The sequence below is a fragment of the Lathyrus oleraceus genome, chromosome 2 (genome assembly GCF_024323335.1).
Source record: "Lathyrus oleraceus cultivar Zhongwan6 chromosome 2, CAAS_Psat_ZW6_1.0, whole genome shotgun sequence".
Taxonomy (NCBI): domain Eukaryota; kingdom Viridiplantae; phylum Streptophyta; class Magnoliopsida; order Fabales; family Fabaceae; genus Lathyrus; species Lathyrus oleraceus.
The window spans coordinates 464,319,923-464,392,011 of NC_066580.1; the positions used below are offsets into that span (position 1 = coordinate 464,319,923).

Sequence of the window (72,089 nt, forward strand, 5' to 3'; positions counted from 1 at the left end):
TTTATATTTCCCGACCTCAAATAGTTGTGACTTCTACATAAGTCCAATTACGATTGCTTAACATAGCGCTAAAGTTTGACCCAAAAGGCATAGCATTCTAGTAAGTGAGATTGTAAGTCTCCCCCTTTCATGGTATTGTATGGAAACTTGGCCTTTTTTCCTTCCTTTGGAAGATGTTTTGGTTCAAGGATCCATGCTTGTGAATAGAGGGTTGAGTGTTCTCCAAAGAATGACTTAACCAATTGAAAAGCAAAAGCAATACTAACTTCTGATCAACTAACATTTGACTAACTTTTAATTTCAAGTCATTTACCTTTTATGCACTTTAAATTCAAGTCTTTATTCATTTGCCATTATTCATACCATTTAACTTGTTTATTTTAATTCCATTTTCACTTCGCTCACTTGAGCCATATCTTGTGATTATATTGTGATTGTGTATACTTGTTTGTGTATATTGTTTGGCTTTCTGGTCTTTTGACCTTAATGTACATATTAACAACAAAAACTCTAAAAAAGATTTATGTGGACTGTTGGATTTGATTGAGACATTGGACTTATAATTAGGCAACATACCCTATACAAAAGGACTTGGCCAATGCCAACTTTTCTGAAACCAAGTGCTTGTGAAGAAAACTTTCATCTGATGCAAGTATTGAGACCCCTTTTGAGTTCATCTGCTACATGGTCTTGATGAAGTTGTTACTTTGAACCTATGTCTAATGCCTATCTCTGAGTCATTCGAGGAGTATGTCATCTGGTACATGGGAGATTATGAAGAAGATCATGGAGTTGCTAAGCTTGGATGTGGGTATCTTTATTTGATGCCTTGCTCTTCACCTTGCTATTGTGTGTATTGATATTGCTTGATTCTAAATTCCAAGGGAAATTGGGTTTCTATATGATATTCTTGTCTATTGGATTGCATCCCATTGGTCAAATTTTTTCAACTCTTAACTTTTAATTTTTGCTTAGGATTAGTGTCTTAATATCCTCCCACCTTCTTTAATTAAAATCTCTCCCCCCTTTTAAAAATCTTCTTTTCTTGTGTTTTCTAAACATAGACTTTATTGCAAATTAGAAACTTTGGCCTTATGCCATTGTATTTTCAAACTCTTTTCTTAATCCAATTTGTAAATGAACTTAACTATACTTGACTTAAAATTTCAGAAGACAAAAAGAACCAACACTCATTCAAACCTTTTTAGGCCTTTTGTGCCTTTGTTAAACTTAAACTTTTGTTAAAAGCAACTTATTCACTTTGAAATTGTTACCACAAACTATGAGGTTTTGATCCCTTATTTTATGTTGGTACGTAGGCACAAGTCCGAAGATCTTGTCAAACACAAAAATATAATTAATGAATTCTTTTCTCAACCCTACACTCTATTTATTGCAAACATCATTTTATACCAAAACACATACACACAAAAAAGGGCTCCTTAGGAGTACCTAGGACACTTTGGGTGCTAACACCTTCCCTCTATGTAACCAACCCCCTTAAATGTGATCTATGGTATTTTATTAGTTTTGATTTGAAAACTTCTTATCTTTGAGGTTTTTTCGTACTTTTCCCTTTTCCCTTGGAAACAATAAAAGTGCGGTGGCGACTCTGGTTTAATTGACGTTAAGTTTATCCATAACTTAATGGTCATAAATTTACCGCTATAGAAAATTAAGTGGTGACTCTGTTGGGGAGTAGTCCTCAGTGGGTTTAGCCTACTTTTTTGTGTGTATATAATTGTATATTTGATGTATGTACATTTGTTTGTATGATATAATCTGCTTGTTATGCTTGGTGATCTCTGAGTGGTAAGATAAGTCCTAACCCGAACATGAGTGCAATTAAGATAGGAGGATGGTATAGTCATGTTCGACTTGTGTGGAGTAGTCCTTAACAAGTTGGCTTGAGACCCATCTACTCAGTGGAGACCCTTTTGGAGATATTAATGTCACATAAGTTATTTGTGGTTAGACATTACTTTCTCTGATTTGGGGTTCGAGAAGCTGAGGACCGTAGAACATTTAGCCCATCTTGGCCTATTTTAGGATGTAGTGCGAACACTGCTCAAGTGTAGACTTGATAACAATTGTTACGCGATACTACACTCAGACGAGTTTCTCTTGAGAATATTATGGGTTGATGAGTCAGTCTTCCTAACCTGTAATACCTGATAGATGGAATTAAGACTCTGGGAACTTTTTAAAACATGATCTACAGGTTTTATTCTTAGTACACTCCTTTGGGATGGTTCTTAACCTGACTCCATGCTCGTGACTCACAACAAACCCTTGATTCTTGGTTGATCCAATCAAGTCTTGTCATTATCAATGGAACTTGGGTGTTGATAAGGTGAAAATCATAATCCATCAAAATGGATGATTGATCCTTATAATGACTTAATTCATCCCTTGACCTTTGTTTGCCTTGTGTGTGATCCCTTATTTGTGGTTGTTGCATTCATGCATTCATGCGCGTCATAACATTCATCACACCAAAAATAGCTTCAAGGAACTGAGGTTTTATTTGCAAATATTTTCAGACCATGGATTGTGGACGAAGGAACACTAAGAAGTACAATTTTAGATATCCTGACTTGAAAGAGTTAAGGAAGCTATCATCTTTTGTATTAGATCCCTTGGATTTCTAAGAACGTCATGGGAAGCTTTTATGTGTGTTATCTGCTTATGTGGTTGAAGGAATCTTGAGTGTTTTGCTTCAGTTCTACGACCCTCTCTATCGTTGCTTCACTTTCCCTGATTATCAACTTGTGCCTATATTAGAGGAGTATGCCCATCTCTTGGGAATACCTATTTCTAGCAAAGTTCCTTTTAGCGGATCAGAAGAGATTCCCAGATCTCATATCATAGATTAAGCTCTTCACTTGAAGAAGTCTGAGATTGAGGCTCATTGGGTGAAGAAAGGAGGAATGTTTGGGTTGACTTATGAGTTCCTCATCAAGGAAGCTACTGCCTTTTCTCAAGATGGTAGTGTGGATATGTTTGAAGCTATCTTTGTGTTGCTCATCTATGGATTGGCCTTGTTCCCTAACATTGACGGTTTTGTTGAAGTTAACGCCATTAGAATGTTCTTAATTGGAAATCCTGTGCCTACTTTGTTGGGTGATATGTATTTCTCTTTGCATCTAAGGAATTCTAAAGGTGGTGGAACTATTATATCTTGTGTTCCTCTTCTTTACAAGTGGTTTATTTCGCACTTGCCTCAGACGCCTATTTTTGTGGAGAACAAACAATGTCTAAGGTGTCTCAGAGACTTATGTCTCTCACTAATGATGATATAGTTTGGTATGATTCTTCATTAAGTAGCTTGGATATTATTGACAGTTGTGGTGAATTCTCTAATGTGCCTCTCATTGGTACACAAGGAGGAATCAACTACAACCCTGCTTTGGCTCGTCGTCAACTTGGGTTCCCCTTGAGAGACAAACGTAATAACACTCAGTTATAAGGTCTTTTTGATCAAGAGGGTAAAGATCCCCAACATTTGAAGCAAAAGATGGTGCATGCTTGGCATAACGTGCACATGAAAGGTAGATCCGAGCTTGCTCCATGCAACTGTGTAGCTTTGGAAGCTTACACTCTTTGGGTGAAGAAGAGAGCTTTGGAGTTGAAGATGCCCTATGCTTGTGAGAGACCTATGTCTATGGTTGTGGTTGAGCCATCAACTCTCCCTAACCAAGATGTAGAGGAGTTGGAAGACGCACTCGCCATGATGAAGCAAGAGAAGGATATGTGGGAAGAGCGATTCCATGCTTCGAGCAGAAAGCATGAGGAGTTACGACTTGAGTCTAAGGATAAAGATGCACTTATTGAGCTTCTAGAAGACCGAGCAGTGAAGAGACAGAGAGAGCTAGAGGTTTCATATTCCTCTAGCATGCCTTAGCCTTCAGGTGCTTGGAAGAAGATTGTTGATTAGGTTATCCTCGAGAAGGCTCAGATGAAGACTTCTTTCGAGTCCGAGATTCGAAGCATCTGAAGGAAGTACGCGCCTGCAGCCAGATCGTCTGATATTGTTGTTAGGGGACCCTTAGGATGATTAGTTTCCTCTTCTCTTATATTTGTATTATTTTATTTGCAAATAAAATATCATGTTCCTTGAAAGTAAAAACAATCAAAGAATTGCATTTCATGCATCATTTGCATAGCAGGTTTTTCTTTCTCTAGATGTCTCATTGGTTATTCTTCTGTGCTTCAGCCAAGTTGACTCATCGATATAATACCCGCGCCAATCATTTGAGAATCATGGAGCACTTAGAGCAAGAGAACCGAGAATTGAAGGACGAGATCACCCGCCTAACTGCCATGATGGAGTCTGTGTTAGCTGCTCAGAGTCAACCTTCTCCAATACATGCAACTCCTCCTTCTTAGAGGACTTTCATATCAGAGGTTGTTACTTCAACCGTGCCTACCACTCAGTTCGCTCCTGCCATGCTTGTCGGATTCCCATGGGGAATGCCGCCCAATTTTGTGTCTGAAGGTTATGTGCCTACTTTTGCTTCCATGTCGACATCTAGCCCGGTCATGTATGTTCCTCCTCCGATTGTTCACACGTTGCCTCGTGTTGAAGACACCATCTACCATTCTGAGTCGTCTGAGGGTCCGGATGTTTATGAGAAGATAGATGAAATGAAAGACCAATTCCTTGAGATGCGAAAGGAGTTGAAGACCTTGAGGTGAAAGGATTTGTTTGGTAAGAGTGATGTGGAACTTTGCTTGGTTCCCAGTGTTAAGATCTCGATGAAGTTCAAAGTCCCTGACTTTGAAAAGTATAAGGGGAATACTTGCCTGCTCAGCCATCTCGTCATGTAAAGATGTCGACGCAAACTGATAATGATCAGTTACTTATTCATTGTTTCCAAGACAGTCTGACTGGTGCCGCTCTGAGGTGGTACAAAGGTTTGGATAGTGCGAGTGTCCGCACGTTCAATAATTTGGGTGAGGCCTTCGTGAAGCAATACAAGTATAGTGTGGATATGGTGCCTGATAGGGACCAGCTTCGGTCGATGTCTCAGAAAGACAAGGAGACGTTCAAAGAATATGCCCAGAGATGGAGGGAGCTAGCTGCTTAGATTACCCCTCCTTTGGAAGAAAAGGAAATGACCAAGATCTTTCTCAAGACCCTGAGCTCATTTTATTATGAGCAGATGGTTGCAAGTGCCCCCAGTGACTTTACCGAAATGATAAACATGGGGATGAGGTTAGAAGAAGGTGTGCATGAGGGCCGATTGTCTAAAGAAAAGGCATCATCAAGCAAGAGGTATGGTAACAGTTTCTCTTAGAAGAAGGTAGCTGAAACCAATGCAGTATCAGTTGGGAGGAAGAGGAGGCCTCACGTCAGAAGAAGTCCGCAACCCCGTCAAAACCATCATCAAGTATCATCTGTTATTCTAGTATTTTCCAAAAATCAATCAATTCCAGTTCAACAACAACGTCAACAACAACCACAACAAAGAACAAACAAATACAATAACAACAACAATAATAAAAAACAACAGAATTTTGAGAGGAAGAAGGTCTCTTTCGACCCCATTCATATGTCCTATGTTGAATTGTACCCATCTTTGGTTCTCAAGAACCTTCTAAAACCAAGAAATCCTCCACAAATTCCAGAACCACTTCCATGGTGGTATAAGTCAGAGCTTCACTATGCCTTTCACCAATGAGCTCCTGGCCATGATATCGAGAATTGCTACCCACTAAAGTATGAAGTCCAGAATTTGGTCAAGAGTGGGGCGGTGTCCTTTGAGGACCGTGCACAAAATGTCAAAGCTAACCCATTACCTGCTCATGGTAATCCTTCTGTCAATATGGTGGATGGTTGTCCAGGGATTTTCCGGGATATTTGATGAGCGACGAATTCGTCGATTGTTGGTTGAGATGCATAAAACCCTGTGTACTATTAGTGATTGTGAGCATGATCGCGCCAGTTGTGCAATCTGTAGTGTGAACCCCCGAGGGTGTTCGGTTGTTAAGAGAGATATCCAGAGCTTGATGGACGAGAATGTAATACATATTCATCAGTCTAGGGATATAGATGATGTCAACATAATAGTGTTAGTGTTCAAGACACCAGAGAGGGTGGTAATTTAGTTTGATAGCGACAACAATGACAGTATCAGCAATAGATCGGTATTATCGTTGGTAATACGGTTAGCGGGTCCAGTCACGTACACATCTGATAGAGTTGTTCCGTATTAGTATAATGCTACTATGTTAGAGAATGGTCAAGAGGTTCCGTTGCCTACGCCAGTTCTATTGTGAGGATTAATGATGTGACAAAGGTGACCCGTAGTGGTCGTGTTTTTGGGCCGGTGTTTCCGAAGAATGTAGAAGATGTATATGTCGGTAAGAAGGTTGATGTGCCTGTGGTAAATCCGGTTAGTGCTCCAAGATGTCAGTCTAATGAATCCAACAGTTTGAAGCCTAATGATGATGATGAGGTATTCCGTTTAATCAAGAAGAGCGAGTTTAATGTGGTGGAGAAGTTGCTCCAAACTCCTTCCAAAATTTCAGTGTTGTCTCTGCTTATGAACTATGAAGCGCACATAGAAGCATTGCAAAAAGTGTTGGAGCAAGCTTATGTCGAGCATGATGTAACATTAGACCAGTTCGATCATATTGTGGCTAACATCACTTCCTGCAACAACTTGAGCTTTTGTGATGAAGAACTTCCCGAGGAAAGCAGAAATCACAACTTAGCATTGCATATATCAATAAACTGCAAGGAGGACGCGTTGTCAAATCTATTGGTTGATATCGGTTCTTCTCTGAATGTACTCCCCAAGTCAACTCTTTACAAATTGTCGTATCAAGGAGCTCCGATGAGATACAGTGGCGTGATCGCCAAAGATTTTGATGGTTCTCGCAAAACTTTTATAGGAGAGGTGGACCTTCTGGTGAAGATAGGTCCGAGTGATTTCGAAATTACTTTCCAAGTAATGGACATCCACCCGGCCTATAGTTGCTTGTTAGGAAAGCCATGGATACACGAAGCTGGAGCTGTAACATCAACTCTGCATCAGAAGTTGAAGTTTGTGAAGAATGGTAAGCTTGTTATCGACGGTGGATAGAAGCCTCTGTTGGTAAGTCACCTGTCGTCTTTTTTGTATGTTGAAGCTGAGGATGAGATTGGGACTCCATTCCAAGCTCTATCTATTGCTGAAGAAAAGAGAGTTGGGGCACCTATGTCCTCTTTCAAAGACGCATAAAAAGTTGTTGAAGATGGTAATTCTGATCAGTGGGGCCGGATGGTGGAGGTCTTCGAGAACAAGAGCAGAGCTGGTTTGGGATTCCAACAAGGGACGTCTGTGATTAAGGCTGAAGATGTGCAACCCAATTTCCGTAGAGGGTTCATTCATGGTAATGAACAACACTTAACTGCCGTGATAAAGGGGGATAAAGATGAAGATTGCGCCAATTTTATGACGCATGGAAAAGCTTGCAACAATTGGACCGCTGTCGATGTTCCTGTTATTATGCATCGCTCTAAGTAATTGCTTTTATTGTTTTTGAAAATGCTTCTCCTATGCCTAAGGTAGAAGTGAACATTGTTTGGCATCTTTCAATTTGATCATTAATAAAGTGCAATTCTATTCATCCACATATATGATATTCTACTTTTACTTTTTTGCTTTTCTGAAAATGGTAATCACAAAAAACATAAGTAAATAATAATAATTGTCCATCTGTATAATATTTGGTTGCAATTCACTTCTCTAAAATCAAAATATCAAATCATTATGCAGGTTGGTTTCTAAACCCATTGAATACAATGATCATACTCCTTCTCCAAACATTGAATTCCCTGTGTTTGAGGCAGAGGAAGAAAATGATGAAGAAGTGTCTGGTGAAGTGTCTCGCCTACTTGAGCACGAGGAAAAAAACATTCAGCCATTTGAAGAGCAGATTGAGTTAGTCAACTTGGGTTTTAAGGATGATGTGAAGGAAGTCAAGATTGGGTCTCAATTGTCCATAAGTTAGGAAGGGGTTTATTGATCTTCTATGAGATTATTCAGATGTGTTTACTTGGTCCTATCAAGACATGCCTAGTTTGGATTATGAGATTGTGGAGCATATATTATCGTTGAAGCCAGAATGCCCGCCAGTCAAGCAGAAGTTGAGAAGGACTCATCCTGATATGGCAGTAAAGATCAAAGAAGAAGTGCAGAAGCATATTGATGTTGGTTTCCTTGTTACTACTGAGTATCCGTAATGGGTGGCCAATATTGTGCCTGTTCCTAAGAAGGATGGAAAAGTCTACATGTGCATTGATTATAGAGATTTGAACAAAGCTAGTCCGAAAGAAGATTTCCCTCTGCCACACATTGATATGTTGGTAGACAATACAGCTAAATTCAAAGTCTTTTCGTTTATGGACAGATTTTCCGGTTATAATCAGATCAAGATGGCACCCGAAGATATGGAGAAGACCACATTCATTACACCCTGGGGAAGATTCTGTTATAGAGTGATGCCTTTCGGTCTAAAGAATGCCGGTGCAACTTACCAGAGAGCAATGACTACTCTTTTTCATTATATGATGCACAAAGAGATCGAAGTTTATGTTGATGATATGATTGCTAAATCCATTAACGAGGAAGAACATGTCGAGCATTTGTTAAAGCTATTCCAACGATTGAGGAAGTACAAACTCCACTTGAATCCCAATAAATGTACTTTTGGTGTTCGTTCTGGCAAGTTGTTGGACTTTATTGTCAGTGAGAAGGGTATTGAAGTTGATCCTGCCAAGGTAAAAGCAATACAAGAAATGCATGCTCCCAAAACTGAGAAGAAAGTCAGAGGTTTTCTCGGCCACTTGAATTATATCTCAAGATTCATCTCGCATATGAATGCCACATGTGCGCCTATATTCAAGCTTCTTAGGAAAGATCAGTCTTGTGATTGGACCAAAGATTGCCATAAAGCTTTTGACAGTATCAAATAGTATCTGCTTGAGCCTCTGATTCTGTCTCCACCTGTTGAAGGAAGACCTTTGATCATGTATTTGACAGTGCTTGAAGAGAGTATGGTTTGTGTTCTAGGTCAGCAAGATGAAACTGGAAAGAAAGACTATGTTATTTACTACCTCAGTAATAATTTTACCGACTGTGAGACTCGGTATTCTATGCTAGAGAAAACTTGTTGCACATTGGCTTAGGTTGCCAAGTGTATGCGTCAGTATATGTTGAATCATGCCACTTGGTTGATATCCAAAATGGATCCAATCAAGTATATTTTTGAGAAGTCATCTTTAACCGGGAGGATTGCCCGTTGGCAAATGTTGTTATCAGAGTATGATGTCGAATACCGATCTCAGAAAGCGATTAACGGTAGCGTCTTGGCTGACCATTTGGCTCATCAACCAATTGAAGATTACCAGTCAGTGCAGTACGATTTTCCCGATGAAGAGATTTTGTACTTGAAAATGAAAGATTGTGATGAGCCATTGCTTGAAGAAGGGCCAGAACCTGGTTCCCATTGGGGTATGGTATTTTATGGAGCTATTAATCAATATGGTAATGGTATTGGGGCAGTGATTATTACTCCTCAAGGCACTCATTTTCCATTTACAGTTAGATTGACTTTCAAGTGTACGAACAATATGGCTGAGTATGAAGCTTGCATTATGGGGCTTAAAGAGGACATTGATCTCATAATAAAATATCTCGACGTCTATGGAGACTCAACTTTGGTTGTGAATCAGATCAAAGGTGAATGGGAGACGAATCAACCTGGTTTGATACCCTATAGAGATTATGTGAGGAGGATTTCAACTTTCTTTACAAAAGTTGAGCTTCATCATATCCCTCGAGATGAAAATCGGATGGCAGATGCTCTTGCAACATTGGCTTCAATGATTGTGGTAAAGTATTAGAATGAAGTTCCTAATTTGACTGTGATGCGTCTTGATAGGCCAGCTCATGTGTTTGCTGTTGAAGAAGTCAAAGATGAAAAGCCGTGGTATTTTGATATTAAGAGTTTTCTCCAAAGTCAGATTTACCCGTCTGGGGAATCTTTGAAAGATAAGAAGACTTTGAGAAGATTAGTCGGCAACTTCTACCTGAATGGTAATGTATTATACAAGAGAAACTTCGATATGGTTCTACTCAGATGCGTGGATAGACACGAAGCAGACTTATTGATGACTAAAGTCCATGAAGGTTCCTTTGGTACTCATTCCAATGGACATGTTATGGAAAAGAAGATGTTGCGAGCAAGTTACTATTGGCTGACAATGGAATCTGACTATTGCAAGTTTGTGAAGAAATGCCACAAGTGTCAAGTATATGCAGATAAGATTCATGTTCCTCTAATGTTGTTGAATGTCATTTCCTCTCCGTGGCCCTTGTCCATGTGGGGAATTGATATGATTGGCATGATTGAGCCTAAAGCGTCGAATGGACATCATTTCATTTTCGTGGCAATTGACTACTTCACAAAGTGGGTTGAAGCGGCGTCGTATGCGAATGTAACCAAGCAAGTTGTTGTAAGTTTTATCAAGAGTCAGATTATATACCGTTATGGTGTGCCGAGTAAGATCATTACTGATAATGGATCTAACTTGAACAATAATATGGTGGAAGCTCTTCGCAAAGACTTCAAGATTGCACATCATAATTCTTCTCCCTACAGACCTAAGATGAATGAGGTAGTTGAAGCTGCAAACAAGAACATCAAGAAGATCATTCAGAAGATGGTTGTGACGTATAAGGATTGGCATGAGATGCTCCCATTTGCTTTACATGGGTATCGTACATCCATCTGGACTTCAACAGGGGAAACCTCTTTCTCACTCGTGTATGGTATGGAAGTCGTGCTCCCCGTAGAAGTTGAGATCCCATCATTGCGTGTACTAATGGAAGTCAAGTTGACTGAGGCTGAATGTTGTTAGACCAGGCATGACCAGCTAAATTTTATTGAAGAGAAGAGGTTGACTGCCATGTGCCATGGTCAGTTATATCAGCAGAGAATGAAGAAAGCTTTTGACAAAAAGGTCATACCTCGTGTGTTCAGAGAAGGTGATCTTGTGCTCAAGAAGATTCTATCCTTCAAACCAGATTCTAAGGGCAAATGGACTCCTAATTATGAAGGCTCATATGTTGTTAAGAGAGCCTTTTCAGGCGGTGCTTTGATTCTTACAACTATGGAGGGTGAAGAGTTTACTTGTCTTGTGAATGCTGATGCAGTCAAGAAATACTTCGCCTAAAAAGAAAAGAATAACTTGCTAAGTTGAAAACCTGAAAGGGCGGCTTAGGCAAAAATGAGCGTCTCAGTGGATTGAAACCCGAAAGGGAGATCCAGGCAAAAGTTAGAGACATAAAACAGAAAAATTATCCTGATAAATTGATTACCCCACCTTAGGGCAATTTATGCAAAAATTAGGGATTATGGCAAGTAATTGCATCCTGTTGAGCTTCAATCTTGAAGACGTTCTTGAGCATAATGTTTGGTTCTGATTCATCTTTCAACCAAAGCTAAGAGCATAATGGATATTGAAGACGGTAGAAGGATAAGTGGTCATTGTATTCGACGTAGCCCTTTTCCATGTAAATTACCATTTTTCAACTTTTGTAAAGATCTATGGAGTCTTGTCATTTACAGACTACCATTCTATTAACTAAAGTTGAGATTTTTATCAAATTATTTCCACTCTTATTTATTCAGCCAATTAGAATTAAATTTTATTGTGATCATTTTGAAGTTAAAGTTTTAAAGTAAAAAACATGTTTTCTTAAATAATAAAGGCAATAACTTTAAAAAAAAGCAATTAAAGGAATATCAACAGCGGTTTGAAAAGTGGTAAGTGATGCGTTGTTAAATTTGGTGTTCGCAAGTGTACGAACGCGTCAGAGTAATATAAAAGATTATCGAACCACAAAGACCAAGTGTCAGTCTATCGTTATCTGTTGTTATGGTGTTCATCAAAGGCAGTCAAAATAGGTGTTTTTGTAGTGTGCAATGAAAAGTAAAGTATTGAAAATAGAATATAATTTATAAAGACAGGGTCGAATGTAATTTCACGTAATCAGTTGATAATCCAAGTACTTGCTAATAGAACTACTTATGGGCAATGTTTCCTACTTTGAAAAGAACTAATTTAACAGGAACTGTCGATTTCGCGTATTCAGAACCGAGTTGTACTCCCTAATCAAACCCTCTTATTGTCACTTATAAAAAGGCGCGCATTGCGTTAGAGTAGTAAACCTATTTTTAAGAAATATAGTATCTTAACTAAGTTGAAAAGTATTATAACCTGGATTTCTTAACCAAAAGAGGTTCTTACGAACCAGACTCTAAACTTATAAACGCGTCCTAAAATAGTTTTAAAATCTCTTTTCTCCTTGATGTTAAAAACTCCTAATGAACTAGACAAAGCGCTTTCGCTGTTTTTGAAATAGTTAAAAACAATTAAGTTTATAAAGACGTTGGACGGCTTTCGATCTTACCCAACGGAATTGAAGTGCGGGAAAACTTAAGTTGAAAGTTAAAATAGCCCTTAAGTGTTTCTACGAACAATTGTACGGATTATCGGTTTAATTACGATCCTTACATTCTAACCTTTAAGATTTAGTTAGACATGGTAAAGTAAAAGTGCATTAAAGTAAATAAAAGTAGTGCGAGTGCGAGGAAATAAATAATTTAAAGCGAGTGCGAGGAAATAAATAAAGTAAAAGCGAGTGCGGGAAATAAATAAAGTAAAAGCGAGTGCGGGAAATAAATAAAGTAAAAGCGAGTGCGGGAAATAAATAAAGTAAAAGCGAGTGCGGGAAATAAATAAAGTAAAAGCGAGTGCGGGAAATAAATAAAGTAAAGGCGAGTAATAAAAACCTGCTCCAATCGGAGGGCTGAATAAATTGCAATGCGGAAATGTAAATGGCGGCAGGATTAACTTCCTTCCAAAGTGCTCCAAACTCGATTACAGACTCTATCACAGACTTGATGACACAATTGTGGTAACACTCCAATGCGAAGCGACTACCACTATAAAATACTGAATATATGCCTAAGTGAAACAAATTTGCTTCTGAGTTTGCCTCTGTTCTAAGTTTGGATGGTTGTAAAACTGAATTCGCGTTTCTATTTATAGGAAAATAAAAAAGGTGGAATTGACTTGGATGCCCTTCAACTTGAAAATAGAGGAAACCATTTCCTTCTTGTGGCGCCCGCCACAAGCACAAAGTGGGGCGCCTTAGTGGATGAAGTGGGGAAACGTGGGAGTTGAGGAAGTTGGACTTGGACACATCATGGCTTGGTCTGTGGCGCCCGCCATGGGGTAAGCCATAAGCACAAAATGCTGAATTTTAGGGTTTTTAGCCCTTTTTCACTCCTTTTCTCGATCGGGGCTCCGATTAAAGTAAAAATCTAAAAACAAAGGAAAACATAGTAATAACACAACAAAATGACAATAAAATAACTAGAATGCATGTGAAATCGGAGTCGAAAATATGTAAATTTTAGTGTGATCAAACTCTCCCACACTTAAACCTTTGCTTGTCCTCAAGCAAAACATTGAAAAGCTCATAAAAGAAAGACTGGTGTAAACGAGTGCTTCAGGTGAAAATTCTAAGTTCAAGTCGGGATGCAGTGATAGGTACTAACTGAGTGAACTAAGGGTATCATGATGACACTAATCCGCAAATACGGACATAAACTTCATTCCTATATTAACCAACCCATATTATCCCACAACACCTAGGCCTGCCTCTTCATCTCCTTTTATGTCCTTTTCATTCAGGCGCAATCAATTTAAGCCCGTTATTCGTACATGCTTCATAGTAGAGTGGCCTGTTAGTGATTATGATCTGAGCATGGGTTTCCTGGCACATAAATATGTGTAAACCCTTTTATTGGACCCAACTGTAGTTGTGGGGGATCGGATCGTAATCCGCCCTACCGAGTTCAGTGCCAGATACCTCTGAACCAACCAACAGTGGGTGAGTTTCTTTCTTTTTCTTTTTCTTTTTCTTTTTCTAGCAATTTTTTTACAATCCTTTGGTTTAAATGACTTTGTGAGGGTCACCTATACCGGAGTTGCCTTTTTGCTTTCTTTTATTTTTTTGTTTTTTTGGATCATTCACTTATTTGCATCGGTCCCCTACGTAGAGGATGCGTAGGCCGGAGCTGATTGCTGAGATAAACTACTAAGGACTTATACGGAAATGATGATTAAGGCCATGGTATATGGGGTTTCGGGAATGATTCCTATATTTACGAAGTCTATGGTGCTAAAATAATACTGATGTTTCGCAAAGTTCTCCCAAGTCACCGCATCCTTACTCAAAACATGTCTTAAAAACCTGAAAACATTCGGAATAGCACTGTTTTCTTTTGCAAAAAAAATTTGGTGGGGCTAAAAGGTATGGGGAGATTAGATTATACTAAAGATCTACTATATTCGGTGGCTCGTCAGACTCATGCATTATACTAAAAAGGAAATTAAACAACTAAGAGGGAAATTAAACAACTAAAAGGAAATAAATAATCTCAAAACAACAAATAAAACCGAAGATAAAAGGAGAACAATAAATGCTCCTCCCACACTTAAATCGAACATTGTCCCCAATGTTTCGAAATAAGATAAGGAGGGGTTACCTGACAACCCTATTGCTGACCACTAGTGCCCTTGCCATCCTGAGGTGGATGACGGGATCGGGAACGACGACGGTCTCTTTGATCCATCCTCGCCTGCAGGGCATCCTGAGCGGTCCTCACGTCTCGAAGGTGACCTAGAATGGTGCCCTGAGTGTTTTCTATGAGAGCATAGTGTTGTTGGTGGTAGTATTGTTGACGGGCTTGTGTATTTGTTATCGCAAGCATAGACTATAGAACAGTCTCGTAGGACCTGTCTGTCCTCCGCTGCGACTCTTGCATAAAGCTCATGCTGTCCACCATTTGTTGCTGGATGGTAGAGAGTAAGTCATCGCGCCTCTGCTCTCTAGCCATGTGGTCTCGCCACATCTCCTCTGTAATATAGAAGCCAGGAGTGGTACCTGCAGAAGAAGAAGATGGTGCGGTGTGTGGTGGTGAAGGATGATGGGGGGACACATGTGGCACGGGAGATCTCTCTCTCCAATCATATTCATCATCAGTGTCTGGTCCCGCCTCATCAGGAATGTTAGGAGGAAGAGGACCCAAAACAGGTGGAGCATCTAAATCGTAGGTCCAATTCCTCTCGTCACGTATATCGGTACGTCTAGTGCAAGGTAGAATAACAGATGGGATGGCTACACCATGAACCATAAGTGTATAACCTCCTTCTCTCCTTGAGCGACACAATTTCATGTCTCTCAGAAATTTTAAGTTAATTGTGCGAGGAGGTAAGGGGTTTAGGGTAGCCATCTCATTGTTCAGGTTAAGTGCCCGAGCAATAGACGTAATCAATCCACCAAAAGAAATCGGTCCCGCCTTATTCAAAGTTAAAATCATATGGGCGAGCATAAACGGAACCGAATTAATTCTCCTATTTGTGAGGCTTCCTTGCAAATATAGAAGCTCTTTAGCGTTAACCTTATTTGGATTCTCCCGACCAAAAATAGTGCATGCCAACAGATATCTAAAAACTCTGATGGTCGGGTTATGGATAGTTGAGGCAAGAACTCCTTCAAAAGAGTTTATGGAAACGTTTGATAAACGCTCCCAGAAGGAAAATACCTCAACAGACCATTCAGAATCCAAAGGGGCCTCACAAATAGCACCTTCCCCATGAGGGATCCCTAATAGGCTGGCTAGTTCATCGGTACTGAATTGGTACTCAACAGCAAACATTCTAAATTTGACAGTACCGACTGTGCTAGCAGTGTTAGGGCTGAAAATATAAATTAAGGAACTTAAAAACTCGATTGTCAACCGCTCATAGGTGGGTTCTTTGATGGTAAAGAAATTATGCAAACCTAAGATGTCTAATAAATGAAAAACGCTATGGTAGATACCTAAAGTATAGAGACAATCTTCATCAACATACCTTGTCGGGAGGATTTCCCAATTTTGCAACCGTTCAATGATTTTTCTTTGTCTCTCCCCCTGTTTCCCTCCTCGAAGAATGAATCCGTTGAACTCCATTTGAATGCTCTTGAAATGTGGATGAAGAAGATGAATTGGTTGGTGAAAAGGTTGGATTTTTACAAAATCCGGCGAATGAAATCGAAAATGGAAAGTGGATTTGCGATTTGTGTGGTATGATGGTTAGGAAAGTATGAGCTTTTTATGGGTTCAAGGGCTTTTTTCCAAGGTGAAAAAATGGGTTTTGGAGGTTGTAAGTTGCAAAAATGGTGAAGAAAAGTGGTCTGCCCTGACCATTTACAGACGCTGTGGCGGGCGCCACAGGTCCTATGGCGGGCGCTACAAGGAAAAATCTGGCTGGGCCAGATTTTGGTCCTTTGGTTTGGCTTCGCTTGTCTTTTGGCTTTGAGGGGTCTGGATAGCATTTGTCTTGTGATTCTCCTAGTTTCTTCGACTTGCATAAATTGTATAAAAATAAAAGCGAAAATAAAAAGTGAAACTGAAACAAAAACAAAAAATAGAAATTAAATATAAATAAATAAATAATTAAAATGCAAATAAAATATAAAACATATGTACATAAAAATAGAAATACTAATGTATATTAGTAGTTTATATATATATCCAAATGCGATAAAAAAATTGAGTAATGCAAATACGATAAATATATGAAGGAAAACTAAAGTGAAATGAAATGGTGAGATCATGTATCAGGGGAGTCGTCTGCCTGAGTGGATCCACGGAGCACGGCTATCTCCTGCCTGAGCTCTGCGATCTCCTGATATAGACTGTCGGCTTCAGTAGCATGGGTGAGATCAGACACTCCAATCTGTAAAGTTAGGTCCGCCACTTCTTGTCTAAGCGCTACAATCTCTCTACGGCACTCAGCAATCTGGGTGCGTATGTCGGGTGTCTGCAATGAATGATTATTAGAGAGAACAGTGATTCTAGGAGATGATGGTGCAGGTGTGTATTCAGAAACTGGGGGCGATCTCGGCTCCTCAACGGTCTCTCCCTGGCCCTCTAGAGCATAACTCCAATTCGCTGGATCATGCACACTGGTCATCATAGGGTCTGGCAATATGAAGTAATTGATGGCCTCACTGTCGACTAGCAATCGGAACTGACATGGGTGGAAAGAGGCTCTCCTCATCAATCCTCTGGTCAAACAGAAATCAATGTCCATGGTAGTATATCCACAGTAGGTCCGAAGATGCAACAGCTTGTGAGATAGACCCAAAGCGACAGCAATCTGTGTGATGATTCCACCAACATGGATGACTCCTTCAGTGGATCTAGAGATACCGCTGAGATTATTCAATAAAAAGTTCCCACATGCTACTGGGCGAGACTGGGATGCGCAAAATAGTAGGAAGATCTCCTCTTCACTTAGTAGAGTCTCTGCATCCTGTCTTCCCAAGAAGGAATGTGCTAATATCATCTGAAAATATCTGAATGCCGGGTTATGTATGACATAAGATAACTGTGTAGATGGATCCTGGCTTCCGCCACCTGATATATCACTCCAAAACTTCTCCACCTCCTTACCCAGAAAATATCCCAAAGGTGTCTCCGGGATAGCATCAGGAATGGTCTGGAAACCCAATAAGTCGTCGAACTCTTTCTGGATGAAGGAGTACTCAACTCCAAAAAGTCTGAAAGTAGTATACCCATCTGGTCCAGAATATGGGTCGTAGTCGAATGAACTCAGGAACTCCAAGGTCAGGTTCCTATATGTGTTATTCAAGTCATCAGCAAATTCGTCCTAATGGAGCTGGTGGCTAAGGAATCTGATACTAGGCCCGATACCCAGTGCCTCCATACAATGCTGATCAGGGTAACGTGTGGGTGCCATAGGGCAGTGGTATAAAGCAATGTAGCGCTCCCTCTGAGCATTGTCTCTATAGGCAACATGCATGTCATCAAAACCCTGCATCCTGTAAAAGTTAGGAAAGTGATCCTGAAAATACAAACCATTCAAACTTTAGTCTCAATGCAAAATAAGATAAAATAAAATAAAGATAAAAATAAATGTAAATAAATGCGAAAAAAAAAGTAAAATGAAAAGAAAAACCATGGGTTGCCTCCCACGCAGCGCTTGTTTAACGTCATTAGCTTGACGGTTAGAACTTATACACCTGTAATAGTATGAATCGGTGGATCAATCAGGGTGTGGCTTGAGTAGTATGCTGGAATGTCTCCTCCTTCATAGAGCTTCAATCTTTGTCCATTTACAATGAATGGACTACAGGTATCGTTCTTGATTTCTATGGCTCCGGATCTCAGAATCTTGGATACTTCGAAGGGGCCAGTCCATCTTGAACGTAGCTTTCCAGGGAAAAGTCGTAACCTAGTGTTGAAAAGGAGAACAGAATCGCCTACATTGAAGTTTTTCTTTACTATTCTTTTGTCATGATAGGCTTTTGTCCTCTCTTTATATATTTTTGCATTTTCGTAGGCAGATTGCCTAAGTTCTTCTAATTTATGAATGTCCAGGATACGCTTTTCTCCAGCGGCTAAGTAGTCTAAATTCAAAGTTTTAATGGCCCAATAGGCCTTATGCTCTAACTCGAATGGTAAGTGACAAGATTTTCCATAAACTAGTTGGTAAGGAGTAGTTCCTATAGGGGTTTTGAAAGCGGTTCTATAGGCCCATAATGCTTCTTGAAGCTTTTGAGACCAGTCTCTCCTAGAAATAGAAACAGTTTTCTCTAGGATTTGTTTTATCTCCCTATTAGATACTTCTACTTGGCCACTAGTTTATGGGTGGTATGGTGTTGCTACTCTATGCCTAACTCCATATTTTCTTAAAAGTTTGTCAAATATTCTCGATATAAAGTGTGATCCTCCATCGCTTATGACCAAACGTGGTGTTCCAAATCTAGGGAATATATAGTTTTTAAATAATTTGATTACTACCCTAGTGTCGTTTGTGGGTGCGGCTATAGCTTCAATCCACTTAGACACATAGTCTACAGCTACTAAGATATACCTGTTCCCTAAGGATGGTGGGAAAGGTCCCATGAAATCTATACCCCATACGTCAAAGAGTTCTACTTCCTGAATGTTTCTTAGAGGCATCTCATCACGTCTTGAAATGTTTCCAGTGCGTTGGCATCTATCACATTTGACAATGAAAGCATAGACATCACGCCACATGGTAGGCCAGAATAGGCCAGCTTGAAGAATCTTGGTGTATGTCTTAGAGGTGCTCGCATGTCCACCATAAGGTGCAGAATGACAATGCTCGATAATATTATTTACCTCTTCTTCTGGAACGCAACGGCGAAAAATGCCATCTTTACCCCATTTTGAAAAGGAGCGGTTCGTCCCAGTAGAAGTTTCTCACATCGTGGAAGAATTTCTTCTTGCGGTGGTAGTCAAGATCAGGGGGTACTATATCAGCAGCTAGGTAATTAACGAAATCTGCATACCATGGTACGTTACTTATTGCTAAGGAATTTTGGGAGTGCTCATAAAGGTCTAGGTTATTGTCTTCAATGGTTTCTACTTTAGCGATCAGTCTATCATAGGCAAAATCATCATTTATACGTACTAGTTCAGGTTTTAGATGTTCTAGCCTAGAAAGGTGATCGGCTACTACAATTTCAGTGCCTTTTTTATCTCTTATATCTAAATCAAACTCTTGTAGTAATAGAATCCATTGGAATAACCTGGGCTTGGCATCTTTTTTACTTAATAGGTAACGAATGGCAGCATGATCGGTGTAAACAATAATTTTTGCTCCTACTAGATAAGATCTAAATTTGTCTATAGCGAAAACTACAGCGAGTAATTCTTTTTCAGTTGTTACGTAGTTAAGTTGGGCAGCATCTAGGGTTCTACTGGCATAATAAATGGCATGTAATTTTTTATCTTTCCTTTGTCCTAGAACGGCTCCAACTGCATAATCATTAGCATCGCACATTATCTCAAAAGGTTCCGACCAATCGGGCGGTTTCATAATAGGTGCAGAGATTAATGCTTGCTTTAAGAGATTAAATGCGTCATTACATTTTTCGTCGAAAATGAATTCAGCATCTTTCATTAAAAGTCCGGTTAACGGTTTAGTTATTTTGGAGAAGTCCTTAATAAAACGCCGGTAGAGTTATTTTGGAGAAGTCCTTAATATAACGGTTTAGTTATTCAGCATCTCTGATTGTTTTTGGTGGTTTTAGTTTTTCTATAACTTCTATTTTAGCTTTATCTACCTCTATACCTTTTTTGGAAACTATATGTCCTAAAACTATTCCTTCGGTCACCATGAAATGACATTTTTTCCAATTTAGCACGAGGTTTACCTCCACGCATCTATCCAGGATTTTCTCAAGGTTAGCAAGGCAATTGTGGAAATCGAATCCGCAAACCGAGAAATCGTCCATAAACACTTCCATGATACCATCAAGGTAATCTGCGAAGATTGACATCATGTAGCGTTGGAAAGTAGCTGGGGCGTTACAGAGGCCGAAAGGCATTCGTCTGTAGGCAAAGGTTCCATAGGGGCATGTAAAAGTAGTTTTTTCTTGATCTTCGGGGTGAATAGGTATTTGGAAGAATCCAGAGTACCCATCTAAATAACAGAAGTAAGAGTGTCTGGCTAGACGCTCCAACATCTGGTCTATAAATGGTAAAGGGAAATGATCCTTCCTAGTTGCTTTATTTAATTTTCTATAATCTATACACATCCGCCATCCTCCTTCTAAACGTTTTGCTACATGTTCGCCTTTATCGTTTTGCACGACTGTGATGCCTCCCTTTTTAGGTACTACATGCACAGGGCTCACCCACTTACTATCCGAGATCTGGTAGATTATACCTGCCTCAAGCAACTTAAGAACTTCCTTCTTAACAACATCACTCATTATAGGGTTTATTCTTCTCTGATGCTCCCTAGAGGGTTTTGAATCTTCTTCTAACGAAATCTGATGCATGCATACGGACGGGCTTATACCTTTCAGGTCAGAGATATTATATCCTAAGGCTGAGGGATGTCTTTGCAAAACGTCTAAAAGTTTGTTCGTTTCCTCTTGGCTCAAGGTAGCACTGACTATAACTGGACGGTTCATCTTTTCTTCGAGGAACTCATATCTCAGGTTCTTAGGAAGTTCCTTAAGTTCTAAGGTTGGTTTCTTAGGGCATGGCATAGGATCTGGGGTAAGGGATAAACATTCTAAAAGGTTATCATCGATGTAAGGTTCTTTAAAGTCATCATCTTCCTTTATGGGGGTTGATGGTAACTTGATAATTTCTTTTTGTTTTAATTCTCTAACACATTCATCAATGATATCTAAGGCATAACACGAGTCTCCCATCGCAGGTGCCATAAGAAATTTCGAAAGTATAAATTCTATTTTCTCGTCACCTACCTCAAATGTCAACTTTCCTTTCTTGACATCTATTATGGCTCCTGCAGTCGATAAGAATGGTCTACCTAGAAGAATTGGTATATCATTGTCCTCTTTGATGTCCATGACGACAAAATCAATAGGGATAAATAGTTGACCTATCCTAACAGGGACATCTTCTAAAATGCCTATCGGATATTTGACAGATCTATCGGCTAACTGAAGTGACATCTTAGTGGGTTGTAATTCTCCTAAGTTTAACCTCTCACAAACTGCTAGAGGCATTAAGCTCACACTAGCTCCTAAGTCTAGAAAAGCTTTAACGATGACATGATTACCCAAAAGGCAAGGAATGGAGAAATTTCCAGGATCTTTATCTTTCTTTGCTAATTTGTCCTCGGAAATAGCATTACATTCCAAAGGCTTCGGATCGTCAAGTCTACGTTTGTTGGTAAGGATGTCTTTCAAAAACTTTGCATAAGAAGGTATTTGGGTGATGGCTTCTGTGAAAGGGATATCTACATGAAGTTTTTCTATAACTTTTTTATAAATTTTTGGTACTGTTTATTGATCTGGGTTTGTTTGAGTCTTTGCGGATATGGTATAGGTGGTTTATATGGCGGGGGCGGTACGTAAATCTTATCTTTAGGTTATTCTCCTTTCTCTCGACCATCCTGGTTTTCAGATTCTTCTGGTTCCTTTACTTCGTCCGGGGGTTTGGTACATTCCTTAGAAGTTTCGGGTTCACTCAGTCTTGGGTTTGGTGGCTCATCATAAGCGTTCCCACTTCTTAGGGTAATGGCATTGGCTTGTCCTCTCGGATTTTGTTGAGGTTGTCCAGGGAATTATCCTCCAGGTGTAGTCTGAGGGGTTTGGTTTAAAGCTACCTGAGAGATCTGTGTTTCAAGCATCTTGGTATGAGTAACTATTTGGTCAACCTTGGTTCCTAACTGAGTAATCAATTCGTTAACATGAATGTTTTGGTTCATGAACTCCTTGTTTTGTTGGGTTTGAGCGGTGATAAAATTTTCCATAATTTTCTCAAGGCTCGACTTTGGTGGTACAGGTTTCATAGGTTGATTTGACCTAGGGGCTTGATAACTAGGTCTCGGAGGTGCATTATTTTGAATTGGGTTATTGTTTTTATAGGAGAATTTAGGGTGATTCCTCCATCCAGGGTTATAAGTATTTGAATATGGGTTCCCTTGGGTGTAGTTCACTTGCTCGGAGTGGGTTTCGTTTAATAGACTGTATTCTGCAGATTGGTGTCCTTGGGTTCCACATATCTCACAATCCGACGAAACTGCGGCTACAGTATTCGGGTTCGTGTACATATGCTCGACTTTGAGAGCTAATGCGTCCATTTTAGCTTGCATCATGTCTATAGAGCTTAGTTCATGCACTCCTCCTTAGGCTTCCTTCTTCTCCACTGTCGCTCGTTCGACTCCCCATGATTGATGGTTTTGAGCCATGTCTTCAATGAGGGCACTAGCTTCAGGGTAAGGTTTGTTCATCAGAGCACCGCCTGCGGCAGCGTCGATGGTCATCTTTGTGTTATAATGAAGTACATTATAGAAGGTTTGAATGATTAACCAATTTTCTAAACCATGATGTGGGCATGTTCGTAATAACTCTTTATATCTCTCCCAAGCTTCGAACAACGATTCTCCTTGGTTTTGGGTAAATCTAGTTATATGGTTTCGAAGAATGGCGGTCTTACTCGGGGGAAAATATCTAGCAAGAAAAACTCTTCTAAGGTTATCCCAAGTCGTAATGGAATTGGGTGGAAGGGAATCTAACCATGATAGGGCTTTATCTCTGAGGGAAAAAGGGAATAATGTTAAACGTATTGCCTCAGGAGAAGCTCCATTGGTTTTAAAAGTATCTGCTAATTGAAGAAATATTTTTAAATGTTGGTTAAGGTTCTCGGTAGCGAGACCCGCGAATTGTCTCTGTTGCACTAATTGCAACAAGGATGGTTTAAGTTCAAAATTATTGGCTGGGATGATTGGGTTTACTATACTAGAACTAGGTTCTTCGTTAGATGGTTGAGCGAAATCTTTAAGAGGTCTTTGGTTTTGATCTTCGGCCATAGCTCTCTTAATTCTATGAAAGAATAAACGTGTGTGAGCGTAACGTTCAGGTTCCGCCAGAGGATTTACTAAACTTAAACTTCCGGTACTGCGAGTTCTTCGCATTGACCGGCGGGAAATAACCTAAGTCTAAACGATATAACAACAGGAAAATGAAATTTGACAAAATTGGTCCCCGGCAACGGCGCCAAAAACTTGATGCATTGTTAAACTTGGTGTTCGCAAGTGTACGAACGCGTCAGAGTAATATAAAAGATTATCGAACCACAGAGACCAAGTGTCAGTCTATCGTTATCTGTTGTTATGGTGTTTATCAAAGGCAGTCAAAATAGGTGTTTTTGTAGTGTGCAATGAAAAGTAAAGTATTGAAAATAGAATATAATTTATAAAGACAGGGTCGAATGTAATTCACGTAATCAGTTGATAATCCAAGTACTTACTAATAGAACTACTTATGGGCAATGTTTCCTACTTTGAAAAGAACTAATTTAACAGGAACTATCGCTTTCGCGTATTCAGAACCGAGTTGTACTCCCTAATCAAACCCTCTTATTGTCACTTATAAAAAGGCGCGCATTGCGTTAGAGTAGTAAACCTATTTTTAAGAAATATAGTATCTTAACTAAGTTGAAAAGTATTATAACCTGGATTTCTTAACCAAAAGAGGTTCTTACGAACCAGACTCTAAGCTTATAAACGCGTCCTAAAATAGTTTTAAAATCTCTTTTCTCCTTGATGTTAAAAACTCCTAATGAACTAGACAAAGCGCTTTCGCTGTTTTTGAAATAGTTAAAAACAATTAAGTTTATAAAGACGTTGGACGGCTTTCGATCTTACCCAACGGAATTGAAGTGCGGGAAAACTTAAGTTGAAAGTTAAAATAGCCCTCAAGTGTTTCTACGAACAATTGTACAGATTATCGGTTTAATTACGATCCTTACATTCTAACCTTTTAGATTTAGTTAGACATGGTAAAGTAAAAGTGCATTAAAGTAAATAAAAGTAGTGCGAGTGCGAGGAAATAAATAATTTAAAGCGACTGCGAGGAAATAAATAAAGTAAAAGCGAGTGCGGGAAATAAATAAAGTAAAAGCGAGTGCGGGAAATAAATAAAGTAAAAGCGAGTGCGGGAAATAAATAAAGTAAAGGCGAGCAATAAAAACCTGCTCCAATCGGAGGGCTGAATAAATTGCAATGCGGAAATGTAAATGGCGGCAGGATTAACTTCCTTCCAAAGTGCTCCAAACTCGATTACAGACTCTATCACAGACTTGATGACACAATTGTGGTAACACTCCAATGCGAAGCGACTACCACTATAAAATACTGAATATATGCCTAAGTGAAACAAATTTGCTTCTGAGTTTGCCTCTGTTCTAAGTTTGGATGGTTGTAAAACTGAATTCGCGTTTCTATTTATAGGAAAATAAAAAAGGTGGAATTGACTTGGATGCCCTTCAACTTGAAAATAGAGGAAACCGTTTCCTTCTTGTGGCGCCCGCCACAAGCACAAAGTGGGGCGCCTTAGTGGATGAAGTGGGGAAACGTGGGAGTTGAGGAAGTTGGACTTGGACACGTCATGGCTTGGTCTGTGGCGCCCGCCATGGGGTAAGCCATAAGCACAAAATGCTGAATTTTAGGGTTTTTAGCCCTTTTTCACTCCTTTTCTCGATCGGGGCTCCGATTAAAGTAAAAACCTGAAAACAAAGGAAAACACAGTAATAACACAACAAAATGACAATAAAATAACTAGAATGCATGTGAAATCGGAGTCGAAAATACGTAAATTTTAGTGTGATCAGTAAGCCCTAAATGCAAAGCATTGTTGGTTTTTTTCCCAAGCAGTTGGTATGATCCTTCTTTCATCCCCAGCAGCATTCCCGCAGCATTTTAGCAGCCAAGTTTGGTTGGTTTCCCCAGCTAAGTTTTTATTTGCCTCCCGTGCAGGGTTGTCTCCCATTTGGTATGGTGTTGACCTAAAATTCCCCGCATAATTGATGTTGCAGTTTCCTCAATAGATCCTCTCCTCTCTTTCCCCAGCCAGGTTTGAGCCCGTTTGAGGTGGACGATGCTTGTGCATTCCTTTTGCACCTTGTTCTCTCCAGCAGTTATTTCCTCCCTTTGTGGATTGGCGGAGAATTGTATCAATGATTCAGACCAGTGACATTTGTATCCTTTATGATTGTTTTATCAGTATAATCATCATATACACATATACATATACATATACATTCATTTCATTATTGCATTACTAATACACTTTGTGATTCATTATTTCTCTGATCCTCTGCTATGGTGTTATACTTTTTCGCCCACGTAGATTTGGTTTGTTTGTCCTCTTTCAATTGTAGAGTGTCAGCCTCCTAAGCAGAAAGAATTTAACCTTTATCATTCCCCACTGAGTTACTTCCTCGTTGATGATCATTATTTTAGTTTCCTCCCCAGTTGATTATCTGGATGGAACCACTCCCCTTGAGCTATATTCTCATTGGGTTGAGTCTTTGATTGACCGTTTCTTTCTAGATCTTACCTAGATAGATGCTTTTGGTCCCCCTGAGAGTCTATTACCCAATAACTGGTAATACTCTTCTTAATTTTTGCATATTTTTACTTTTTGCCCAATACCCGACAAAAGTAACCCTTTTCTCCCCAGAGGATTCGTTTTTCACGTTTCCCTAGGAAGTTTATCCTTGATATGTTCATCCTAACCGATGACGGACATTTTCTTCCCCTCATTTGAGTTTATCCTTGATATGTTCATCCTAATCGATGACAGTTATTCTCTTTTTGGTATTCTACCCAGTAAAAGGTAGTTGTAATCCCTATTTTGTGCCCCAGAGAGTTAATCCTTGATATGTTCATCCTAACCGATGACGGGTTTCCTTCTCTTTGCAGTCTACTGCCTAGTAACCGATAGTTGTAAATCTTGCTTTCCCTTTGCAGAGTTTATCCTTGATATGTTCATCCTAACCGGTGACGGATATTCTCTTTTCTGTATTCTATCCAGTAACTGATAAATGTAATTCCTATTTCTTCCCTCGGAGTATATCCTTGATATGTTCATCCTAACCGATGACGGATATTCTCTTTTTGGTGTTCTATCCAGTATCCGATAGATGTAATTCCTACGTTTTCAGGCAGTTTATCCTTGATATGTTCATCTTAACCGGTGACGGGTATTCTTCCTAATGTCCCCAGGTAAGTCTATCCTTGATATGTTCATCCTAACCGATGACGGATATTCTTCCCCTTTGAGTCTATCCTTGATATGTTCATTTTAATTAGTGATGGATATTCTCTTTCTTTGTGGTCTTCTTCCCAGTAAGTGGTAGCTATAAATCCTATTTGGCTTTTCTCCAACAGTTCATTCTTACTCAGTAACCGGTAATGAATGTATCTCCTGTTTGCCCTCAGCGAGTCATCCTTGATATGTTTACCCTAATTGGTAATGGATGTCCTCTTTGCCAGATTATGTTATCTCCTTATCCAGTAACTGATGATGGATAATATACTTATGTTCCTCCTGTGTTGAAAATGATTTCTTCCCCAGTAGAGTTTGAGTGTGTATTTCCTTAGTGAGATCGTTGTTTCCTGCTTAGGTCGAGTATTTTAGCTTTGTTCTGATCTACCCATTTCCCCTGCAGATGTTCCTTTTATTCCACGGTTGAGTCTTTCCATTGATTTATTTTCATGGAATCCCTCAGGTCCCCCAGCAGTTTTAAGTCGTAGCCTGGCCTACGCACGAACTTTTTATCCCCCAGAGTCTCTGTCTCCCCAGTGAGTTTTCCTTATGGAATGCATTATACTCCTGCGGATTTACGGTCTCTTTGGATTCTTTTCCTTTATGACAACATTTTCCCCACAAATATTATTGTTGCATTCATATCATATGCATCATGAGGTCTCTTAGGGACCAAAATTTGTTTCTATATGTTGTTATTTATGTCCATTCTACTGAGTCGATGTGAAGATTTTAACCTTCATCTCTTCATCTAGAACGTCCTTAAATAGGGGAAGCTGTAAGACCCCTACTTTGACCCTAAGATCTCTCATGTTATTCTCATCATATGCATTAGCATTGGGATCACACCTTGGCATCCTCCTTACCCCTCATTCATTGGGTTTGCATTGGGAGAGATCACCAAGCATATTTGATTGTATCATACTTCATTTTCCTTTATTTTTTACTAACCAAAATACCAAAAATATTTCATTGTATAGTTTAACTCTTTTGTAGGTATTGCACATGCTCACCTATGCTCTATCAAGTTCATATCTAGGGTTTAAGACCCTCATTGCAAGGAGCTCAATCAAGAAGTGGTTTACTATGACTCTAAGTATCATATATGAATCCCCATGATCTTTACATGTTATTTTGATCAAGAAATCATCAAGAGTTTGGAGTTGGTTTTCCTTGGAAACCCTAATTCATCTGGGTATCTTGTGTAACTTCTTCAACAAGTTTCTCCACCAATTGATCAAATATATCAAGGGATGCTTCAAATTTCATCATCTTATTCATATATGATCCTCCATGAGTCCCAAAAGACAAGATAATGTCAAGCTAGCAAGTTGGTTCATGGTGGCTGACCAGAGGAATTCAACTGATCAAAACTGGGGTTCCCTAGACCCTATCTCCTACAATTTTTGTCATATGAAAATGATTCAAAGATAAAAGTTACTCTAAGTGACATTCCAAACAACTTACATGTTGAATTCAAGAGCTATTTTTTCTTGGAGAGTCATTTTTTATGGTGAAAGATTATAGGTCATTTTGTCTAAACCCTAATTTGGAGGTTAACTTCCCAAGACCATAACTTGCTCAATTTTTATGAGATGAAAGCAATTCAAGTTGCATGATCAAATTCAAGATGTATACTTCAAATTTGATGTTAAGAGGAAGAGCAAATTCAACTTTTAAATGCATGTGATATGAGGAGACATTATAGGTCATTTTGGGTCAATACCATCGAACAAGTGATTTTCCTCAACTTCTAAAATGCACAACTCCTTCATGCTAAATCCAAATTAGGTCAAATTTGTGCCTAAATTGAAGAACTTTTAGAGAGATACAACTTTGATGAAGGAACGTTTCTCATTTGAAGCACATAGAAAAAGTTATTTAAGGTGAAGGAAGTGAACATATGGCTTGGTACTTAGAATTTTTTTTGATATGTTTGATTTTCCAAACTTCCACCTCAAAATTCATCATGATACAAGTTTCAAATGAAAACGTGTTCAACATGAAAGTTGTTCCTCTTGATCTAACCTTTACAAAAAGTTCAAATTCATCCCAGTTGGACAAAGTATGAGTGACTTGCGCATGGCTTAAAGTTGGATGACCATTTGGCATATTTAAACTTCCACTTTCCACACACTAATGCATGGCTTGTTAACATGACTTCAGCATTGCTTGCACATGATTTTGGACCTGAATGCATCATTACATGGGCCTATCACACGCTCATGCATCCATGCAAGGCATTTTGTTATTTTTGAAAGTTTGAAAGAATGTGAAAATATCAAAGGCTTTGGCTATAAATAGAAGTGTTTATGATCAGAATTGAGGACCCTTGCGCGCCAGCTTTGAATCTCCAACCCTAAACCCTCAAATTCAAAGGATAACCTTGAGGATTTTCATTGAAAATCGAGTTTGAATCTCCATTATTTTGAGATTTAAATCTCCAAGAGTCTTGCTTCTTTCCTGATCCATTTTTACTCCATCAAGCATCCAGAGCAAGGCCAAGCATAATTGAGATCAAGATCGTGTCCATCTGAACCTGCACTGAAGGTAAATTTCTGAATTTTTCATCTCTTCAATTCTCACTCAATTCTCCATAATTCTTGTTGTTTTTTGGTTGTCTGAAGTCCTACCAATGTAGGCAACAAGATTGAGTTGCTTTGAGGTCAAATCGAAGCAACTCAAATCATGATCCTCAAAATTCAACTCCCTATATCTTTCAATATACTTGGAGTTAGGTGAAATTGAGGCCAGATTCAAGCTCTTGAGCATTTTTACTTTAAATTCATGTCCTCCTTTTTCATTTTGGTGATGGTTGAGGATGGACCAGCCCGGCGAGGTCCACCGGAGAAGAAGATCGGAGCTCTGTCTCAGGCGATGCATTGGCGTGTATCCAGACCACATGATCCTTCTATTTTGTTTTAATCTTGAACGTCCAAATTGATTACCACGCGTGTGGCACATTGACTAGGGAACATCATGGAACACGCGCTCTAATCCACTTGATCTGCCACCTCAATTAATGAGGGAGATCAAGTGGTCCACGTATTTTTGCATTTTCTGATTTTCATTTTAATTGACTTATTTTCATTAATTCATAATAATTTTAATATTGATCCGAAAAATATGGGACTTTCACCAAAAAATCTCAAATATTTTTCTCTTTCATTTTATGAATTAAAATTATTTTTTGGATCCATATTAATATTTTTCATGATTTAATTGTTTTTGTACTTATTTTTAATTTTTTAAAAATACTTTTAAGTTTCCAAAAATAATGAAAAAATTTCCCCAAGGTCCTTTGACCTTGTTTGACCTATGATAAGTCTCTTGGCTATTTATTTGGTGTTTTGAAAAGGTTTTAGGATTTTGACCAACCATAATTTAATTTAATGCATTTTTTAATTAATTTTTCATTATTTAATTGCAAATAAATTGTGTTGACTTGTTGAATTTGACTATTGTTGTTGGGCCTTAGTCAAGATTGATTTGACTTTGTTGAGTTAAAATTATTAGATTTAGGGGATTGATGAAATGTACATTTCATCTCCCAAAATGAATGAATGGTTTTAATTTGATAAAAGTCCTCCTTTGACCAATTTGTGTTTGATTTATCCCCCCCCCCCTCTTCATCTTAATCCCATTATATCCCTATCTATTTCTTTGACCTATGATATCTCTATATCCTAAGGCTAGTTGATTGCAAAATCAGCATAAGTATGGATGAGATTAGGTCTACCCTTTTGCCATTTTATTTTATGTGTGGTATATTTTAGGAGTATGGTTCATAATACCATATCTCTAACATGCATTGACACTAAAATTTCTATTGCCCGACCTCAAATAGTTGTGAGTTCTACATAAGTCTAATTACGATTGCTTAACATAACGCTAAATTTTGACCCAAAATGCATAACATTCTAGTAAGTGAGATTGTAAGTCTCCCCCCTTTCATGGTATTGTGTGGAAACTTGACCTTTTTTCCTTCCTTTGGAAGATGTCTTGGTTCAAGGATCCATGCTTGTGAATAGAGGGTTGAGTGTTCTCCAAAGAATGACTTAAGAAATTGAAAAGCAAAAGAATACTAACTTCTGATCAACTAACATTTGACTAACTTTTAGTTTCAAGTCATTTACCTTTTATGCACTTTAAATTCAAGTATTTATTCATTTGCCATTATTCATATCATTTAACTTGTTTATTTTAATGCCATTTTCACTTTGCTCACTTGAGCCATATCTTGTGATTATATTGTGATTGTGTATACTTTTTTGTGTATATTGTTTGGTTTTGTGATCTTTTAACCTTAATGTAAATAATAACAACAAAACCTCTAGAAAAGGTTTGTGTGGACAATTGGATTTGATCTGAGACATTGGAATTAGAATTAGGAAACATTCCCTATCCAAAAGAACTTGGGAAATGCCAACTTTTCTGAAACCAACTGCTTGTGAAGAAAACTGTCATCTAATGCAAGTATTGAGACCCCTTTTGAGTTCATCTGCTACATGGTCTTGATGAAGTTGTTACTTTAAACCTGTGTCTAATGCCTATCTCTAAGTCATTCAAGGAGTATGTCATCTGGTACATGGGAGATTGTGAAGAAGATCATGGAGTTTCTAAGCTTGGATGTGGCTAATATTTATTTGATGCCCTGCTCTTCACCTTGCTATTGTGTGTATTAATATTGCTTGATCCTAAAGTCCAAGGGAAATTGGGTTTCTATATGACATTCTTGTCTATTGGATTTCATCCCATTGGTCAGATCTTTTCATCTCTTAACTTTTAATTTTTGCTTAGGATTAGTCTCTTCAGCTCCTCCCACCATCTTTAATTTCAAATCTCTCCCCCTTTTAAAAATCTTCTTTGCTTGTGTTTTCTAAACTTAGACTTTATTGCAAATTAGAAACTTTGGCCTTATGCCATTGTATTTTCAAACTCTTTTCTTAATCCAATTTGTAAATGAACTTAACTATACTTGACTTAAAATTTCAGAAGATAAAAAGAACTAACACTCATTCAAACCTTTTTAGGTCTTTTGTGCCTTTGTTAAACTTAAACTTTTGTTAAAAGCAACTCATTCACTTTGAAATTGTTACCACGAACTACGAGGTTTTGATCCCTCATTTTATGTTGGTACGTAGGCACAAGTCCGAAGGTCTTGTCAAACACAAAAATATAATTAATATATTCTTTTCTCATCCCCACACTCTATTTATTGCAAACATCATTTTATACCAAAACACATACGCATATAAAAAAAGGGCTCCCTAGGAGTACCTGAAATTCTGGTATCAGATATGAGATGTCGAAGGTAATGTCACGACACTAATATCTGAGTAATGCAAACAGGATAAAGATAAAGAATAGTAATGCAAGAGACACAAGCAATTGTTAACCCGGTTCGGTCCAACTCACCTACATTTGGGGGCTACCAAGCCAGGAAGGAAATCCACTAAATAGAATCAGTTCAAAGACTCTCCGTACACTTCAACAAGTTACAGTCTTTCTCACCTAATCTCTACCCGTGCGACTTCTACCTAGGAACTCTTAGATATGAGAACCCACTCACTCCCCCTCAATTACACCTGTGATTTTAAACAACAATTACTCTGAAAAGAAGACACTTTTCAATTACGCACACTTGATCTTCAATCAAGTAGACACACACTTGATCTTCAACCAAGTAGACACACACTTGATCTTGCTTAGCAGCTTTGATCAAGTAGATACACACTCATGCTTAAAAGCTTAGAGTGACAATTTAAAACCCACAAATCAGACCAATTCAATCATCTATGGATGAATTGAATGGCTTACAAGTCTCACGATTAAACAAGACACAAACCCTTATATTCTCTCAATATTTCACTCAGTATTGGTTGTGTTACAAATCAGGTTTTCCATGTCCTATTTATAGAAGCATTCAGCTGGGCTTGGACATCTTGAAAACCCTAAAACTATTTTCCAATTAAATCTTCTCATGACAGCTGGTTAGATCTCCTTGGAAAATAAGTAAATCAGGTTGTAAATAATGATTGAATGCGCCTGCAAATCAGATCTTCAAGCATACATAGATTGCCATTAAATGCACAATCACAAAACACATAACATTCTCCTTGAATGTTTTGTGTGCAGGATGTCATGACATCGGGTCTGACATCCTGGAACAATCTTGCATAATTCCATTTATAATTTCCAGCAGGTACATAATATCAGATGCCATGACATTGTGTATGACATCCTGAAACAATCCTGCATAATTATATATTTTTTAAACTCCAGCAGGTACATAGATATCTTATGTTAAGACATCATATGCAACATCTTGTGAACACTCTTTGTTTTACCGAAATTGCTGCCAACACTTAGAACCAACAGTACCTAGGACACTTTTGGTGCTAACACCTTCCCTCTGTGTAACCAACCCCCTTACCTGTGATCTCTGGCATTTTATTAGTTTTGATTTGAAAACTTCTTATATTTGGGTTTTGTTCGTACTTTTCCCTTTTCCCTTGGAAACAATAAAAGCGCGGTGGCGACTCTGGTTTAATTAACGTTAAGTTTATCCATATCTTAATGGTCATGAATTTACCGCTACAGGCCCATCGCCAACTTGGATTCCCCTTGAGAGATAAACCTAATAACACTCAGTTAGAAGGTCTATTTTATCAAGAGGGTAAAGATCCCCAACACTTGACGAAAAGTATGTGCATAGGAAAGGAAGATCCGAGCTTGGTTCACGCAACTGTGTAGCTTTGAAAGCTTACACTATTTGGGTGAAGAAGAGAACTTTGGAGCTTAAGATGTCGTATGGTTATGAAAGACTTGTGTTTGTTGTTATGGATGAGCCATCAACTCTCCCTAACCAAGATGTAGAGGAGTTGGAAGATTCACTTACCAAGATGAAGCAAGAGAGAGATATGTGGGAAGAATGGTTCCATGCTTTGAGAAGAAAGCATGAAGAGTTACAGCTTGAGTCAAAAGACAAGGATGCACTTATCGAGATTCTTGAAGACCGAGCAGTGAAGAGACAGAGAGAGCCAGAGGGTCTATCTTCCTCTAGTATGCCTCAGCCTTCCGGTGCTTGGAAGAAGATTGTTGATCAGCTAGTTCTTGAGAAGGCTCATATGAAGACATCCTTTGAGTCCGAGATTCGGCGCATCCGAAGAAAGTATGCACCCGTAGCCAGATCATCTGATGCAGTTGTTAGGGATCCTTAGGATAATAGTTTCCTATTTTCAAAAAGAGATTTTATGGTCAATCAAATTGTTGTTTTTGTTATTATTTGAATATATATTTGCAAATAGGACTTCATATGTTCCTTGAAATTAAAAACAATAAAAAAACATTGCATTTCATGCATCATTTGCATAACAGGTTTCTTCCTTCAGATGTCTTATCAATTCTTCTTCTGTGCATTCAGCCAAGCTGACTCACCACTATAATACTCGCGATAATCAACCGAAGAGAATGGAGCATCTAGAGCAAGAGAACTGAGAGCTAAAGGACGATAACTCCATACTTATGGCGCTAATGGAGTCTGTCGTTGTTGCCCAGAATCAGTCATCATTGTCCTGCAACTTCTCTTCCTCAGAGGACCGTTATTCTGAGATTGCTTCTGCAACTGTTCCTGTTACTACTACCAGTCAACCCATTCCTGCTATGCCTGATGGGTTCCCTTCGAGAATGCCACCAAATTTTATGCCAGAAGGGTCTGCGCTCACATTTGTTTCTTTATCGACATCTAGCCCGGTCATGTCAGTACCTCCTCCGGTTGTTCACACCCTTCCTCGTGTTAAATACACTAACTACCATTCTAAGCCATCCGAAGTTCCAGATGTCTACGAGAAGATGGATGAGATGAAAGATCAATTCCTCGAGCTGCGCAAAGATTTGAAGACTCTAAGAGGGAAAGACTTGTTTGGGAAGAGTGCTGCTGAACTCTGCTGGTTCCCCAATATGAAGATCCCGGTGAAATTCAAGGTCCCAGAGTTTTAAAAGTACAAAGGGAATACTTGCCCGCTAAGTCATCTTGTGATGTATGCTAGGAAAAGGTCTACTCAAACTGATAATGATCAACTATTGATTCACTATTTCCAAGACAGTTTAACTAGAGTTGTCTTGAGGTGGTACATGGGTCTGGACAGTGCAAGCATCTGTACTTTCAATGACTTGGGTGAAGCCTTTGTCAAGCAGTATAAGTACAACATGGATATGGCGCCTGATAGAGATCAATTGAGGTCTATGTCTCAGAAGGATAAAGAGACATTCAAAGAATATGCTCAGAGATAGAGAGAATTGGCTGCTCAAATAAGTCCACCTCTAGAAGAGAAGGAAATGATGAAGATCTTCTTGAAGACGTTGAGTTCATTTTATTATGAACGTATGATTTCAAGTTCCCCCAATGGTTTTACCGAAATGGTAAACATGGGGATTGTAAGACCCTAATTTTGACCCTAAGATCCCTCATGGCATCATATCATTGCTCATTGCATTGCCTCAAGGATCATAGCATGTTTGGCTCCTTAACCCTAGGGTTGGGACTTGTGTGAGTCGTTTGCGACCACCAAGCATGCTTGTATTGTATATTATTGCTCTTCTTATTTTAATTACTAACCAAAATCACAAAAATGTGTCACTAACTCTTTTCTTTTGAAGCTCAAGTGATCATGTGCTCCCATGCTCCTAGGAGGCTCCTAAGCTCAATGAAATGGCTAGATGAAGATGAGGGAAAGCATGACAATGGTCCAAAAAACTCCTAATCATCATATATTTCTCCCAAGTATCTCAATTTGCCAATTTGATCAAGATAACCCAAAGGGCTTAAGGTTTGTTTCCCAAGGAAACCCTAATTCAACTGTGCTTTGACTGTGCCTTGCTCATGAAGCAACCTCAACCTATGATCAAATTTAATCAAGGGAAGTTCTTTAATTTCATTATTTTATGCATATATGAACTTATGTGAGGATCCTCAATCATTCATTCATCAAGATTTGAAGTTTGGCCTTGAGAAGTTGACCAGTCAAGTCATCTGACTAAACTGAGGATCACTGAGACACAACTTGTGATGTGTTTGTCAAATGAAGATGACCCCAAGATAAAAACTGTTCTTAAGAACCATATGAACAACTTTCATGTTAATAAACAATCCATTTGAAACTTGGAAGGTCATCATTCATTTCAAAACATTATAGGTCATTTTGACTGAAACCCTAATTTTATGTCAACTTCCCAAGGACCTAACTTCCTTAATTTTTATGATTTTGAGGTGAAACTAAATGCATTGGAAATCTTAAGATATCTACTTAAAATGTTATGTTGGATAAAATTCCATAATCCTAAAATAAATACATGTGATAATACAAAACATTATAGGTCACTTTGGACCTAAGTCATTGAATTTGAAAAATGTCCAACTTCAAGTGCCCATAACTCTATCATGAAAAATCCAAATGATGCAAAATTTAAGTCCAAATTGATCATATTGTAAAGATCTACAACTTTTATGTTGGAGGTTTTTCCATTTGAGGCTTGCATCATTGAAACAGAAGGGCTTGAAGAGGCTTGGTTTTGGCAAAAAAATTCAAAAGGGAACCTAGACATGTTTTGTACCCAAACCTTCACAACCAGTTTTCATAAATTTCCAATTGTCAAATGATTTTTTGCCCAACATGACTTTTGTTCCTTATTTCAAGGTATTTCCAACCATTACTCCCATTAATTTTTTGGACTTTCCATCAGTGAGTTTCGAAGAGCTTAATGTTTATGTTCATTTTTGCATTTCACTTTGTAACTTCATGTGCAAGCAAATGTCACTCCAATTACACGTCCAATTCACTTACATTTGATCTCAGCATGGATTTGAATTCATTCTTGGGCCTCACATGCGCCTGTACAGGCCCATGCAAGGAGGATTCAAACTTCATGCACACGAGCCAAGCATTGCCTTGCATCACATTTCAGCTATAAATAGAAGTGCATTCTCATTCAAATGGTAACCAAGTGGAGATCTGAATTGCTATTGAATTGAAAACCAAACCCTCACTAAAGGAATTTCCAGTTTTCTCTTTCACTTTCAAGCTTGAATTTTAACATCATTAGTTGATCTTCAAAGCTCAATTCCTTAACCTTGCATCACCATCACACTTCCAAGGCAAAAGTAGATCAAGAGCTTGGACAATTTGTGCTATTTGAAGCTCCATTTCAGAGGTAGAACCTCAAACTTTTTTGATTCAGATCTTACAATATAATGTGAATTTCTTTGGTTTGTGTTGTTTTCTGAAGTCCTCATGCATGAGGCAGGCCAGTGGTGGTCTTAATTTTGCAAATTGTGTCATTTCAGTTCATGCACCATGATCTTCAAGCTCATGTTTCTCTCTAAATAGAAACTATGAGGATGATCCATGGTTACAGGGGTGATGTACATCACCTCAGCTTCATTTTGATATCCTCAGTTTTCATTTTCATTAAACTTTGATTTCCTGCGCGTGGTGGTCGGATCTGGTTAGATCGCCGGAGAAGATGGTGGTTTCCACCACCATCCCCACGTGGGAGCTTCAGGGCCCTTGGATCTTGTATAAATGTTATAATCTTGGCCTTTCATTGTATTGACTTATTTTAAATCAAAGTGTTGCGCGCTTGACTCCAATGCACCGTGTGACCGCGCCTCTGAGCCATGAGATCATTGCCACGTCAATTAATGAAACCATCTGAGGGCGCTGGATTTTCCTGATTTTTCTTATTTTTGTGTTAATTCCATTTAATTCCTTTTATTTTCAAAAATTCATAAATATTTTATTTGAAGTCACAAAAATATGAGACCAATGCCAAAAATCTTCTTGAAAAACCTAGTTTCATATTTTCATTTTTAATTATTTTGTGACTTCATTTAATATTTTTTGTGAATTATTTGGTTTTTAATAGTTTTAATTCATTTTAAAATACTTTCTGATATTTGAAAAATCCAAAGATATTTTCCTAACACCTATGGATCATGATAAGTCAATGAAAAATAGTCTCATTAATTTCTTAATTGATATGAGATTTTAATTCATATTGTGTTATTTTTCATGGTTTTTAATTGTTTTTAAATAGTTTCTGATTTCAAAAATTATTGAGAAAATTTGTCAAAGCTTGTTTGACCATGTTAAACCTATGAGAATTTAATTGGACTTATTGAAGTTGATTTGAATTGAATATGAGGTTTGATCATATTTTGTTCATTTTATTTTGTATTTATTTTTAATTCAAAAAAATACCAAAAAAATATGTTTGACTTGTTGACTTGTAATCTTCATTTCTCTTCTGTTTGACATTGACTGATGATGATTTGATTCACTTTTGACCAATTGGATTTGATGCTTGCATTCTTTTTTTATTCATTTCATCTTCATCGCGTTTCTTTTTATTTTCGCCAATGAGTTAATGTCTTATGGTTAGTCTTGACAAAGGATAGGTTTAACCTTATTTGATCCAAACCAAACTCAACTTGATCCAAGATCAAGTAAGTTATTTTGTGTCCAAGATAGGTTGCTTCTTGGTCAAGCAAAAAACCTAAAGTCCATACAAGGCCTTTCTCTTTTATTTTTGCATGGCAAGTTTTAGGAGCTTGGCTTACTAGTCATGATCTCTAACTTGTGTTTATTTGCCTATAGTTTTATTGACCGACCTCAGATAGGTGTGACTACTACATTAGTCCACTTACGATTGCTTAACATAGCGCTACATTGTCTTATGACAAACTAACATAACTTCACTAATTACTAACTTTAAATTCAAGCATTTAATTTCTTGCAATTCACTTTTAATGCACTTTATTTCTTGCTCATTTATTCATATTGCTTTTCATTTTGCTCACTTGAGCACATATTTTATGTTTATGCCATTTTCCTTTTGCTCATTTGAGCTTATTATTGTACATAAGTATATTGTTGTCTTGTGTTTGTTTTGTCTTTGTTTTGTGTGAACCATTGCAAAAGGAGAAATGACTTAGAATTAGGACTTACCTATGCTTAAAGGAGTTCAAGAGCAACTAGGCCTCATGCCTTTAGAATGCTAAACGTGTTGAAGAGCAACTAGGCCTCATGCCTTTAGAATGCTAAATTTCAAAGTTGACTTCAAAGGACTTCTCACCTAAACTTATTCTTTGTCCATTCCTCTTATTGTGTTGTGAACTTTTTGATGTTTGCTCTTGTGTGATAGGGATTCCATATTGAGATAGAAAAGAGGACCATTGTCATGAATATCCAAGTTAAGAGATATAGGCCAATTGGAGATCCTAGGAGCTGAATCCGTATTGTTTGATTGCTTGATTGTGTTGCTAAATCTAAAAGAAAGGAGCATCTTGAATCATCTCTATGATTTCAAGAAAAGGAACTCCAAGGGTTTTATCTTCTCCCTCTTATCTTTTTATGCTTTAGGACTAGCCCTTATCTTCTTCTCTCCACTCTAACCCAAGCCAAAATCTTTTATTTCAAACTTTGACATTGTTTTCAAATTAGAAACCTAGGCCTTATGCCTTTGATTTTTCAAAATATTTTCATCAATACTCATTGTGAATAAATCTTAATCCAACTTTGACTTTATTTTGTAAATAAATCTAACTTGTAAATATAACTCACTTCAAGTTGATTTTGTGGTTCCAATGGCCACCTTTGTTAAAACCTTTTCATAAACATTAGTCATAGGTTTGAGTTATCATAGTGGTTGATGTGAATCTCACCTTATCCTTAGTGATTAGATTATAAGTCTTTCATACTTATTATAGGGTTAACCCCTCACTAGTATGTTGAAGCCTTCCTCACATGGTGGATTGTTGGTTTAGGTTGAGCTTTCTCCCTTTGATAACAAAAGACCTTAAGGCTTTTGATCAAATCAATTCACCAATCTTTGAGATTTTTACCCCGAACTACGAGGTTTTGATCCTACCTTTGTGATGGTATGTAGGCAATGGGTTCATCCATTCAAACAACAAAAATTGTAAATACAATCTATTCTCTTCTCATCCCCCCAATCTTTTGCACATATTTTCACAAATACCAACCTGCAACACACATTTGTAAAAAGAGGTTCCTTTAGAGTACTAAGGATGTTTTGGGTGCGTAAAACCTTCCCATTTCATAACCAACCCCCTTACCTAGATCTCTGACATTTTTATTAGTTTTTGATTTGATAAAACTTCTTACTTGACTTTTGTTCGCTTTTTAGCCTTTCCTTTGGATAAATAAAAGTGCGGTGGTGACTCGAATTGTATGCTTACTTTTGGTTTAGTCAATAAACCTAAAGGTAACGAATAGCCCACTACAGGGATGAGGCTAGAAGAAGGAGTTCGTGAAGGATGTTTGTCTAAAGAAGAGGTGTCAGCTAGCAAGAAGTATGGTGGATTTTCTCTAAAAGGAAGGAGGGAGAAGTTAATTCAGTATCAGTATGGAGGCAAGGGAGGCCTCATGTCTGAAAAAGTTCTCAACCCCGTCAACATTAACACCAAATTTCTTCAGTAATTCCGTTTTTTTCAACAATTCCAACAATCAATCAGTTCCAATTCAGCAACAACAACATCAACAACCGCAACGAAGAACCAACTACAACAATAACAACAATCATCACCAACAAAATTTTAAGAGGAAGAAGGTGTATTTTGACCCTATTCCTATGATGTATGCAAAGTTGTACCCGTCTTTGGTACTCAAAAATCTAATCCAGCAAAGAAATCCTCCACAAATCCCAGAGCCACTACCATGGTTGTGTAAGACCCCAATTTTGACCCTAAGATCCCTCATGCTATCTCACAATATACATTGGCTTTGGGATCACACCTTAACATCCTCCTTACCCCTCATTCATTGGGTTTACATTGGGAGAGATCACCAAGCACATTTGATTGTATCATACTTTATTTTTTCTTTGCTTACTAACCAAAATTCCAAAATTATGTTTATGTATAGTCTTGCTTCTCTTTATAGGTAGTGTGTGCATTCACCAATGCCTCATCAAGCTCATATATAGGGTTTAAGACCCTAAGTACAAGGAGATCAATCAAGGGATGGTTCAAATTGGTTCTAGACATCATATATGGGTCCCCATAATCTTCACTTATCAATTTGATCAAGAAATCATCAAGAGTTTGAAGCTTGTTTGCCTTGGAAGCCCTAATTCATCTGGGTATCTTGTGTGACTTCCTCAGCAAGTTTCTTCAACATTTGATCAAATATATCAAGGGATACTTCTTCATACATCATCTTATGCATATATGATCCTCCATGACTCCTAAAGATCAAGAGAACTTCAAGTTTGCAAGTAGGTTCAAGGAAGTTGACCAGAGAAAGTCAACTGGTCAAAACTGGGATTCCCTAGACCCTATCTCCTACAATTTTTGTCATATGAAAATGATTCCAAGATCCAATTTACTCCATATGACATTCCAAACAACTTTCATGTTGAGGTCAAGATCTAGTTTTGCTTGGAAAGTCACTTTTTATGGTGAAAGATTATAGGTCATTTTGGACCATTACCATTGAACAAGAAATTTTCCTCAACTTCTAAAATGTATAACTCCCTCATGACAAATACAAATGAGGTCAAATTTTTGACCAAATTTAAGAGGATAGAAAGAGTTACAACTTTTATGAAGGAATGTTTTCCATTTGAAGCTCATAGTAAAGGTTATTCAAGGTGGAAGAAGTGGAAATTTGACTTGGTACTTCAAAAAATTTCAAATATGTTTGATTTCTCAAACTTCCACCTCAAAATTCATCATAACCCAAGCTTCAAATGGAAAAGTGTTCAAAATGAAAGTTATTAACCTCGATGTCACCTTTCCATAAAGTCCCAGATCACTTCATTTGGACAAGATTTGAGGGACATGTGCATGGTTACTTTGTTGGGTTTGTTTTGGAAAGATTTGGATTCAAATGGTCATTTTCCTTTGCATGCTTCCATGTGATGACCTCAGTACTCATTATGCACGAATTGAAGTTGGATTGCATCATTCTTTAGGCCCAAATCATTGCCCATGCATCCATGCACTATGGTTTCTAATTTTGTCAAAAATTCAAAGGGTGCAAAACTTAATTCAATTGGCTATATAAACAAGTGCATTGCCTGAAGAATAACACACACACCTTGCCCAAGCTTTTCCAAGAGATCTCCGAACCTCGCACCATAGAATTCCTTGAAGATTTCTTTAAAATCAAGTTTGAATTTCACCTTCTGTTTCGAAGTTCAAACTTCAAGGATTCATAGTCTTTCTCATCTCAATTGATCATGCAAGCAAGAATAGGAAGAATCAAGCAAATTCATATCGAGATCAAACCAATTTAAAGCTACCCGAAGGTGATTTTTCAGAAACTTTGAGCCTTCGATTCTCTCTCAATGCTTCACTATTCTCTTTGATTTTGGTTGGCTGAAGTCCTGCCAATGTAGGCAATTAAAAATCCCTTGGCCATTTATTTGGTGTTTTGAAGCGATTTTAGTTTTTGACCAAATTTAAATGTATTTTAATTCATTTTTAATGTGATTTTTAATTGATTAAATGTTTGAAATCTATGTTGAGGCATTTTTATGGTATTATGATGTTTGACTTTCTGTTTGGGCCTTGGTCATGGTTGATTTGACTTTTGTTGGATTAAAACCATTGGATTTAGGGGATTGCTGAAATGTACATTTCATCTCTCAAAATGAATGGATGATTTTGATTTGATGAAATTCCTCTCATGATCAATTTGTGTTTCTATCTTCCTCTCCCTCTTCATCTTCATCCCTATTATTTCCCATTCCCCTATTTGACCAATGAAATCTTTAATAGGCTAATTGACTCATCAATGACCTCGTGTCAGATGAATCAATACAAGTATGACTGAGATAGGTCCCTCGCTTTTTTTAGTGTGTGGTTTGTTTTAGGAATTTGGTTCCTTTGTCCCAAATCTCTAACATGCATTAACACCTATATTTTTATTGCCCAACCTCAGATAGTTGTGACTTCTACATAAGTCTAATTACGATTGCTTAACATAGAGCTAAATTTGACCCTCAAGGCATAGCATTCTAGTAAGTGAGATTGTAAGTCTCCCATTATTCATGGCATTGTGTAGAGACTTGAACTTTTTTCCTTTCATGAGAGTTAGTGTCATACTTGTTGAATTGTCCAAGTTGGAGCCCTTCTCATGGTAGATGTCTTGGTTTAAGGATTCATACTTGTGAATGAATGGTTGAGTGTTCTCTAAAGAATGACTTAATCAATTAAAAATCACCTCTAACACAACTAACTTTTGACTAACATTTGACTAACTCTTATTCATTATGATTTTACTTGCAAGTCATTTACCTTATGCAATTTAACTTTCAGTCATTTATCATTCATTTGTCATTTACATTTCATATAACTTATTTATGTTTCAGTCCTTTTCATTTTGCTCATTTGAGCCATATCTTGTTATTGTATATATTTGTTTGTGCGTTTTGATTTTGTTAGTGGTCTTAAGACCCTAAAATACCTAATAACAACAAAAACCCTAAAAACCCATTTGGTGGACTGTTGAACTTGATCTGAGCTTTTGGACTTAGAATTAGGCAACATTCCCTATGCTAAAGGACTTGGCCAATGCTAACATCTGAGACTGAGCTATTCTTGACAAGTGACTTTCATCTTATACAAGACTTGAGAATCTCCTTGATTCATCTGCTACTTTTTCTTGGGGCTTATTTGTTATTTTGATATTTGTCTTTGTCTAATGTTTTGTTCTAAGTTGATCAAGGAATATTTCATCTGGTACATTGGAAGACAATAAAGACTGCTAGCTATTAGAATTCTTGCTTGGGTGTGGCCATCTTTATTTGATGCCTTGATCTTTATGATGTCTGGATATTTATCATTGCTTATTGATCATTTCTTGATTAAAGTCCAAAGGAAAACGGTTTTCTATATGACATTATTGTATGTTAGATTGCATCTCATTGGTCAGATCTTTTCAACTCTTAACTTTTAAATTTGTGCTTAGGATATCCTCTTCATCTCCTCCCACTTCTTAAATTTCAAAATTTTCTCCCTCTTTTCAAAAACCTTTCTTTGCTTGTGATTTCAAATTTAGACATTATTTTAATGATTAGAAACGTTGGCCTTATGCCATTGAACTTTTGAACTTCTTTTCTTAAATCAAACTTGTAAATAAACTTAACCATACTGACTTAAATTTCAAAAGACATAAAGAACTAACAATTCCATTCAAATTTTTGACCTTTTGTGCCTTTTCTTATTAAACTTTTATTAAAAGCAATTCAACAACTTATTTAAAAATTTTACCACGAACTACGAGGTTTTGATCCCTCATTTTTATGTTTGTACGTAGGTACAAGACCGAAGTTCTTGTCAAACACAAAATGATAATAAGTGAATTCTTTTCTTATCCCCACATTCTATTTTATCGAACATCATTTATAACAAAAACACATGCACACATAAAAAAGGGCTCCCTAGGAGTACCTAGGACACTTTGGGTGCTAACACCTTCCCTCTGTGTAACCAACCCCCTTACCTGTAATCTCTTACATTTTATTAGTTTTAATTTGAAAACTTCTTATCTTTGGGTTTTGTTCGTACTTTTTCCATTTTCCTTTGGAAACAATAAAAGCATGGTGGTGACTCTGGTTTTACTGACGTCGAGTTTATCCATAGCTTGATTGTCACGAATTTACCGCTATAGAAATTAAGTGGCGACTCGGCTGGGGAGTAGTCCTTAGTGGGTTTAGCCTACTTTTTATGTGCATATATTTGTATATTTGATGTTTGTATATTGTTTGCATGATATAATCTGTCTGTTGTGCTTGGTGATCTCTATGTGGTGAGATAAGTTTTCTAACCCGAACTTGAGTGAAATTAAGATAGGAGGATGGTATAGTCATGTTCAACTTGTGTGGAGTAGTCCTTAACAAGTTGGCTTGAGACCCATCTACTCAGTGGAGACCTCTTTAGAGTTACTAATGTCACGTAAGTTATTTGTGGATAGGCATTACTTTCTTTGATTTGGGGTCTGAGAAGCTGATAGTCGTAGAACATTTAACCCAACTTGGCCTATTTAAGACGTAGTGCGAAGACTGTTCAAGTGTAGACTTGATAACAGTTATTACGCGATACTACACTCAGAGGAGTTTCTCTTGAGAATGTTATGGGTTGATGAGTCAGTCATCCTAACCTATAATATCCGATAGATGGGATTAAGACTCTGGGAACTTCTTAGTAAATGATCTACAGGTTTTTATCCTTAGTACACTCCTTTGGGATGGTTCTTAACCCGACTCCATGCTCGTGACTCACAACAAACCCTTTGATTCTTGGTTGATCTGATCAAGTCTTGTCAATATCAATGGAACTTGGGTGTTGATAAGGTGAAAACCATAATCCTCCAAAATGGATGATTGATCTTGATAATGACTAGCTCCATCCCTTGACCTTTGTTTGTGTTTGCCTTGTGTGTGATTCCTTGTGTGTGATTGTCGCATTCATGCATTCATGCGCATCATAACATTCATCACATAAGAATAAATTTCAAGGAAACTAAGGACTTACTTGCAAATATTTTCAGACCACGGATTATGGACGAAGGAACACTAAGAAGTACAATTTCATATGTCTTGATTTGAAAGAGCTAAGGAAGTTGTCATCCTTTGTATTAGATCCCTTGGACTTCAAGAAACATCGTGGGAAGCTCTTGTTTGTATTATATGCTAATGTGGTTGAAAGAATTCTGGGTGTTTTGGTTCAGTTCTATGATCCTCTCTACCGGTGCTTCACTTTTCCTGATTATCAACTTATGCCTACGTTAGAGGAGTATGCATATCTCTTTGGAATACCTGTATCTGACAAGGTGCCTTTCAGTGGATTGGAGGAGACTCCTAGATCTCACGTCATAGCCGAAGCTCTTCATATGAAGAAATTTGAGATTGATGCTCATTTGGTGAAGAAGGGAGGAAGTCTTGGGTTGACTTTTGAGTTTCTCATTGGTAGGGCTATTGTTTTTGCTCAAGCCGATAGTATGGATGCTTTTGAATCCATCTTTGTTTTGCTCATATATGGTATAGCTTTGTTCCCTAACATTGACGGTTTTGTTGATGTTAATGCCATTAGAATCTTCTTGATTGGGAATATGGTTCCTACTCTGTTGGGTGACATGTATTTATCTTTGGATTTGAGGAATTCTAAAGCTGGTGGGACTATTGTGTCTTGTGTTCCTTTTCTGTATAAGTGGATTATTTCGCACTTGCCTCAGACACCTACTTTCCTGGAGAACAAGCAATGTTTACGGTGGTCTCAAAGATTTATGTCTCTCACTAATGATGATATTGTTTGGTATGATTCTGCATTAAGTAGTGTGACATTATTGATAGTTATGGTGATTTCTCTAATTTGCCTCTCATTGGTCAACAAGGAGGAATCAACTACAACCCTACTTTGGCTCGTCGTCAACTTGGGTTCCCCTTGAGAGATAAACCTAATAATACTCAGCTAGAAGGTCTGTTTTATCTAGAGGGTAAAGATCCCCAACAATTGAAGAAAAGGATGGTACATGCTTGGCATAATGTGCATAGGAAAGGAAGATTCGAGTTTGGTCCACACAACTGTGTAGCTTTGGAAGCTTACATTATTTGGGTGAAGAAGAGAGCTTTGGAGCTCAAGATGTTGTATGCTTGTGAAAGACCTATGTCAGTGGTTATGGTTGAGCCATCAATTCTCCCTAACCAAGATGTAGAGGAGTGGGAAGACGCACTTGCCAAGATGAAGCAGGAAAGAGATATGTGGGAAGAGTGGTTCCATGCTTTAAACCGAAAGCATGAAGAGTTACAACTTGAGTCAAAGGATAAGGATGCGCTTATTGAGATTCTTGAAGATTGTGCAGTAAAGAGACAGAGAGAGACAAAGGGTTTATCTTCCTCTAGTATGCCTCAACCTTCCGGTACTTGGAAGAATATTGTTAATCAGCTAGTTCTTGAGAAGGCTTAGATGAAGACATCCTTTGAGTACAAGATTCGACGCACCCAAAGGAAGTATGCTACCTTAGCCAGGTCATCTGATGCAGTTGTTAGGGATCCTTAGGATGATATTTTCCAATTCTCTTGTATTTTTACTTTGGTTTCTGAAATTGTACTCAGTGTAATCCTTCCAAATTTTATGAATAAAAAGAGATTTTATGATCAATAAAATTGTTATTATTGTTATTATTGTTATTATATGAATATATATATTTGCAAATAGGACTCCGTTTGTTCCTTGAAATTAAAAACACTAAAAAACATTGCATTTCATGCATCATCTGCATAACAGGTTTCTTCCGCCAGATGTCTTATCAGTTCTTCTTCTGTGCATCAGCCAAGCTGACTCACCACTATAATACTCGCGCTAATCAACCGAAGAGAATGGAGCATCTAGAGCAAGAAAACCGAGAGCTGAAGGACGAGATCGCCAGACTTACGATGCTAATGGAGTCTGTCATTGCTGCCCAGAATCAGTCATCACCGTCTCCTGCAACTCCTCCTCCTCAGAGAACCGTCATTTCTAAGATTGCTTCTACAATTGTTCCTATTACTACTGCCAGTCAACCCATTCTTGCTATGCCTGTTGGATTCCCTTGGGGAATGCCACCAAATTTTATGCAATAAGGGTATGCACCCACGTTTGTTTCTCTGTCGGCATCTAGCCTGGTCATGTCAGTGCCAACTCCTATTGTTTACACTCTTCCTCGTGTTGAAGACACTATTTACCACTCTGAGCCGTCTGAAGGTCCAGATGTCTACGAGAAGATGGAAGGAATGAAAGATCAATTCCTCGAGGTGCGCAAAGAGTTGAAGACTCTGAGAGGGAAAGATTTGTTTGGGAAGAGTGTTGTTGAACTTTGCTTAGTTCCTAATGTCAAGTTTTCAGTGAAATTCAAGGTCCCAAACTTTGAAAAGTACAAAGCGAATACCTACTCACTGAGTCATCTTGTCATGTATGCTCGAAAGATGTCTACTCAAACTAATAATGATCAGTTGTTGATTCACTATTTCCAAGACAGTTTAACTAGAGTTGCCTTGAGGTGATACATGGGTCTGGACAGTGCAAGTATCCGTACTTTGAATGACTTGGGTGAAGCCTTTGTCAAGCAATATAAGTATAGCGTGGATATGGCGCCTGATAGAGATCAGTTGAGGTCGATGTCTCAGAAGGATATGGAGACATTCAAAGAATATGCCCAGAGATGGAGATAATTGGTTATTCAAATAAGTCCACCTCTTGAAGAGAAGGAAATGACGAAAATCTTCTTGAAGACGCTGAGTTTGTTTTATTATGAACGTATGATTACAAGTTCCCCCAATGATTTTACCAAAATGGTAAACATGGGGATGAGGCTAGAAGAAGGAGTCTATGAAGGATGTTTGTCTAAAGAAGAGGTGTCAGCTAGCAAGAAGTATGGTGGGAGTTTCTCTAAAAGGAAGGAGAGAGAAGCTAATTCAGTATCAGTGGGGAGGCAGAGGAGGCCTCATGTCAGAAAAATTTCTCAACCCCATCAACATCAACACCAAGTTTCTTCAGTAATTCCGATTTTTTCCAACAATTCCAACAATCAATCAGTTCCAATTCAGTAACAACAACATCAATAACAACCACAACAAAGAACCAACTACAAAAACAACAATAATCATTAACAAAATTTTGGGAGGAAGAAGGTCTCTTTTGACCCTATTCCTATGACTTATGCAGAGTTGTACCGGTCTTTCGTACTCAAAAATCTAATTCAGCTAAGAAATCCTTCGCAGATCCCTGAGCCACTATCATGGTGGTTCAAGTCTGACCTTCATTGTTCTTTTCACCAGGGAGCCCCTGGTCATGACATAGAGAATTGTTATTCGTTGAAGTATGAAGTACAAAGGCTTGTGAAGAGTGGTATGGTGTCCTTTGAGGACAAAGCGCCAAATGTGAAAGCAAATTCGTTGCCTGCTCATGGTAACGCTTCTGTTAACATGGTGGATGGTTGTCCAGGGAATTTTAGAGTTTTTGATGTATGATGTATCTGTTGGTGTAAGCCCTAGAGGCCAATACTTTTGGTACTTGTATCGAATTATTTATTAATAATAAAATACTTTTTCTTTATTATGTTTTTTTAATAAAGTCCCTAGAATAGCTAGTCCGTTTAATGTATCAAGTGTGACTTGATCATGAGATCACATTAAACATAAGGAAACTATTCTTAAAGTATCCGTAGTCGAGCTTTATTGTGAAGTGGGACAACATTAAAGCATTAAGACTATTATGTATATAGACTGATGATCACATCTCATGGATCATGGATAAGGAGTTATCAAGTCTTAAACATAGGTATGAATATTAAGAGTAATATTTATACTGGATTGACCCGCTATGAGAATACTATATAGAATGTTATGCAAAGTGTCATTAGTTATTCTCATGGTGATAATGGTGTATACCACCCTTCGACCTGAAACCACTATGGACCCTAGATGTAGAGTTGAGTGCTTTATTGTTGATCAAACGTTGTCCGTAACTGGATAACCATAAAGACAATTGATGGGTACTCCACGAAGCATGCTGAGGGACATGAGTGACCTAGATGGAATTTGCCCATCCTGCGTAACAGGATAAATGTCTATGGGCCCAATATTGAACTGGACAAGGATGACACGGTCTATGCCTTATGTTCAATATAGACATAAGGGCAAAAGGGTAATTATACACATAAGTATTATCACAGAAGGAATTGTCAAATCACATGACATTTTCGTGTCTCGGGTAGCAGTGACGTGTTGCTAGGTACCGCTCATTGTTTATTATGTTAAATACGTGATTTAATATAATTGCCAATGCCGCGAAAACCTACAGGGTCACACACAAAGGACGGATTGATGAGAGATAGAGTAACTAAGGAACACCGTAAGGTACGGCACACTTAAGTGAATTGTAGAACATCGTAAGGTACGATGTACTTAAGTAGAATACGAAATATGGTAAGGTACCATGAGCTTAAGTGATTTTTGGCATATTATAAGATATGGGCCACATACACTTAAGTGGGCTTTTTAGCTTGAAGCCCACACAAGTGGTTCTATAAATAGAACCCTTGTGTAGAAGCATTCATTGCGGTTGCATTTTCGTTTTCTCTTTCTCTCTTTCTCTCAGTCAAAGCCTTCATTCATAACAGGTAGCACTGAGATTGAAGGAATCCGTTTGTATGGACTGAGTAGAGGCGTTGTCATCGTTCAACATTCAAGATCGCTCCGTAAATCTGCATCAAAGGTTTCAATCGTCACAAGAGGTAAATATGCTATCACTGATCATGCTGATTCATAAGGATCACTAAATGAGAAAATTTTAATTTCTGCTGCGTTTTGGATCGCCGTTCTACTTCAGTATCCGCAAATCTCTGGTGGAAATGCATAGAACTCTGTGTTTGATCAGTGACTGTGAAAATGACCATGATGGTTGTGTTATTTGTAGCACGAATCCCCGTGGGTGTATGATTGTCAAGAGGGATATCTAGAAGTTGATGGATGAGAATGTAATCCAGGTTCAACAGTCAAGGGATATAGGAGATGATGTGAATGTCATTGTACTAGTGTTTAAGACCCCTGGGCGGGTAGTCATTCAGTTTGATAGTAGCAGTAGCAATAATGTCAATAGATCGATAACACCGTTGGTTATACGGTTAGCGGACCAAAACATGGGAACCAGATCAGATGGCTGCAAACGTGGTAATCAGAATGGATGCTCAGGATTAAAACATGGGAACTAGATCAGATGGCTTGGACCTTGCCAATGCACCACTGGAGCCCTAGCTCTGGTGGACCTCACCGGACTGGTCCACCCTTAACCAAATGAAATATGAAAAATGAGTACATGTTTTTGAAGGAAAAATGCTCAGGAGCACGAATTCGACCTCCATTTCTTCCAATTCCAAGTATATAGAAAGATACATGGATTTGAAATTTGAGGTTCATGATCTGAGTTGCTTCGATTTAACCTCAAAGCAACTCAATCTTGTTGCCTATATTGGTAGGACTTTAGCCAACAAAAAATAAAAGAGAATGGTGAAGAATTGAGAGAGAATCGAAGGCTCAAAGTTTCTGAAAAATCACCTTCGGGTAGCTTCAAATTGGTTTGAGATGAGAAAGGCTATGAATCCTTGGAGTTTGAACTTCAAAACAAAAGGTGAAATTCAAACTCGATTTCAAAGAAATCTTCAAGGAATTCTATGGTGTGAGGTTTTGAGATCTCTTTGCAAAGCTTGGGCAAGGTGTGTGTGTTATTCTTAAGGCAATGCACTTGTTTATATAGCCAATTGAATTCAGTTTTGCACCCTTTGAATTTTTGACAAAATTAGAAACCATAGTGCATGGATGCATGGGAAATGATTTGGGCCTAAATAATGATGCAATCCAACTTCAATTTGTGCATAATGAATACTGAGGTCATCACATGGAAGCATGCAAAGGGAAATGACCATTTGAATCCAAATCTTGCCAAAATAAACCCAACAAAGTAACCATGTGCATGTCCCTTAAGTATTGTCCAAATGAAGTGATCTTGGACTTCATGGAAAGGTGACATCAAGGGGAACAACTTTCATGTTGAACACTTTTCCATTTGAAGCTTGGATCATGATAAATTTTGAGGTGGAAGTTTAAGAAATCAAACATATTTGAAAATGTTCTTAGTACCCAGCAAAATATCCCCTTCTTCCACCTTAAATAACTTTTGGATCCTCAGTAGATCCTTTCTCTTTCCTCGGCATGTTTGATTAGTCATCCTTCAGCAGTGCTCTCTCCTGCAAGGTTTGTCATGATTAATTGAAAGCATGTTTTCCATGTCTTTCCTAGCCAAAGTTGATTTATGCATAGCTAGATGATTTATTTTCATCCCTACAGATTCTCCAGTTGGTGTTTCCATCATTTCGAGATTAGTCGAGTATTGTAACGAAGATTCAAATATTTGTTATTTGTATCCTTTGTGTTGTCAGCATAATCATAACCATATACATATATGTTCATGCTTAAAACACAACATCAGATAGTTCATTATGCATTTTATAGCATTTGACTTTTCTTCTGATCCCCTACTCCAGTGATATTATTTCCTCGTGCATATTTGGTGTGTGTCTGTCCTCCTCCAATTATAGAGTATCAGCCCCTTAAGCAAAAATAGTTTAACCTTTCTCATTCCCCACTGAGTTATTTCCTCGTGGATGACTATTATTTCAGTTTCCTCCCCAGATAATTATCTGGATGGAACCACTCCCCTTGAGTTATATCCTCATTGGTTTGAGTCTTTGTTTGACCATTTCTTTCTAGTTATCACCTAGATAGATATTTTGGTCCCCCGAGAGTCTATTACCCAGTAACTGGTAATATTCTTCTCAATATTGAGTACATTACTTTTGCCCAATACCTGGTAAAATGTAACCTACTTCCTTTGTTTCCCCAGCGGATTCACTTTCATGTTTCCCCAGTGAGTTTATCCTTGATATGTTCACTCTTACCAGTGACGGATACTCTCTTTTTTGGTTTTCTACTCAGTAAAAAGGTAGTTGTAATCCCTATTTTATTTCCCAGAGAGTCATCCTTGATATGGTTACCCTAACCGGTAACGGATATTCTTTCTCTTTCCCCGACAGTATATCCTTGATATGTTCATCCTGACCGATGACGAATATTCTTCCTTTGAGTTTATCCTTGATATGTTCACTTTAACCAGTGATAGATACTCTCTTTGTTGGTATTCTACTCAGTAACCGATAGTTGTAATTCCTACTTTCCCCTACTGATTCTATCCTTGATATGTTCATCCTAACCGATGACATATATTCTCTCTTTAGTATTCTGCCCAGTAACTGGTAGACATAATTCCTATTTTTACCCGACAGTCTATCCTTGATATGTTCATCCTAACCAATAACGGATATTCTTGCTTTGAGTTTATCCTTGATATGTTCACTTTAACCAGTGACGGATACTCTCTTTGTTGGTATTCTACCCAGTAACCGGTAGTTGTAATTCCTATTTCCCCCTGCTAAGTCTATCCTTGATATGTTCATCCTAACCGATGATGAATATTCTTCCTTTGAGTTTATCCTTGATATGTTCACTTTAACCAATGATGGATACTCTCTTTATTAGTATTCTACCCAGTAACCGGTAGTTGTAAATCCTATTTGATCTGTTTCCCCAGTAGGTTATTCTTAGCCAATAATCGGTAATGAATACACCTCTTTTTCTCAGCGAGTCATCCTTGATATGTTTACCCTAACCGGTAATGGATATCCCTATGTTAGAGTGTATTGTCTTTCTACCCAGTAATCGGTAATAAATAATATATCTCTTGTACTCCTGTGTTGAAGTCCATTTTTCCCCAGTTGAGTTTTAGTGCGTATTTCCTCAGTGGAATCGCCTCTTCTTGTTTGGTTTAAGTATTTTAGCTTTGTTCTGATCTACCCCTTTCCCCTGCAGATTTCCTTGGTTCCCCACCGAGTCTTTCCATTGATTTATTTTCATGCGAATTCCCCTTGTGTCTCCAACAATTTTTAAGTCGTAGCCTGGCCTACGCACAACTTTTATCCCCAAAGTCTTTGTCTCCCCAATGAATTTTCCTTATGGAATACATTTTACTCTTGTGGACCTTCAGTCTCTTCTAGATTCTTTTCCTTTGTGGTCATATATTCCCCCCTACAAAGATTTATTTTAACATTCATATCATATGCATCATGAGGTCTCTTAGGGACCAAAATTCATTTCTAGATGTTGTTATTTAAGTCCATTCTACTGAGTTGATATGAAGATTTTAACCTTCACATCCTCAATTAAAATATCCTTAAATCGGGCAGCTGTAAGACCCCAATTTTGACCCTAAGATCCCTCATGTTATTTGTAAGACCCCAACTTTGACCCTAAGGTCCCCCATGTTATCTCATCATATGCATTGGCATTTGGATCACACTTTGGCATCCTCCTTACCCCTCATTCATTAGGGATGCATTGGGAGAGATCACCAAGCACATTTTTGATTGTATCATACTTTATATTTCTTTGTTTACTAACCAAAATACCAAAAATATGTCAATGTATAGTTTAACTCTTTTGCAGGTAGTGTGTGTGCTCACCTATGCTCCATCAAGCTCATATCTAGGGTTTGAGACCCTCAATGCAAGGAGCACAATCAATAATTGGTTCACATTGGCTCTAAGCATCATATATGGATCCCCATGGTCTTCACATGTTATTTTGATCAAGAAATCATCAAGAGTTTGGAGTTTGTTTGCCTTGGAAACCCTAATTCATCTGGGTATCTTGTGTGACTTCTTCAACAAGTTTCTTCAACAATTGATCAAATATTTCAAGGGATACTTCATATTTCATCATATTATGCATATATGATCCTCCATGAGTCCCAAAAGTCAAGAGAATATCAAGCTAGCAAGATGGTTCATGGTGGTTGACCAGAGAAAGTCAACTAGTCAAAATTGGGGTTTGCAAGACCCTATCTCCTACACGTTTTGTCATATGAAACTTATTCCAAGAGAAACGTTACTCAAAATGACATTTCATGTTTAAGTCAAGAGCTAGTTTTGCTTGGAAAGTCGTCTTTTATGGTGAAAGATTATAGGTCATTTTGTCTGAACCCTAGTTTGGAGGTCAACTTCCCAAGACCATAGCTTGCTCAATTCTTATGAGATGAAATCCATTCAAATTGCATGATCAATTTCAAGATGTCTACTTCAAACTTTATGTTTAGAGTAAGTTCTAATTCAACTTGCAAATGTATGTGCCAAGAGGAAACATTATAGGTCATTTTGGGCCAATACCATTGAACATGTGATTTTTCTCAACTTCTAAAATGCATAACTCCTTCATGCCAAATCAAAATGAGGTCAAATTTATTCCCAAATTGAATTGTTTTGAAATAGCTACAACTTTGATGAAGAAACATTTCTCATTTGAAACCCATAGAAAAGGTTATTCAAGGTGGAAGAAGTGAACATTTGACTTGGGACTTAGAAAATTTTCAAATATGTTTGATTTCCCAAACTTCCACCTCAAAATTCATCATGATCCAAGCTTCAAATGAAAACGTTTTCAACATGAAATTTTTTCCCCTTGATCTCACATTTTCAAACAGTCCAAGATCACCTCATTTGGCCAACGTATGAAGGACTTGCGCATGGGTGTAAGTTGAAGGGCCATTTGGATAATTTCAACTTCCACTTTTCATACACAATTGCATGGCCTTCCAACATGAATTCAGCATGATACACACTCAATTATGGATCAGATCACATCATTTCATGGGCCTAGCACACGCCCATGCAACCATGCAAAAAGGATTTTCAAAATTTTCAAAATTTGGAAGTGTGAAAAATCAATCTCATGGCCTATAAATATGACCCTCATTGCTCAGAATTAAGGACCTCATGCCCAAGCTTTGAAGCTACAACCCCAAACCCTCACCATTGAAGGATAAACTTGAGGATTTTCTTTCAAAGTCGAGTTTCAATTCTCCATCTGTTTTGAGATTGAAACTCCAAGAGTCCATACTTATCCTTGATCCATTTCACCTCCATTAAGCATCTAAAGCAAGGCCAAGCATAATTGAAAGCAAAATCATGCCATTCTGAAGCTCCATTGAAGGTGAATTTTCAGAATTTTCATCTCTTCAGTTCTCCCTCAATTCTTCACCATTCTTGTTGATTTTTGGTTGTCTGAAGTCCTATAAATGTAGGCAAGAAGATTGAGTTGCTTTGAGGTCAAATCAAAACAACTCAGTTCATGATCCTCAAAATTCAAATCCCTGTATCTTTTTATATACTTGGAATTGGACAAAATTGAGGCCAGATTCGAGCTCTTGAGCGTCTTTCCTTTAAATCCATGTCTTTGTTTTTCATTTTGGTGATGGTTGATGGTGGACCAGTCCGGTGAGGTCCACCGGAGAAGAAGACTGGAGCCCTAGCTCCGGTGATGTGTTGTCACATATCTCAGCCATAGGATCCAGTTAAAATGTTTTAATCTCATGCATCCAAACTGATTCCCATTCCTGCAGCGTGTTTAACTTGTGTCCATGTGGAATGGGCGCTCCTGGCCATCTGATCTTCCACCTCAATTAATGAGGGAGATCTAATGGCCCTCCTTTTTTTGATTTTTTGATTTTTTGATTTTTGTGTTTAATCCATTTATTTTGTTTAATTCATATTAATTTTATTTTTAATCCAAAAAATATGGGACTTTCATAAAAAAAATTCTAATATTTTCCTCTTTCATTTTCTGAATTAAAATTATTTTTTGGATTAATTTTGATATTTTTTATGATTTAATTATTTTTGTGCATATTTTTAATTGTTTAAAAATACTTCTGACTTTTCAAAAATAATGAAATTTTTTGTCTAAGGTCCTTTGACCTTGTTTAACCTAGGATAAATATCTTGGCCATTTATTTGGTATTTTGAAGAGGTTTTAGGTTTTTGTTCAAACATAATTTAATTTAAATGCATTTTACTTTGATTTTTAATTGATTAATTGTGTAGAAATTATGTTGAGTCATTTTTATTGACTTGTGAAGTTTTACTATGTGTTTTGGTCTTGGTCAAGGTTGATTTGACTTTTGTTGGATTAAAATCATTAGATTTAGGGGATTGATGAAATGTACATTTCATCTCCCAAAATGAATGAATGATTTTAATTTGATAAAATTCCTCCCACGACCAATTTGTGTTGATCTCATCTCCCATTTCTCTTCATATTCAATCTCATTCTATCATATCCCTTTCATTTACCAATGAAGTCTCAATATCCTAAGGATAATTGGTTCATCAATAACTTTATATTAGATGAACCAATACAAGTATGGATGAGATTAGGTCCATCCTTTGATCATTTTTCTTTTTTTGTGTGTGGTATGTTTTAGAAGTATGGTTCATTATACCATATCTATAACATGTATTAACACCAAAATTTCTATTGCCCGACCTCGGATAGTTGTGACTTCTACATAAGTCCAATTACGATTGCTTAACATAGCGCTAAATTTTGACCCTAAAGGCATAGCATTCTAGTAAGTGAGATTGTAAGTCTCCCCCTTTCATGGTATTGTGTGGAAACTTGGAATTTTTTCCTTTCTTTGGAAGATGTCTTGGTTCAAGGATCCATCCTTGTGAATAAAGGGTTGAGTGTTCTCCAAAGAATGACTTAATCAATTGAAAAGCAAAACTTCACTAACATCTAATCAACTAACATTTGACTAACTCTTATTATTCTTGCTTTTAATTTCAAGTCATTTACTTTATGCAATTTAAATTCAAGCCATTTACCATTTCATTTGCCATTTTACATATCATTTAACTTGTTTATGTTTACGTCATTTTCACTTTGCTCACTTGAGCCATATATTGTAATTATATATTTGTTTGTGTATCTTGTTTGTGTTTGTGGTCTTAGGACCTTAAAATACTTAATAAACAACAAAAACCCTAAAAAATGTTTGTGTGGACTGTTGGATTTGATCTGAGCCTTGGACTTAGAATTAGGCAACATTCCCTATGCAAAAGGACTTGGTCAATGCCAACTTTTCTGAGACCAAGTTATTGTGATTTAAGCTTCCATCTGATGCAAGTATTGGGATTTACATGAATTCATATGCTACATGGTCTTGATGCAAATGTTACTTTGAACTTGTGTCTGATGCGTTATTCTCAGCCAATCTATGAGTAGTTCATCTGATACATGGGAAGATTAAGCAGAAGACTGTGAAGTTGCTTGCTTGGATGTGGTTATCTTTATTTGATGCCTTACTCTTCATCTTGCTACTTTCTTATTGATATTGATTGATTTAAAGTCCAAAGGAAAAATGGGTTTCTATATGACATTCTTGTCTATTGGATTGCATCCCATTGGTCAGATCTTTTCAACTCTTAACTTTTAAATTTTTGCTTAGGATTAGTCTCTTCATATCCTCCCATTCTCTTAAATTTCAAAATCTCTCCCCCTTTTCAAAATCTTCTTTACTTGTGGTTTCTAAACTTAGACTTTATTGAAAATTAGAAACTTTGGCCTTATGTCATTGCATTTTTAAACTCTTTTCTTAAATCAAACTTGTAAATGAACTTAACCATATTGACTTAAAATATCCAAAAGAGCTAACACTCATTCAAACTCTTTTAGACCCTTTGTGCCTCTCTTTAAATTAAATTTTTTGTTAAAAGCAATTTACTCACTTTGAAATTGATACCACAAACTACGAGGTTTTGATCCCTCATTTTATGTTGGTATGTAGGCACAAGTCCGAAGGTCTTGTCAAACACAAAAATATAATTAATAAATTCTTTTCTCATCCCCACACTCTATTTATTGCAAACATCTTTCATATCAAAAACACATACACACATAAAAAAGGGCTCCCTAGGAGTACCTAGGAGATTTTGGGTGTTAACACCTTCCCTCCATGTAACCAACCCCCTTACCTGTAATCTCTGGAATTTTATTCGTTTTGATTTGAAAAATTCTCATCTTTGGGTTTTGTTCATACTTTTCCCTTCTCCTTTGGAAACAATAAAATCACGGTGACGACTCTGGTTTTATTTTTGTTAAGTTTATCCATAGCTTAATGGTCATGAATTTACCGCTACATTATCTCATCATTTGCATTGGTTTTGGGATCACACCTTGGCATCCTCCTTACCCCTCATTCATTAGGTATGCATTAGGAGAGATCACCAAGCACATTTTATTGTATCATACTTTGTTTTTCGTAGTTTACTAACCAAAATACCAAAAATATGTCTATATATAGCTTTGTTTCTTTTGTAGGTAGTGTGTGCATTCATCAATGCCTCATAAAGCTCATATATAGGGTTTAAGACCCTCAGTACAAGGAGATCAATCAAGGTATGGTTCACATTGGTTCTAAACATCATATATGGATCCCTATGTTCTTCATTTATAATTTTGATCAAGAAATCACCAAGAGTTTGAAGCTTGTTTGCCTTGGAAGCTCTAATTCATCTAGGTATCTTGTGTAACTTCCTCAACAAGTTTCTTCAATATTTGATCAAATATATAAAGTGATACTCCATATTACATAATCTTATACATATATTATCCTCCATGAGTCCCAAAGATCAAGATAACTTCAAGTTTGCAAGTAGGTTCAAGGTAGTTGACTAGAGAAAGTCAACTAGTTAAAACTAGGGTTCCATAGACCCTATCTCCTACAATTTTTGTCATATAAAAATTATTCCAAGATAATAGTTACTCTTTATGACATTACAAACAACTTTCATGTTGACATCAAGATCTAGTTTTGCTTGGAAAGTCATTTGTTTGGGTAAATGATTATAGGTCATTTTGTCTGAACCCTAGTTAGGATGTCAACTTCCAAGGACCATAACTTTCTCAATTTTTATGAGATGAAGGACATACAAGTTTAATGATCAATTTCAAGATCTCCTATCCAACTTTTATTCTTTGATAAACTTCAAATTCAACTTTCAAAGGCATGTTCCAATAGGAAACATTATAGGTCATTTTGGACCATTACCATTGAACAAACAATTTTGCTCAACTTATAAAATTCATAACTCCTTCATGACAAGTCCAAATAAGCTTAAATTTGTGACCAAATTGAATAGGATTGAAATATCTACAACTTTGATGAAGGAAAGTTTTTCATTTGAAACTCATAGCAAAAGTTATTCAAGGTGGAAGTAGTGGATATTTGACTTGGTACTTAGAAATTTTTTAATTATGTTTGATTTCCCAAATTTCCACCTTAAAATCCATCATGTCCCAAGATTTAAATGGAAAAATGTTCAACATGAACGTTTTTCCCCTTGATCTCACCTTTCAAAAAAGTCTAAGATCACTTCATTTGGACAAGATTTGAGGGACTTGCGCATGGCTCCTTTGTTGGGTTTGTTTTGGCAAGTTTTGGATTCAAATGATCATTTCCCTTTACATGCTTCCATGTGATGACCTCAGTACTCATTATGCACGAATTGAAGTTGGATTGAATCATTCTTTAGGCCCAAATCATTGCCCATACATCCATGCACTATGGTTTCTAATTTTGTCAAAAATTCAAAGGGTGCAAAATTGAATTCCATCGGCTATATAAACAAGTGCATTGCCTCAAGAATGACACACACACCTTTCCCAAGCTTTGCCAAGAGATCTTAGAACCTCACACCATAGAATTCTTTGAAGATTTCTTTAAAATCGAGTTTGAATTTCACCTTCTATTTTGAAGTTCAAACTCTAAGGATCCATAGCCTTTCTCATCTCAATTGATCCCTGCAAGCAAGAGGAGGAAGAATCAAGCAAATTCGGATCGAGATCAAGCCAACTTGTAGTTACCTGAAGGTGATTTTTCAGAAACTTTGAGCCTTCGATTCTCTCTAAATTCTTCACCATTCTCTTTGATTTTTGGTTGGCTGAAGTCCTGCTAATGTAGGCAATAAGATGGAGTTGCTTTGATGTCAAATCGAAGTAACTCAGATCATGAACCTCAAATTTCAAATCCATGTATCTTTCTATATACGTCGAATTGGAAGAAATGGAGGTCAGATTCGTGCTCTTGAGCATTTTTCCTTCAAAAACATGTACTCACTTTTCATTTTTCATTTGGTTGAGGGTGGACCAGTCCAGTGAGGTCCACCGGAGAAGATGATCGGAGCTAGGGCTCCGATGATGCGTTAGCAAGGTCCAATCCATCTGATCTGGTTCCCATGTTTTAATCATGAGCATCCATTCTGATTACCATGTTTGCAGCGCTTTGACGTTGGTATATGGTGGATAGCGCGCGTGTGGCTATTAGATCTGCCACCTCAATTAATTAGGGAGATCTGATGGCCCTTATTTTTTGGTATTTTTTGAATTTCCATTTAATCCACTTATTTTATTTTATTCATAGAAATTTCATTTTTAATCCAAAAAATATGGGACTTTCACCAAAAATCTTTAAATCTTTTTATTTTCCATATTTTGAATTAAAATTATTTTTTGGATTAATTTTAGTATTTTCCATGAATTAAATGTTTTTGTGCATATTTTTAATCATTTAAAAATACTTTTGACTTTTTAAAAATCATGAAATTTTTTGTATAAGGTCCTTTGACCTTGTTTAACCTAGGATAAATAGATTGGCCATTTATTTGGTGTTTTGAAGGGATTTTAGGTTTTGACCAAATTAAAATGTATTTAATGTGATTTTTAATTGGTTAAATGTTTATAAATTATGTTGAGCTATTTTGATGGTCTTGTTGTTGGAGAATTGCCATCCAAGGCGCAGCGGAATTTAAAAATTTCTCCATTTAGTGATCCTTACGAATGGGCATGATCAGTGATAGAATTGTTACCTCTTGTGGCGATTCAAACCTTTGGTGCAGATTTCTGATAATGATCAAAACCTTTGATACAGATCCACGGGGCGATCACGAACGTTGAACGATGACAACGTCTCTACTCAGTCCACACGAACGGATTCCTTCAATCGCAGTGCTAGCTGTTATGAATGAAGGCTTTGAGTGAGAGAGAGATACGAAATTCCAACTCTTCAGTTGTGTTTTCTGTCTCAGTGAGTTACAATGCTTCTACCCAAGGGGTTCTATTTATAGAACCACTTGTGTGGGCTTCAAGCCAAAAAGCCCACTTAAGTGCATTTTGGCCCATATCTCATAATATGCCAAAATCACTTAAGTACTTGGTACCTTACCATATTTCGTATTCTACTTAAGTACACCGTACCTTACGATGTTCCTTAATTATTCTATCTCTCATCAATCCGTCCTTTGTGTGTGACCCTATAGGTTTTCGCGGCGTTGGCAATTATATTAAATCACGTATTTAACATAATAAACAGTGAGCGGTATCTAGCAACACATCACTACTACCCAAGTCACGAAAATGTCATGTGATCTGACAAAACCTCCTGTGATAATAATTATGTGTATAATCACCCCTTTGCCCTTATGTCTATATTGAACACAAGGTATAGACCGTGTTATCCTTGTCCAGTTCAATATTGGGCCCATAGACATTTATCCTGTTACGCAGGATTGGCAAATTCCATCTAGGACACTCATGTCCCTCAGCATGCTTCGTGGAGTACCCATCAACTGTCTTTATGGTTATCCAATTACGGACAACGTTGGATCAGCAATAAAGCACTCGACTCTACATCTAGGATCCATAGTGGTTTCAGGTCGAAGAGTGGTATACACTATTATCACCATGAGAATAACTTATGACACTTTGCATAACTTTCTATATAGTATTCTTATAACGGGTCAATCCGGTATAAATATTACTCCTAATATTCATACCTATGTTTAAGACTTGATAACTCTTTATCCATGATCCATGAGATGTGATCATCAGTCTACAAACATAATAGTCTTAATGCTTTAATGTTATCCCACTTCACACTAAAGCTCGACTACGGATACTTTAAGAATAGTGTCCTTATGTTTAATGTGTTCTCATGATTAAGTCACACTTAATACATTAAACGGACTATCTATTCCAGGGACTTTATTAATCAACCATAATAAAGAAAATGCCTTTTATTATTAATAAATAATTCGATACAAGTACCAAAAGTATTGGCCTCTAGGGCTTATACCAACAATCTCCCACTAGCACTAGAGCCAATCAGACATACCCCGTATTCCCATTGATCTAGTATGGCCATCATGCTTCTGCTGCGCAAGAGGCTTTGTCAGTGGGTCAGCTATATTGTCAAGTGTAGGTACTTTACATATTTTCACACAACGTCTAAGTATGTGTTTGGATCGTTGGTGAGATCTAGGCTCCTTAGCTTGTGCGATAACACCATTGTTATCATAATAGAGACCAATGGGATCCATAATTCTAGGGACTATGCCAAGTTTATTGATCCAAACAGCTTCCTTTGTTGCACTTAAGGCAGCAATATACTCGGCCTCAATTGTAGAATCAGCAACTGCAACTTGCGTTGAACTTTTCAAGCTCACAGTGCCACCATTTAAGCAAAACCCATAACCAGATTGGAATCATTCATATTAAAGCGTCTCAGCACTTTGTCTATGTACTCCGACTTAGGCCAAGCATTTCATGATCTATCTCTATAGATTCTGATAGGCTGATTCACCCAGGTCCTTCATAGAAAAGCATTTCCCCAACCAAGACTTTACTTGTTGCAGGGTAGGGATATCGATTCCAATGAGTAATATGTCATCTATATATAATACCAGGAATACGATCATGCTCCCACTAACCTTCTTGTAGACACAAGGCTCATCTTCGTTCTTGATGAATCCATACAGTTTTACTGTTTCATCAAGGCGAAGATTCCATGAGTAGGTCACAGGCTCATCTTGATCCATGAGTAATACATCACCTTGATCAGATATCCATATATCTCAGGTAGGTGACGTATCCTGCCTGACCTACGTTGGTCTTGTTCTACTTGAGTAGGTTGCTCTTACATAACTACTTGTGTTTCCTGCTCTAATTCCTCCATAGGTGTATCGATGCTTTGTGATTCTTGAATTTCTTCAAGCTCTACTTTCCTCCCACTGGTTCCTTTGGAATTAAAATCCTTTTCTAGGAAAACTCCAGTTCGAGCGACAAACACTTTGCCCTCCGAAGGATTGTAGAAGTAATATCCTCTTGTTTCTTTAGGATACCCCCACAAATAAGCATTGGTCAGATTTGGGCTTAAGCTTAGTTGAAATTTGTCGTTTCACATAAACTTCGCAACCCCAAATCTTCATGTAAGACATATGTGGTCTCTTACCACTCCATATCTCATATGGTGTTTTTTCAACCTTTTGGATGGAACACGGTTAAGTGTGTAAGCTGATGTCAATGGTGTATGTCCTCAATAGGAGTTTGGAAGATTGGTGTGACTCATCATGGATCGGACCATGTCCAACAGGGTTCGATTTCTTCTTTCAGGTACACCCTTCCATTGGGATGTTCCAGGAGGAGTAAGTTGGGATAGGATCCCACACTCTTTCAGATGGTCATCAAACTCTAGGATTAAATACTCATCACTTCGATCTGATCGAAGAGTTTTAATATTCTTATCTAGTTGGTTTTAACTCGTTAGGTTTCACCCTTTTGTATTAATGTTATTAATAGGCATTGCAAGATCAAGGACATATAGTCCATTGTTCATTTGTGCAGTAGCATAGAATATATCATTCAAATAAATTGAGCAACAATTGTTCTTTATTATAAATGAAAAACCAAACTTGTCCAAACAAGCAATGGAAATAATATTCCTGCTAATTGCAGGTACATAATAACAGTTCTCTAACTGAATTATTAAACCACTAGGTAAAGTCAATACAAAAGTTCCTACGGCTAAAGCAGCAACCTTTGCTCCATAGCCAACTCGTAGGTCGACTTCACCTTTTGCCAAATCTCTACTCCTTTTTAGTTCCTGCATATTTGTACAAATGTGAGAACCGCATCCAGTATCTAATACCCATGATGCAGAAGTAGATAAATTAATAACAAAAATACCTGAAGTTGAAGTCTCTACTCCATTCTTCTTATCTTCCAGGTACTTTGGGCAGTTCCTCTTCCAGTGTCCGGTCTAACCGCAATGGAAGCAGGTGCCTTCTTTTGCTATGCCTCCACTAGGCTTCAAAGCAGCAGTGGGTTTGGGATTGGCAACTTCCTTGCCCTTCTGTCGCATTACGCGAAAAACCGGCGGGAAAAGACACAGAGCCGCCACCGTGCGTTATTTATCCCAAAGGAGGGAAAGGAAACGCTCGAAGTAAACCTGGAAAGGACATGGTCTCGCGACCAAAGATTGATGGGATCGGGAGTCGGTTATGCGAAGGGAAGGTATTAGCACCCCTACGCATCCGTCGTACTCGACGGGATCCACGCTCAAAAAGAATAGAAGAAAGGTTGCTAAAAGACTGCTCAAAGAATGCACACACACTGGAATAAAACACAGATGGAAGAAGGAAGAAACGGGACTCGGCAGGATATCGCATCCTGGGCCTACGTAGTTCGTCAGAAACAAACATCAGAGTCGACGTAGTTCGGGGCAGGGGAAACGTGCTCGCTAGGATTTCGCATCCTATGCATACGTATCTTCTCTAACCAGAGAAAGAATCAGAGCACTCGTAGCTCGGCTAACGCACGCCAAACAAAACCCGCACAGGAAACCGACTGCCAATCGTTGGGCTTACGTCAGACTCCACACAAACAGGCAAACATGGAAACTGAATGCCAATTGCTGGACTTACATCATACTCCGAACCAACAAACACACACAGGAAACCAACTGCCAATCGCTGGACTTACGTCAGACTCCAACAAGCAAACACACAAACTGGAAACCTAATGTCAATCGCTGGACTTACATCAGACTCCAACCAGAAAAGGATAACAAACTCACACAAAAGAAAAGAAAGTGCCCGGAGAGATCAGCTCATCTCCTGCCTACGTACCTCATCTGGTATGAGGATCAGGGCAACGTAGTTCCCCTACACAGGGAAAGAACTTCTAACCTAACCAGAGACAAGGGAGATAACAAGCTACTAGGGAGACTATGACTCGAGCCTAGAAGTTGTCATGCATACGATCCCTATGTTGAGGTCTCTATCCTAACTTGCACAGGAAGCAAGCTAGCCTAAACAGCACAACAAAGCAAACACAAGCACAAGAGCAAGCACACACACTATATGCAAACAATTGGCTCACACAAGGCTGGGCTTTAGTCAAGGGGTCATATCAACCTCGACAAACAAGCCAACTGGAAAGGGGTGTTTTTAGCTCTTAACCCTAACATTGAGAGTTAGGGTGAAGCAGATGAAATGGGAAGTGAGGGTAAGACCTCACAGCTCTTATCCCTGGCCTGGGAGAGCTTGAATCAAATAGAAAGTGTGGGAGTTCAGAATGTAGGAACTCTTCTCCACATGACTGACACAACAAGATCTTGGGTTCTTATTCAAATTGCATCAACACAGTGTGTGAGCAAAGTGAATGACACAACTGAGTAGCAGGGGATGGATTGCACATCCCTTTTATCTGCCAATTGCCTCTTAAGAGGTCTTTACCTGCTTGGCACAAAATTAAACAACCACAAACATTGCCTCTTAAGGAGGGCTTTAGACAGGTGCCTGCCAAAGTAACATGACAGGTCTTCCAGACTACATGAAGATCAAGGAATTATACCTCAGTGGTATGTCAACCACAAGCAAGCAAAGCAAAGTTCAAATGAACTTAAAGCAACTTAAGTACCTGTGGAAACAGCTAAACCAATCAGTACAAAATCCAGACAAACAGTCAACAGTCAAAATCTAACAGACAACCCAATATGCAACACATGAGTCATAAACACAAGTGAACCATCATCAAGGCCTACAAAACAGCAAATGTTAGCCAACAATAACAAATGATCAAGCTCAAATGAAGGAGCAACATCAATCATGGGGATGCATACTTGAACCTGAAATTCACAACTCAAATGTGAGTAACAAACCACTAGGTCAAAGCCTAGGGTCAAAGGTGAAGAAAAAATCCAAAACAGAACTTCAAACTCAACATGAATCATGTTTAATCAATCAAGAACAAGTCCTAAAAAGGACCAAACCAAAATCATCATGCAAGTTCATGTAATAGGCAAGAGAAGTCAATGACCAATTCAAGGCACACATTTGAACATTAAGAATGAAAATTCCCGATCAAAACAGAAATGATTCAAATAATTCTGGGAAAATTCATGAGCATTTAACACATCTAACATGATCATCACACAAAAAATCAGAAGCATTAGAGGTCATTTGGTATGGAAATCAAATTGCATAAGTTGACAACCAAATGTGTGACACAAATTGTCACACCATGCAAACACAAGCATAAAACAGAATTGGTACATGAGAAAAATACCAAATCAATCCTCAAAGGTCCATCAATGTGTCTAGAATCAGCATGTAAAATTTCAAGTTCATTGGATTAAAAACAAGCATTTCATGATAGTTTGAACAAAGCAAGGTCATACATGCACATGTGTCCAATCAACCTAGAACAAATAAAATTCCAGTCATGCACAACTTTCAAACTCATCATCATAAAAAACTAGACAAAACAAGGATCATTTTGCAAAAAATTAGGAGTGATTTGATGCATTTTTCAATTTGATATGGATTTTACAAGTTAGCATACAAAATGAAATTCAAACATGAACAAGGCATGGTAAAGGAGGGAAAGCACTAAAATGATGGATATTTGAAAAAGTGGCCTCGCCAGGATTCGAACACGGTCAAAATTTGAATTAAGCGCGCGCCAGGTGCCAAAACGACACCGTTTCATGCCAAAACCCTAAGCTCGCCCAGAATTGGACGCTAACATGCAGAAACCGTCGCTACGCATGTAGAAACCGACGCTAACATGAAGATTCATCATCTTCATCATGAAGAAGATGAAGATTCATCCTCAAATTTCCAGAAATTCCAGAAATGCCCAGAATTCAACAAAGCGCATACCAAATCAAAGCTCGCGCTATGTAGAGCACGGATCAACAATCATCTAAGCTTAAAACATCATAACAAGTGAGAATCGAGCATGAACATTTTTGGATGCAAAACTTCAAATGCACATAACTCAGTCAATAATGCTCCATTTCAATTGATTTTTAGCTCAGAATTCTCAGGAAACAAAGATCTACACAAATATGTTCATGGATTTGAGAATTGTGAAGGTCAAAAATCCTACCTCTTGAAGAGCAGGTTCTTGTTTTGCACGTTCCAAGGCTCTAAACGATCCAAAGCTGTTCCAGAATGCTTGTGGAGATGATTGATGAAGAATTGGAAGCTCCAACACGTGTGAATCCAGCTTAATTTGAAAACTCCATTAACACCTTCAAGCTTCAAGCATGGTTGAATCTGGCACGAATTCTTCAAAGTGCACGTTGAATCTCACTCTAAACTTCACCAGGATCAAGAATTATGCAAGGAAATGAGTGTTTGTGTGAAGAATTTGGAAGTTCTTTGTGAGAGAAAATTTTGATCAAAATTCCAAATCTAGGTCTGAAAATGTGAGTTGTGAATGAAACAGTTGTGATTAAGCTTATATATGTCCTCTTAATCATTCTGAAATTAAGCTTAAGCCATGTTTAATTGGGATTAGAGGAGTATAAGGTGTATGCACCAATTTGAATTTTCACCTCATGCATGAGATGCACACGTGAACAGTGCACACCAAGGCCCAAATTCACTCAAAATTACTCCATGCACCCATTAGGATTGGAATTATATGCATGTGATCAACCAAATTTGATTTTGGCAAATTTCCTTCAAAAACTTCATGAACAAGCAAGTGATCATATGATAACAATTCATGCAATGTGATGAGGTATTTGGAAAATTCATGTCATGAGGAGAATTGTGCAAAAAGAACCCCAAATTTGGAGTCTTGGTTCAAAAGATATGGCCTTTTGAAGTTTTAAGCACACTTTGCAATGATTTGATCATAACTCCTTAACCATTCATTAGAAATTCATGATCTTGGACTTTTTGGAAATGGGAGAGAAATATCTTCAACTCTCATGTTGGACAAAATTTCATTTGAAGCTTTTTTGATTTTGGAAAGTCAAGTTGAAGTTGGTCCAAAAACTTGCCATTTTAGGAAACTTGAAATTACAGGTCACTTTCCATTTTTGGAAACTTTTGATCTGGCTTCAAAATCTTCAAGGTAGATGTTTGATATGTTGAATGAACCTCTTTGGGACATGAATGAAGTGTCTCAAACCATTTCTCCATCTCCTAGCCCTCAGTTGACTTGCAGTTGACTTTTATGGGCCTCAGATGATTTGGTCATGCCCTGTGGACTTTGAGCCTCTAGTCTTTGGTCAAGTTGCTTCAAAATGATCCTTGGTTCACGTAAGCTCTCTAGAACAACCATAGGGCCTTCATCTCATGAAAATGCTTGATCTCTTGCACAGATGGATTCTCCATATCACAGTCTTGACTGAAGATATGCAATGGACTATGCAATGTGAATGCAATGTTAATGACCTAAAAATGAAATGTATGTACAAATGGGAGGTGCAAATTTGAGGTGCTACAGTTGCCCCTATTCAATCAACTGGGAACCTGAACGGATGAGAGCAACGACTGTCAGACCTTCAAGGTACACAGGGATTGAACACCAAAGAACCGTAGAAATTTGCACTCTGCGGGGATCCAAGAACAGACTGTTCACCAATGGCCACTTCCACTAGAATCTGATACTTATCACGAGACCAGACAAGACGTTCACCAACGACTCCACTGGTGATTTTGATTTTTTATCAATGAAAAGAACCACGTCCATACATCGAAAGATGATGAATGGGAGAAAGAGATACAGCCAGACGTCAACGGACGAATGGGAAAAACTCAACGTTTACCGACACCAACGGAGAGGTGACCAGACATCAACGGATGACTAGGGAGAAACTCGACGTTTATCGACACCAACGGAGAGGTGACCAGACATTAACGAATGATTGGGAAGACTCGAACCATACGTCAACGGATGAATGGGAGAAGCTCGACGTTTATCGACACCAACGGAGAGGTGACTAGACATTAACGAATGATTGGGAAGACTCGAACCATACGTCAACGGACGAATGGGAGAAGCTCAACGTTTATCGACACCAACGGAGAGGTGACCAGACATCAACGAATAACTGGAAAAAGGTACAATTAGACGTCAACGGACGACTAGGAAAAACTCAACGTTTACCGACACCAACGGAGAGGTGACCAGACATCAACGGATGAATGGGAGAAAGGTATACAACCAAACATCAACGGACGAATGGGAGAAGCTCGACGTTTATCGACACCAACGGAGAGGTGACCAGACATCAACGGATGACTGGGAAAGGATTCGACCAGACGTCAACGGACGAACGGGAGAAGCTCGACGTTTATTGACACCAACGGAGAGGTGACCAGACATTAACGAATGACTGGGAAGACTCGACCAGACGTCAACGGACGAACGGGACAAGCTCGACGTTTATCGACACCAACGGAGAGGTGACCAGACATTAACGAATGACTGGGAAGACTCGACCAGACGTCAACAGACGAACGGGAGAAGCTCGACGTTTATCGACACCAACTGAGAGGTGACCAGACATCAACGGATGAATGGAAAGACTCAACCAGACGTCAACGGACGAACGGGAGAAGCTCGACGTTTACCGACACCAACGGAGAGGTGACCAGACATCAACGGATGAATGGGAAGACTCGACCAGACGTCAACGGACGAACGGGAGAAGCTCGACGTTTACCGACACCAACGGAGAGGTGACCAGACATCAACGGATGAATGGGAAGAACTCAACGTTTACCGACACCAACGGAGAGGTGACCAGACATCAACGGATGAATGGGAAGACTCGACCAGACGTCAACGGACGAACGGGAGAAGCTCAACGTTTATCGACACCAACGGAGAGGTGACCAGACATCAACGGATGAATGGAAAGAGAGATACAACCAGACGTCAACGGACGAATGGGAAAAACTCAACGTTTATCGACACCAACGGAGAGGTGACCAGACATCAATGGATGAACTGGGAAGACTCGACCAGACGTCAACGGACGAACGGGAGAAGCTCGACGTTTACCGACACCAACGGAGAGGTGACCAGACATCAACGGATGACCTGGGAAGACTCAACCATACGTCGACGGACGAATGGGAGGAACTCGACGTTTACCGACACCAACGGATAGGTGACCAGACATCAACGGATGAATGGAAAAAGATACAACCAGACGTCAACGGACGAATGGGAAAAACTCAACGTTTACCGACACCAACGGAGAGGTGACCAGACGTCAACGGACGAACGGGAGAAGCTCGACGTTTACCGACACCAACGGAGAGGTGACCAGACATCAACGGATGAATGGGAAGAACTCAACGTTTACCGACACCAACAGAGAGGTGACCAGACATCAAGGGATGAATGGGAAGACTCGACCAGACGTCAACGGACGAACGGGAGAAGCTCAACGTTTATCGACACCAACGGAGAGGTGACCAGACATCAACTGATGAATGGAAAGAGAGATACAACCAGATGTCAACGGACGAATGGGAAAAACTCAACGTTTATCGACACCAACGGAGAGGTGACCAGACATCAACGGATGAACTGGGAAGACTCGACCAGACGTCAACGGACGAACGGGAGAAGCTTGACGTTTACCGACACCAAGGGAGAGGTGACCAGACATCAACGGATGACCTGGGAAGACTCAACCATACGTCGACGGACGAATGGGAGGAACTCGATGTTTACCGACACCAACGGAGAGGTGACCAGACATCAACGGATGAATGGAAAAAGATACAACCAGACGTCAACGGACGAATGGGAAAAACTCAACGTTTATCGACACCAACGGAGAGGTGACCAGACATCAACGGATGAATGGGAAGACTCAAACCATACGTCAACGGACGAACGGGAGAAAGAGGATGTGACGAACATCGAAAGATGATGTCTACGGACACCAAAAAAGGAACACACGCGGGTGCTGACATGACATTTACCGGTATCACAAGGATGACATCTACATATGTCAAGACAAGGCTAAACACTTGTCGGGGATCTCACTGAGGAGAATCAGACTTTTCTTCCACGGGTGGGTGAGGAAATAAACCTCTCTGGGGGATTACCAACCCTGAATGCTGTCTTTCAAGAGCAACTGTAGCAAATGTGTCATACAGATGTTGAACAATGGTCTGCTTCTGCTGGGGATATGATCCAATCAAGTTTAACACATGAATGCATATGTTTGAATTTTTCTATGGCGTAATGCTCCATGTTGAATGGAAATGCTACGCTATTTGAGGATGCAATGTTTACTACATGCAAAATGCAAATGAAGAAAACTCCTGCTGGGGAGCAAATGATCGCTCCTGCTGAGCATACAAATCTGATTAGATTCTCCAACTCTATGGGGAGACACACTGCTGGGGGTGCTTTGCTGATCTAATACTCTGGGGACGGCAGAGGAAATAAACCAACTGGGGAGTCTCTGGCTGAGGAACACACCAACTTCTCCAATCGTGCTGGGGACTAGCATTGCTGCTGGAGAAAGGATAACTCCCACCGGGGACAACTTTCACTGAATCCAATCCACTGGGGAACTCCGCTAGGGGAAACAACCAATGTTCACCTCTACTGGGGATAACTGCCAATCCACAGGCAGGATTAACTCCAGTGGGGATAATTTTCACCAAACCTGATCCGCTTGGGGACTTCGCAGGGGAAAACCTATCAACACGAACCTCCGCTAGGAAGACTACCCACCTTAGCCTTGGAAAACAAACACAACTCTGCTGGGGATTA

The 72,089-nt window shown here is 38.3% G+C and overlaps 1 non-coding gene across 1 annotated transcript; it reads left to right on the forward strand.

The window, feature by feature from the left end:
* The first annotated feature begins 22,967 nt into the window (after window positions 1–22,967).
* Window positions 22,968–23,074, forward strand: LOC127124851 (small nucleolar RNA R71). Its single transcript, XR_007804329.1, has one exon. It is a non-coding gene; the product is annotated as a small nucleolar RNA R71 (small nucleolar RNA).
* Window positions 23,075–72,089: the final 49,015 nt, after the last annotated feature.